Raw genomic sequence first — 72089 nt, forward strand, 5'->3', positions numbered from 1 at the left:
TTTGGTCTCTGGTTCCTCTGACTTTTCTAAAACCAGCTTGAACATAAAAGAGAGGATCTAATCAAGGCTTCTGTATGGAGATTGCTTTGTCTAGATGAAGGACAAAGACTTAAGGGTCAGTTTCTCAAGCATCATTTAAGGGGTGTTGTGATGACTTGTTGTATCTTGAATTTGTAATGCATCCATTCTTTCTCTTAGGAATTCTTAATAGTAACATCAATTTGAAAGAATGAACCAAAACGGTTTTATTCAGGGAAGCAGAGTTCTGGTTGATATTTCAGGTGTATTTGTTTTAGAATTTTGTTAGCCCCTTTGAAATGAATGGAAATACTCTTGGAATCAGCATGGGGTAGGGAAAAGTGAGTAGACACTGGAATCAGACACATCTGGGCGACAAAATTCCAGCTGCAACATTACTAATGGAACATTAACACATGCTCCCTGAGCCTCAGTTTTCTTATCTGTAAAGGAGTGACACAGTATTATTTTTCCCCAGAGGAGTGATATTAGGATTAAAATAAGTAAGATTTCAAGTGTCTAGTATAGTGCCTAAGGTTGTCAAATAAACAATGAATGTTTTTAAATATGTTTATCCATTACAGTATTTATTTGAAGTTCAAATTTAACTAGATTTCCTGTGTTTCCATTTGCTAAATCTAGCAACACTACTCTTGGTGCAAGTGGATACCTAAGAAAATTGCTCCTTTCCCTTTACTTTAATGGGCCTCCTAACACTTAGGTCTATGAATTTCTCTTTTACAGAGCATTTGAAGACAGTAAAATCAAAAGAATCCTTGGTCAATATGCCTGGAAATGGGCATAAAATAATAAGAGAATCAGTCACACTGATGAACAGTGATAGACTCCAACATTACAGAGACCTAAAGTTCAGATGGAAGCATAGCACCATCTCACACCCCAACTTTCCCAAAGTAAAATGTAAGCAAATGTTCTGAAACAGTGAAATGATGAAATAAAAAAGATATAAATATAAAACATTTCCATTTTAATTCATTACAGTGGTATTGTAGAACACATATGCTTATTTGCCCAAAATAACTTCAAGATTAAAAGTAGCCAAAATGTACAATGAATTTGATAAGACACATTGAGTCACATTCCTAAAGTACATATTCACTTCTGAAGGTCAACCAGTAATACCTTTTCTCTTTTTCCTTCAGGTGATCAATATAATTGGAAAATCACATTCCTCATTTTTTTTCAGCCTTGAAAATCCCTCCAAATCCCAAGAAAGCAGTGTCTCCAAGATAGAAAATGCTTAACAATGTATCTTAGACAACTGAGCAAAAACTTCAGGTCATGAAATTCTTTTCAACCAACACTTGACAACAAAGTTTTGCAACTTGCAAGTCACATAGCAGACTATGTTCTCAGCTTTAAACTGTTGAAAACATCTTCCTTACAAAGGCAATTATCAGTATTAACTAGCAGACCTTATGGAGAAGGCAATGGCACCCCACTCCAGTGCTCTTGCCTGGAAAATCCCATGGATGGAGAAGCCTGGAGGAGCTGCAGTCCATGGGGTCACTAAGAGTCAGACACAACTGAGAGACTTCACTTTCACTTTTCACTTTCATGCATTGGAGAAGGAAGTGGCAATCCACTCCAGTGTTCTTGCCTGGAGAATCCCAGGGATGGGGGAGCCTGGTGGGCTGCCATCTATGGGGTCGCACAGAGTCAGACGCAACTGAAGCGACTTAGCAGCAGCAGCAGCATACCTTAAGTAAAATACATAGCCCAGAGATGGCCCTCAAAAAACTTTGATTCTCTCTTCACTTGATCTATCTTATTAAGTTCCACCAAGATGCTGGATATAAAGTGATAAACAGGACAGAATACCTTAGCTAGTAATTTGTATGTGATATGTTATTTTTTGTGTGTTTTTTTTTGTTTTTTTGTTTTTTTTGGCTGACAAGGCATGGAAAAACATTATTGGACTTATCTTGCAGAAGAGAGAACAAAGATTTCAACCATAAAAGAAGTTTAGGTACAAGCACGATAGTGGATGCTTGGGGCTGGTGCACTGGGATGACCCAGAGGGATGGTATGGGGAGGGAGGAGGGAGGAGGGTTCAGGATGGTGAACACATGTATACCTGTGGTGGATTCATTTTGATATTTGGCAAAACTAATACAATATTGTAAAGTTTAAAAATAAAATAAAATTAAAAAAAAAAAAGAATTGTGCAGAAGTGTAATAATTCCCTGAGTTAGCATACTAAAACTGGAAATAAAAAAATACTCTTTAGACTTGGAAAAAATGCATCAGAAGAATATAATCTTATGAGAGGATAAGCTTACAAAGATAGCCAAATAGCCATCTAATCCAGTCTGTCAACCCCTTCTTTTTTGTCCTAGCCTGAAACCCTAAGTTCACTCATACCTTCTCCCCAAGGCCACATCACTACTGCCAAAGAAACAGACAAACTACAACAAGAAAATCCAACAATAACCTCCAAAAAGTCTGCAGCTACAGATGAACAGAAGATGATTTTCTCATGTGGTAATTAATGATATTTTGAATGAATTCCACATAAGACCAACTGTACTAAAGAGTGCTGTGAAGATATAAAAGTCTATGACTTGTTAAGAGCCCTTGACATTAGCAAATATGACTGAGAATGTTCTTCTCTGGAAAAGGAACCAAAAAGCAGAATAGCATTAAGATAAGAGGAAGGAAAGAACACATATGAACTAGATTTCTATACTAGTTTACACAAGAAGATTTCTGATACGAATAGACTGCTAAAATAACAAATTGTTTTGCCTGGAATCACTGTCTGTATATTTTCTTTGACTAATCTGTCTTAATGAAATCCTTATTTCCACAATAATAGCAAGACATAACAACTTCTTGGAAATCTTCCCTCTATTGTCTCAAGCAAGATTCCAAGACAGCTGAAATAAAAATCCATAGATGTAAGCAGAAAAAAAGCCCTGTGTCAGTGAGCTCTTGGTTATCAGTCTGCTTCTCATAAAGGAGCTCCTGAATTCTGCCACGTTGTTTGGAAAAAATAATATACACAGGCTATGTCTGCAAGCTAAACTGATGAGCCCATTAAGAAGGCCAAGTTCAGTAAAAATAAGTCAAGCCAAAAGAGAAAAACTGACTATTGTAAAGGCTGAACCAGATGTTTATATAGATCCAGTCCAATCACACAGCATAGTTTAGAAATAAGCTTATATGAAGCAGATGGCCAAAATCCTGTCCTCGTGTGCTCTGGGTTTTCTGCTTATATTTCTAGGTCTGACTATTCCATATTTTTTTTGTTTGTTTTGGGGTTCTTGCCATTGTTGTTGAACTGACAATCATTCTAAAAATCAAACCAGTTGTGTTTATGAATCTAGCCTTCAGAGAAGACAAAGATGCTAGCTTTGCTCGAAATAGGCATGGTTTGGATTTCTTCTCAGCTTCAGTTCCAGGAACTTAAGGACTATAAGTGACGATAGAGAAAATAAACAGTTTGGGAACACTTCATAATATGGATGAAGGAGTTTTGTGGCAACCCACTCTCAGCATCCTCACAACTATTAAATATTCACCTAGAAGGAAGGAAGGAAGGAGGACGAAGCAGAGACACCTGGATATCAGCCTAGACTTGTGTGTTATTTTCCCTAGGCCTGACATACTCTACCCTCGTTCCTTTCCTGAGCCACAGGAAAATTCCTAATTACTCTAAATCTCAACTCAAGGGTTACTTTCTGGTTGACTTACCAAGCACTCTTTCTGATATTTTCCATTTATGCCATACTCTCTGACAAGCAAACACCTTTTCTTTTGTAATTCTCAGGCTGACACACCACACAGAGTTAATTATTGCTTCCTCAGGCCCTTGCCGGCCCTAATCCTTACTTCTATTACAGCCCTAATAGCAAGGTGATGTAAGATTTTGGTTTGTCTGTCCTAGAACACTGTGAGTTGCTTGAGGGCAGGAATTGTTTCTTTTAAACTTTGTGTCTGCAACTTCTTACACAGAGCCTGCGTTTTAAAAAAGCACTCAAGGAGTTGGGTTTCTGGCAAAGGCAGGCTAATCTGCTTTGGTCCTAATGTCCCTCAGACAGCAACTAGATGAAGAAACACAAAACTTTTTGTCATGTTCAAATGCACTGGAGGACTAAACAATGAGAATTTTCAGGGTCTAGGATATATAAAAATAGAAAATGCAGTGAGGCGAGCCAAACATTTGGAAGAGCATTTGCCTGGGTTAGGGGGTGGGTTGGGAGTGATGACTGATTTCCAAAGTAGCTGACTGGGAATCTACCAGAGTTGTTGCCACTTCTGGAGACATTAGAAACACACATTTGAAATCATGGCCTCCCAAGGACAAGAAGGACAGGTAAACCTCCCCAATTTGGGGTTGAAAAGCAGCAAAACTTTAGCCCAGGAATGAGTGAGCTGAAAACAAATAGCTTTCATAAGGTCTGAAGCCCAGTTACAAGCCACCTCATTCTGATTGACTTACTATGATGTATCAAAAGCAGAACTGCCTATTGAAAGCAAGAGTAAATCATCTCTGGAGAAAGACAACCTCAAATTGTTTCTATGCATTTCCATATACAATGTTTAGTTCTCAATCAAAAATAATCAGCCATATGAGAATATAAGAATTTATAGAAAAGTTGAGAGAACAGAAAATAGACTCTTAGAAGGTGAATAAAACAGAATCGGGGCCTCCCTGATAGCTCAGTTGGTAAAGAATCTGCCTGCAATGCAGGAGACCCTGGTTCAATTCCTGGGTCGGGAAGATCTGATGAAGGGATAGGCTACCCACTCCAGTATTCTTGGGCTTCCCTGGTGGCTCAGCTGGTAAAGAATCTGTCTGCAATGTGGGAGACCTGGGTTCAATCCTTAGGTTGGGAAGATCCCCTGGATTTATCACACCAGGACTTTAAAAGAACTATTAATAATATGCTTAAGGAATTATGAGAAGGATAATCATGGTAGACAACTAGAAATTATTTGAAAGAGTCTAAATATATGGAAAGATCCTAGGGAATTTTCTGGGAGTCATCTTGATCTTGGTGGTAATTATATAAGAGTAAGCATGGATAAAAATTCAATGGGTTGTTTGCTTAAGATGTCTAATTTACAATACACATTGCAGATATAAACTCAAAAGAAATGCACAGATACATGCACCAAGCACCCATACGTGCACCAAGCACACATATGCAAAAATGTTCAAAGTAACATTATTCTCAGTATCCCCAAAATGGGAATATCCTCTACAGAATGGCTGAATTCCCTGTGGTTTATTCAGACAACAGAATAACACAGTAATAAAAACCAGTGACATAATGTCTTATTTATAACTTGCATAAATCTCCAAAAATAACATTGAATGAGAATCCAGACACATACAAAATACATCCAGGATGAGTCCATGTGTAAACAGTCTAAAACAGGTGAGAGGTCAAAATAGTTACCTTTGGAAGCAGATGGTGATTAGCAGCATGCACGAAGGTGATCTGGGGATGTTGAAAATTTTCTGTTTCCTGACTTGGGTCATGGTGAGTCCATGAGTATATTTATTTTATGATAATTCACTGAGCCATAATTTATGATTTGTGTACCTTTATCTCAGTTTTACTGCATTAAGAACTTACATAAAAATTATAAATAAAGACAGGCATTCAATAATATTGTGGAATAAATTAATGTATGAATGAATAGATCAATGAATCTTGCTTCAAGGATTTATAACCACTAGAGAGAAAAGGTAACGAGAGCAGGTACTAAGAAATGAATAACCTAACAACTTCACCTGGATTTATTGGAATTTATGTCACTGTTAACATTAGATGGACTACTGGGCACTTGAGATAAATGTCTTTCAGGATATTATCTAATATTTGACTTAGCAATAAATTCTTCCTGTTACTCTGACCTAAATTACTCTTGCAGTTAACATTCTATTTGTCTTAGGTCATATTTTACTTCTCTATCTCTAAAAACCATTCTCAACATAGACCACACTGAATAAATAGATATTTGACAAGGAAGAGCAGTAGAATGGCTTATGGCTAAAACAATCACTAAAATAGAAAACCCATCAGTTTTGTAGTATTCTTATACTTTCTGAAAGAGTCCTGAGATTAACAGATACACACAGTAAATTAATTTTTTAGCTAACCTAGGTAACAATTAGTATACGAAATGGCAATTTACCAAGTGGTATTCTGAAACCTCTAGAAAGCCCAAGGGTGTTTTCCCAAAGAGTTATTCTTTGCTTATAAACAATGCAATAGGAGTATGTGGTTCCATATATCTTTGGTGGCATTTGATTTGATTTTCCACCACCTTATTGCAGATATTGGTTAATTCCTGGCATTCTCCTTCAGCTGTTTTATTAGCCACATCTATTATTTGACACCTCATGCAAATACAGATTCCAGAATATCACAGGGTGCAACCCCCATGTGACCTAGATAACATCAAATATGTGTGTGTGTGTGTGCACTGTGTGCATGTGTGCACTGCGTGTGTGCATGTGCATTTGGGTGGGGCTAGGAAAAGGAGGACATCAAGGCTGTATATCGTCACCCTGGCTATTTAACTCCTATGCAGAGTACATCATGAGAAATGCTGGGCTGGAAGAAGCACAAGCTGGAATCAAGATTGCCGGGAGAAATATCAATAACCTCAGATATGCAAATGACACCACCCTTATGGCAGAAAGTGAAGAGGAACCCAAAAGCCTCTTGATGAAAGTGAAAGAGGAGAGTGAAAAAGTTGGCTTCAAGCTCAACATTCAGAAAACAAAAATCATGGCATCCGGTCCCACCACTTCATGGGAAATAGATGGGGAAACAGTGGAAACAGTGTCAGGCTTTATTTTTTGGGGCTCCAAAATCACTACAAATGGTGACTGCAGCCATGAAATTAAAAGACGCTTACTCCTTGGAAGGAAAGTTATGACCAACCTAGATAGCATATTGAAAAGCAGAGACATTACTTTGCCAACAAAGGTCCATCTAGTCAAGGCTATGGTTTTTCCTGTGGTCATGTATGGATGTGAGAGTTGGACTGTGAAGAAGGCTGAGTGCTGAAGAATTGATGCTTTTGAACTGTGGTGTTGGAGAAGACTCTTGAGAGTCCCTTGGACTGCAAGGAGATCCAACCAGTCCATTCTGAAGGAGATCAGCCCTGGGCGTTCTTTGGAGGGAATGATGCTAAAGCTGAAACTCCAGTACTTTGGCCACCTCATGCAAAGAGTTGACTCATTGGAAAAGACTCTGATGCTGGGAGGGATTGGGGGCGGGAGGAGAAAGGGACGACAGAGGATGAGATGGCTGGATGGCATCACTGACTCGATGGACATGAGTCTGAGTGAACTTTGGGAGTTGGTGTTGGACAGGGAGGCCTGGCATGCTGCGATTCATGGGGTCTCAAAGAGTCGGACAGGACTGAGCGACTGATCTGATCTGATCTGAGGACAGGGCAGGGAGAGGATGGGTTGGGATGTACTAAGTGTTAGGGGTGTCCCATACAATGTAGGAATCAGGCCAGAGCCCCTGCCTCTGTGACGACTTCTCCCAAAGGAAGCAGGACCCTGAAGGAGGATCTCGGAAGCTCAATGGGGTGACAAAACACCCGGGTGCAGAATCCCTGTCTCAGTCTCGGTGAAAGGAATCTGGCTCACAGCCCCTATCACCACTGGTCATTGTCTCAAAATGACCCCAATTAAGTTTCATATTCCTGCAAATAAAGTCTTTTTATTCACATTTGAAAGATAATAAAGCAGATACAGAAAATTCAAGAGTGTGAATTGTAGCTACTGAGTGGCCCAGTTCAGTTCAGTTCAGTTGCTCAGTCGTGTCCGACTCTTTGCGACCCCATGAATCGCAGCACACCAGGCCTCCCTGTCCATCACCAACTCCCGGAGTTCACCCAAACTCATGACCATCAAGTCGGTGATGCCATCCAGCCATCTCATCCTCTGTCGTCCCCTTATCCTCCTGCCTCCAATCCCTCCCAGCATCAGAGTCTTTTCCAATGAGTCAACGCTAGGTGGGATTAAAACCCACAACTGATTTAGCATGTAAATTCTTTTTCTATGCCTCTTGTCTCAAATTCTCATAAGGTGGGTTTGAAAGAGCAACAGAACTGAGGTAGGATTTACAACAGCATTTTCCAAAGTACAGTACGCATTACATTCAGGTTCTAAGTCGTGTCCGACTCTGCAACCCCATGGACTGCAGCATGCCAGGCTTCCCTGTCTTCACTATCTCCTGGAGTTGGCTCAAACTCCTGTCCATTGAGTCGGTGATGCCACTCAACCAACTCATCATCTCTTGCTCCCTTCTCCTCCTGCCTTCAGTCTTTCCCAGTGTCAGAGCCTTTTCCAATGAGTTGGCTGTTTGCATCAAGTGACCAAAGTATTGGAGCTTCAGCATCAGTCCTTCGAACAGTACATGTTATATTAGTGCTAAATAAGCAGATTTTCAATGGTAAAAGAATTGATAAATGTTTATTGTCACAAAGGTCAGTCTTTATTTCTGAAGTCCTGTAAGGAGGACACCAGGACTGTCCTTAGAACAAGTGGCTCTATGCCAAACACAGCCTGGGCCGTTTCCCTGGACCCCTGACTTTTGCCAGATTCTTGGGCTGTAAGTGATCAAGAGAGTTCAATTCCCAAGTGTGTTTGGAGAACACAATAAACTGTGGCAGTTTCATGTTTCAGAATTTTCTACTTAATTTTTTCTTAAACACTCATGGGCTCAGGGCATTATATCAAATTACTTGAGGCTTTTCTTCAGGTGAAGGGCTCCAGGAGAGGGAAGGGATGGCTTCCTGGAACGAATTCTGGATACCGTGCAGCTTCCAGGAGGAACAGCTGCCCCTAGGATGTGCTGTGGAGCAGCCCCGTACAGTTGTTGCACCCTGGACCTTTATTGAGGAACTCAATAAATGCAAATTTTCTTTTCATTCCCCTTTTCCTTCTTTAATAGGGACCAAACCCTAGATTTCCTGCTATTTGCAATTCACTATGAGCTTTCTTCAGTTCACAGCCAAGAGGCATTAGGAAGTATTATGCAAACTAACAACACACACAGCTATGATTATTTTGTTCTCATTTTACACGTCACTGTATTTTCAAATTAATTGTTCATATGTCTCCCTGTCCCATGAGACTACAAATGCCTTGAAGATAAATTTTGGGGATTCAATTCTACCATCTAAATGTCTCCAGAATCTGTCACTTCTTTCCATTTACACTGTCACTGCCTAGGCCAAACCACCATAATTTCTAACAGAGACCCCGGCGATAGTCTCTTCTTGGCCTTTCTCCCTATCTACTCTTGTTCTGATCAATCCATTCCTTCTAAGTGCAAGCAGGAGAACTTTTTTTGAGGACACAAGTCAGTCTTTCCCATTTAAAACCCTTCAGTTACATAACACTACTCTTGGAATAAAACCTTAAAAAACTCAACCCCAAACCCTTGTGTCATCTGGCCCCCTGCCTATATATACTGCCTCAAACAGCATTACTCTCCTTTACATTCTTACCTTTTAATTATAAGGGTCGCTTACTTATTTCACAAGTTACAATATGCTTTGTCACTATGAGGCCATTGAACTGCTGTATTTTTCTGCCTAGGATGCTTTTTTCTAGCACAGCTAAATGTTGTATGGTTCCAACGTGAAATTCAATTTCATAAGAGGTCTCTTGACCATCTCAAGCTTCTCTGTTGTGAGTTCCAAAGTACCTTGTACTTGGACACTCTTGCACAGTGAAGACAGGGACCCCTCTGTCTTTTCACTATTGTGCCTTCAGCAACTAAAGTCTTGGCACATGAATATATGTTTAATGAACACATGAAACATATGTAAATGAACCCATTCATGTACAAAAGTGAAATATTAACTCTTTACTTTTATTACAGAAAACTTACTGACCTAACAATGCACATATATTTAATGACTTAATTCTACTCTAGATGAAATATAATCCTGATATCAGTTTTACGGTCCCCTCTTTGTCATGCTTTTCCCCACAAGATAAATCTACTACAGTTCTACACATATTTCTGCATAAAATCTTCACAAAGAAAGCAGAGGACCTTAAGATGAACAGAGGGCCCCTGACACCCACCTGTGTGAACCTGATGACCTATCCACCTCGGTCCTAATTGGAGCACGCCTTTCTAACCTGTGAAGCTGGTAAGGCTTCAATGGATAAATCTGCCTGTCCACTACTCAGAGGGGAAGGATAAGTAAACTCACAGATAAGTAAACTCTCTGATGATAACAGCAGGTTTGACATTGATGAAGCCTCCCCATCTGGTGTGTTTAGGGGAGCAATAATGAATAAGGGGTGGCAAAATGTGTTTTCCTGGCTCCTGGCCACCACCATATTGAGTTAAGTTTTGTCTTTTCCTCTGTTCTGCCATTCCCATCTCAATTTGATTTGAAAGAACTGTTCTAGAAATGTTTAGCTGCTTTTGAAAGCTTTCCTTTCCTCATTTTGACTAAACCAGGTTATTCCATTTGATGGATTTTTTAAAATGCCTTTCCTTTGTATGTGCTCAGAAAGTTTTTTTTTTTTTCTTTTTTTTTCAGAGAAGAAAGTTTCATGCAGCTTGCATCACATTACTGTTCCCTTAGAGGCCAATGTGGTATCTAGTGGAGTTGCTAGTTACATTTTAAAAGTCAGCAGCATTCCTAAATTCTTGCTGATGCTCTGTTCAGTGATCATTAGCTGCTTTCCATTTTCCATTCAGATACATCGGATGGGACATGTAGGCAGCCAAGCTGATCTAATGTACCCATGTTTTTCCAGGTACCATTTCTCCCTTAAAATGATTTGCAGATTCTGTATTTCATCACTACAAAGAAAAGCACACACCCATATTGTCAAACGTATAATTACTTCTGGATCGCTCTCACAACTAGCGTCTGCCACTGCTGCCAAGGCTCTTCAGTCGTGTCCGACTCTTAGTGACCCCATGGACTGCAGCCCACCCAGCTCCTCCGTCCATGGGATTTTCCAGGCAAGAGTGCTGGAGTGGGGTGCCATTGCCTTCTCCGCACAACTAGTGTAGACTCATGTTAAACAAGAAATAAAGAAATCTTTTTTTATGGTGTTACAATTTTTATCTCTTGACAAAAAGTAGAAATATCTTTTCACTTATATGCAAGATTTTGCATGATATTAACACAGGAGCACATATTGGTATTTTTCCCTAAATAAGTCTGGAAATGTACAGAGCAGTTAACTTGCCTTGTACCTGTGTGTGTTAGTTGCTCAGTCGTGTCCAATTCTTTGAGACCCTACAGAGTGTAGCCTGCCAGGCTCCTCTGTCCTTGGAATTCTCCAGGCAAGAATACTGGAGTGGGTTGCCATTCCCTTCTCCAGGGAATCTTCCTAACACAGGGGCTGAACCCAGGTCTTCTGGATTGCAGGCAGATTCTTTACCATATGAGCCACCTGCCTTGCACCTAACAGGCACTAAAATGTAATCCCTAAATTTTAGAATTAAAGGCCTTTAACTAAGGGCTGAGAAAGAAATATCCTTGCCAGGAGCATAGGCTAGATAGTGAGAGAATCTGAAATAGAATCCAGTTGTCCTAACTCCTAATTATTTCTTGGTCTCACACAAAAGCCTGAATCATTCAATAAAGCCTGTTTATTGAATGAATTAGTGAATTAACTTTTTTCTTTAGCATGACAAGTAGTCCTGAAAATAATAGTCAAACTAAAAGTTTAAAAAAAAAAATTGCTAAGAATTCTCTAAATAGGGATTCCTTGGTGACCCAGTAGTTCAAAATCCACCTTGCAATGCAGGGGACATTGGTTCAATCCCTGGTCTGTGAAGATCCCACATGCTGCAGGGCAACTGAGCCCCTGCGCCGCAATTACTGAACCTACACTCTGGAGCCTACGAGCCACAACTACTGAAGTCCATGCACCTAAAACCTGAGTTATGCAACAAGAGAAGACACTGCAATGAGAAGCCAACACACCGCAACTAGAGAGTAGCCCCCACTTGCCACAACTAGAGAAAGCCCATGCACAACAACAAAGACCCAGCACAGACAAAAATAAATAAATATATATTTAAAAAACAAAAAGAAGAGAATTCTCTACACATGTACCAATTTAGGTATGCTGCTGCTGCTGCTAAGTTGCTTCAGTTGTGTCCGACTCTGTGCAACCCCATAGACAGCAGCCCACCAGGCTCCTCTGTCCCTGAGATTCTCCAGGCAAGAACACTGGAGTGGGTTGCCACTTTCTTCTCCAATGCATAAAAGTGAAAAGTGAAAGTGAAGTCGCTCAGTAGTGTCCGACTCCTAGTGACCCCATGGACTGCAGCCTACCAGGCTCCTCCATCCATGGGATTCTCCAGGCAAGAGGACAGTGATCCATATTCTGTGATTGCTTTTGTAGAAGTTATGATCTTAATCTATAAATGGTATTTTTAATTTCACTATTCTAAAGATTTAGTTTGGCTTTCTTTCAAAGAAACAAATATAGTAACATATTTATATAACATAAACTTTCAGTGAACTGCACAATGGTTGTTTATTTGAGAATTACTCACCCATGGCTAATTTTTAGTTACAGATTGATAACCACCTGTCACCACACACTTCTCAGCTGCTACTCTTTAGATGATATATGTGTGCAGATAAAAGTCTTTTTCACATACTGTAACCAAAATATATCTCTGACTTACATGTGGTAAGTCTTTATTAATATTGTAACTCTTCCTATAAAAGAGATAAGATATACTGCAAAGGCACACTGTAATTAACTTCAGCTTTCCCCCTGCCTCTCCCACTACTTCTTTCCAACAAGAACAACAAAAAACCATGTCACAAATCCTATTGGAATATGGTACTACTTACAGAGATTTATATGGGCATCTGTTATTGATAGCACAGACATAATAAACAGAGTTCTTTATTCTCTATGTATATTCAAAAACTGACTTTGTGTTTCAAATGTTTTTGATGAATCTAAAAAGCTTAGTTGTAGTGTATCCCCAAATAGAGGTACTATTTCTAATGGACTCAGAGGCTCATAGGTTTGGAGTAAGCATCACAAGACACAGTGGTCAACTGCATCAGTTCTGTGTCAACACCAGGATTTTATTCTCAGGTCTTCAACCTGACAAGTCTGTGACATTACACAGTGTCTTTAGTCATGCTAAGAAACTGCTTAATATTAAGCAATTCTAAAATGTAGGCAATATTATTACCTAAGTTCAGTTCAATTCAGTCACTCAGTCATGTCCGACTCTTTGCGACCCCATGGACTACAGCACGCCAGGCCCCCCTGTCCATCACCAACTCCCGGAGTTTACCCAAACTCATGTCCATCGAGTCGATGATGCCATCCAACCATCTCATCCTCTGTCACCCACTTCTCCTCCTGCCCTCAATCTTTCCCAGCATCAGGGTCTTTTCAAATGAGTCAGCTCTTCGCATCAGGTGGCCAAAGTATTGGAGTTTCAGCTTCAACATCAGTCCTACCAATGAACACCCAGGACTGATCTCCTTTAGGATGGACTGGTTGGATCTCCTTGCAGTCCAAGGGACTCTCAAGAGTCTTCTCCAACACCCCAGTTCAAAAGCACCAATTCTTCAGCACTCAGCTTTCTTTAGTATATATTATTACCTAAGGCAAAAGATTTTTGATTAAATGAGATTGATGTACTTAAAGTATCTAGAACATGGTACTCAAGAAGCCTCAACTATTATTTTTGGAATTAAGCTCATCAGTCAATCAATTTAATTTCCTCTCAATGAAGATATTCCATCTGAAAACTCCCCAGTAAGTCATAATACAGATTCTGGTAAAATACTTACAATAAAAGCAAACTTGCTAAAATTTTCTCTTCTATTACTTGATACTACTAAGTGCAGAAAGTCTATCATTGTGTTGAGCTCGTATCTGCTTCCTCATAACTACTTTTCTTTATTTTAGTCCTGTACTGTGAGAAAATCTGCATAAACTCAATGGCAGTCCTTTAACTATTATGAGTATTTATCCTCAGTTCAGTTCAGTTCAGTTCAAATGCTCAGTCGTGTCTGACTCTCCATGACCCCATGAACCGCAGCACGCCAGGCCTCCCTGTCCATCACCAACTCCCGGAGTTCACCCAAACTCATGTGCATCAAGTTGGTGATGCCATCCAGCCATCTCATCTTCTGTCATCCCCTTCTCCTCCTGCCCCCAATCCTTCCCAGCATCAGGGTCTTTTCCAGTGAGTCAACTCTTTGCATGAGGTGGCCAAAGTATTGGAGTTTCATCTTCAACATCAGTCCCTCCAATGAACACCCAGGACTGATCTCCTTTAGAATGGACTGGTTGGATCTCCCTGAAGTCCAAGGGACTCTCAAGAGTCTTCTCCAACACCACAGTTCAAAAGCATCAATTCTTTGGTGCTCAGCTTTCTTCACAGTCCAACTCTCACATCCATACATGACTACTGGAAAAACCATAGCCTTGACTAGATAGACCATAACGTTATATAAATTATCCTTTATGCTACTCTGAGATTCTTATTGATATATAAATAGTTAATTAAATAGTCTTTTCAAGTTAAACTGAAAAGCATTTGAAAATATTTTCTGTTTATCCACAAACTATTCATTTCCATTGAGTAGATGGTATTGGGAAAGAGACTTAGCAATAATAGCACTGTGGCCATAATAAATATCTTTTCACCTTTTGTTCCCAAAGTTATTATCTTTTCCAAACAAAATTATAAATTAATAATAATTCACATACATCATCCCATTATTTCCTCAAACTAGCACTACATATACTTCCTGGCAGTCAGACAATAACAAAGATGTGGTGCCTAGATTTTTAGTCTCTCTAAATCTTAAAATAATTTTTGTTTGTGTGTTTTCTATTTTGCTTATTTCTATAGCTCTGAATAACAATCTTTTCATGTCTTTAAAAAAAAAATCTGATAGGAGGTTTTATTTAACAACTTATTTAACCATAAACATATTTTCTCCTCAGTGTATTTATGGAAATAACATCTATTTTTGAAGGTATGGGAATAAAATTTCTAAATTATAAATTGAAAATTTTATATACAAGTTTTATATTTACATTTATATTATTTTTTCACTTTTATTTTAATCCTCTTATCACCATCAAATGACACACCTATTCAATAGTTAATTTTTCTCCTTTTCCTATTATTTCCACTTTAAATTTCCCTTTAGCTATAAATCTTTTAGAATTCTTAAGGGAAACTCTATTAGATATTTCTCTTTATGGTCTATCTTCTCAAAGACATTCAATCGTCTGAGCTTTTATTCAATATATCCCTAAAGACAATCTTTTAGATCCATGGAGCTTAACACATTTTTCTCCAGCACACTATAATCTTTAGTTTTCTTTGTTCATACAGATTTGAAATCTACAGTCTTTGTAGCACAAAGAATCATAGGTTCATTTTTTATTTTGCTGATTTTAGTAGCTCATAGTTACCAATGCCAACCTTGATTTTTCTTTTCTTGAAGCAAATAATAACCACCTCTTATAAAAATACCAGAGCTATTTATATTATGCTAAAGTTCTTTTTATTCTATTTGCTAATAATGTATTGCTGCAGTGCTTTTTTGATAGATTACTGTAACTTGCAATTTATACCAGCCATCATACAAGCAATGCACGGCTGCAATTTTGAAAGTATTTAATAATGTGTAAAATATTGGCTTTCATTTTTAAGTGGTATACAGTAAGTTCCTAATTATGTGCACTAATGCAAAGGAACAAAACTAGGGATAATACTAAATACCAGATAAATCCCAGCATCTAAATGATGCTTAAGAGTATCTGGGATTCTGAAAACTGCATAAGATATAATCAAATCATGCATTGATAATATATTACTGGGATCAGAATTTGAAACTGCACATTTCCCTTATCTTGCTTACCTAAATTTCTCTATCTCTTAGTGCAGAACTATATCATCTATCTCTCAGACTGATAAAAAGAAATCACCTCGAAAGAGATAACTTCTTTCAAAATTTTCTACAGAACAACAAAGATATAGGTAATTGGGAATGGAGAAGATAAATATCTCAGCAAAAGAAATAGAAAGTCAATGATTATTGGCACAATGTGTAGCAAAAGAGACTTGTTATAACATGCTGGTTTGATTATATGCAAATAATCTTTGTAATCTTCATTATCATGCATTGAACATCCATTCTGTCCTAGACAGCTTGCCTCTTTACACCACTTAATACTCACGGCAACTCTCTAAGCGTATATTACAATCCTAAATTTACACTGATAAAAATTTACTTACCCAGAGAGGGTGAGTAAATTGCCAAGTACACATAGATACTATCTATGTAAGTTGCTGAATGAAGGATTTAAAATAAATTAAATTCAGGCCAAGTTCATGGATTACTGCTATGGATTTCCACAGTAAGTTATCCTATGCCTCCACTATTAGAAATTTAGTCTTATCACATCTCTAAGCAGGGCTCATCTCTTTTCTCTAACGGGGCATTTTCTCCTCTTTTCTCTGATACTGGCAGCACAGAACAATGTCTCCTGATCTGTGCCATCCTCTGAAACACCTCTGAGAGGTCTTCGGAGTCTTCGCTTGAATGCAAATGATGTTTAAAAATTTACTCTCTTTAGTCAAAGAATGAAGCAGGCATTTTATGTTCTCTGAAGAAGTCAGATTTATCACATATGCTGCTGTCCTGGGACCTGCTGTCTTGCCTATGGGAGGGGGCAGCAATTGGTGCCTGTAATCAGTCATGCATTGTGTATGCTCAGCACCCTTCTTACGGTTAGGTCTGGCCATATTTCCCACAGTCTGAAATTTATCCCATCAGCCTGTACCCTAGCAGCAGATAGTTTGTCTCTTTGATATGTTATTGGCTTCTAGAAGCCTGACAGTTTTCCCTGGGTAGTTTTAATACATACTGATGAGTTTCCTGAACTGTTATGTACCCTCAAAAATCCTTACAGTACCTCAAAGGCCTTTCACTTTATTTACTATTTCCCAATATGGGGGTCTCTGGACTACTAGAGATTCTTCAAGGTACCAAAAGGGTTTGAGAAGCTTATTTTCAAAATTCAAGACACTTAGAGAAAATGGGGCTTCCAGAAAAGGTAAAGTGGTAAAGGTTCCACATAGCACTGAATTCTTTGAAAATGGCACCCCACTCCAGCACCTTTGCCTGGAAAATCCCAGGGACAGAGGAGCCTGGTACGCTATAGTCCATGGGGTCGCAAAGAGCAACTTCACTTTCTTTCATACTAATTCACTCTGATTACCCATTTAATCAGTGCTCATTAGAATCTCTGTTTAAGAGTTGTGAATAGCCCTGACTTTTAAATATTAAAAACTAATCAGTCAGTACTTCATAAAAGTAGTTTTTACTGATGAAATTCCAAACCATGGAGTCCAGAAAGAAAAGGTAATTCTATGGCTCCTTGGAGAAGACAAGTTTGAGAACTACTATTTTAATAATAATAATATTATTACTAGCACTTTATTATTAACACATTAAATAATGTACTCAGTTTCCATTGAGTGTCTACTACGAATCACACAATGTGTTAAGTGTCTCTTCATGCACTAATTTTTTAAACCTTGGAACATGTGCAAAATAGATAACATTGCCTCCTTTTTATAGATTGTCAAAGTGTAAAAGCTGATTTATCCACATTTTCAACGTTAGAAAACCCTTGTTCTTTGTACTGCCTTACAGAGGCCTCTACTGTAAAAGAAGTAATGGTCTATGTAAGTGTAGGCAGTCAAATTGAATAAACTGATTTTAAAAATTACCCACTTTTAAGAATTTACCTGAATTAAATTTGCCCATTCTGGTCCATTTTAGTTCACTGATTCCTAAAACGTCAATGTTCACTCTTGCCGTCTCCTGTTTGACCACTTCCAATTTCCTTGATTCGTGGGCCTAACCAGGCTAGGTTAGGCCCAGGCTCCTATGCAGGATTGTTCTTTACAGCATCAGACTTCACAGTCACGATCACAACTGAGTATTCCTTCCACTTTGGCTCCATCACTTCATTCTTTCTGGAATTATTTCTCCACTCTTCTCCAGTAGCATGCTGGGCACCTACTGACCTGGGGGGTTCATCTTTCAGTGTCCTCTTTTTGCCTTTTCATACTGTTCATGGGGTCCTCAAGGCAAGAATACTGAAGTGGTTTGCCATTCCCTTCTCCAGTGGACCACATTGTGCCAGATCTCTCCACCATCACCTGCCCATCTTGGGTGGTGCCACATGGCATGGCTCATAGTTTCATTAGTTAGACAAGGCTGTGGTCCTTGTGATCAGATTGGTTAGTTTTCTGTGATTGTGGTTTTCATTCTGTCTGCCCTCTGATAGATAAGGATAAGAGGCTTATGGAAGCTTCCTGATGGGAGGGACTGATTGTGGGGGAATCTGGGTCTTGTTCTGATGGGCGGGACCGTGCTCAGTAAATCTTTAATCCAATTTTCTGTTGCTGGGCAGGGCTGTGTTCCCTCCCTGTTGTAATGGCAATCTCCTTCAAAAGGACTTATGCCAGTGTTGTTGTATTCCATGCCCCTGACCCTGTGGCAGGCAGCTGTCAACCCATGCATCCGCCAGAGACTCCTGGACACTCACAGGAAAGTCTGGCTCAGTCTCTTGTGGGGTCACTGCTCCTTTCTCCTGGGTCCTTGTGTGCACAAGGTTATGTTTGGGCCCTCCCAGTGTCTGCTTCCCCAGTCTTGTGGAAGTTCTATAATCAAATCCCACTGGCCTCCAAAGTCAAATTCCCTGGAGCTCCTCAGTCCCTTTGCCAGATCCCCCAGTTGGGAAATCTGTTGTGGGTCCTAGAACTTTTATAACAGTGCAAGAACTTCTTTGGTATAATTGTTCTCCTGTTTGTGGGTCATCTACTCTATGATGGGGCTAATGGCGGCCTCTTCCAACATGACTTATGCCACACGCCGTGCCTCCCAGGTCTGATGCAGCCAGAACCCCTGTCCCTGTGGCAGGCCACTGCTGATCCCTGCCTCCACAGGAGACACTCAAACACTCAAACGCAGGTCTGGCTTAGTCTCCTGTGGGGTCTCTGGGTCCTGGTGCACACAAAGCTTTTTTGAGCCCTCCATTTGACTGTGTATATCTGATTTTGGATCCGATTTTGATTGACTGTGTGGATCACAACAAACTGTGTAAAATTCTTAAAGAGATGGGAATACCAGACCATCTTACCTGCCTCCTGAGAAACCTGTATGCAGATCAAGAAGCAACAGTTAGAACCCGACATGGAACAAGACTGGTCCGAAACTGGGAAAGGAGTACATCAAGGCTGTATAGTGTCGCCCTGCTTATTTAACTTATATGCAGGGTGTATCATGTGAAATGCTGGCTGGATGAAACATAAGCTGGAATCAAGATTGAAGGGAGAAATATCAATAACCTCAGATATGTAAGTGACCGGAGAAGGCAATGGCACCCCACTCCAGTACTCTTGCCTGGAAAATCCCATGGACGGAGGAGCCTGGTGGGCTGCAGTCCATGGCATCGCTAAGAGTTGGACACGACTGAGCGACTTCACTTTCACTTTTCACTTTCATGCACTGGAGAAGGAAATGGCAACCCATTCCAGTGTTCTTGCCTGGAGAATCCCAGGGACAGGGGAGCCTGGTGGGCTGTGGTATATGGGGTCGAACAGAGTTGGACATGACTGAAGCAACTTAGCAACAGCAGCAGCAGCATGTAGATGACACCACCCTTACAGAGAAAATGAAGAGGAGCTAAAGAGACTCTTGATGTAGTGAAAGAGAAGAGTGAAAAAGCTGGCTTAAAACTCAACATTCAAAAAACGAAGATCATGGCATCTGGTCCCATCACTTCATGGCAAATAGATGGGGAAACAATGGAAATGGTGAAAGACTTTTATTTTCTTGGGCTCCAAAATCATGGCAGATGGAGACTGCAGCCATGAAATTAAGACGCTTGCTCCTTGGAAGAAAAACTTTGACAAATCTAGACAGAATATTAGCAGAGACATTGCTTTGCCAACAAAGGTCCATCTAATCAAAGCTATGGTTTTTCCAGTAGTCATGTATGGATGTGAGAATTGTACCATAAAGAAAGCTGAGGGCCGAAGAATTGATGCTTTTGAACTGTGGTGTTGGAGAAGACTCTTGAGAGTCCCTTGGACTGCAAGAAGATCCAACCAGTCCATCATAAAGGAAATCAACCCTGAATAGTCATTGGAAAGACTGATGCTGAAGCTGAAACTCCAATACTTGGGCCACCTGATGCAAAGAGCCGACTCATTGGAAAAGACCCTGGTGCTGGGAAAGATTGAAGGCAGGGGGAGAAGGGGACGACAGAGGATGAGATGGTTGGATGGTATCACTGACTCAGTGGACATGAGTTTGAGCAAGCTTTGGGAGTTGGTGATTTACAGGAAAGCCTGGCATGATGCAGTCCATGGGTCACAAAGAGTTGGACACGACTGAGCAACTAAACTGACTGAAGAATTTCCTTAATTAATTCAAAGATTTTCTGATTATGTGATAAAGTAAACCATGCCACTGTCATTCCCCTCTCTACTGTATAGACAGAAAACACAGTATAAGTAAATCAATATTTTCTGCACATATTCAGAGCCAGGTTCTCTGTTTTTATCACACTGAAGAGACAGTGAGGAGGCTACTACTTTGTGAGTAGCAGAATAGACTTTGAGTCACGACTCTAGTGATTTGGAAAGGCACCTGAGTGTAACGAGGTACACTCCAAGGTGAGGATTCTTGAAAGATCAGCAGAATCTTACATTTAACAATAGAGTTACATAGTATAAAACTCTAACCTTTATGCATTTACTTATTAGTATAGTACTCACCAAAGGAAGTATATTATTTCTAACTTTTCTTCCTTTTAATCTATATTTATCTGGCTCCCTGGTGTTTGTTGGTTCCCCCCCACTGTAAGTCAATCTGCAGTAGCTTCACTAGTGTTATCAATTTTCAGAGATACTATTTTTAATTTTATTCATAAAACATAATATGATCTGTTAAATCATGTCCAGTGACATGTTAAAATGTCATTCTCCCAATGACATGTTAAAATTTCAGGGAATTTTTTTTTCTAATTATTCTTTCATCAGTTTGGAATTATATTAAAGTCTTACATTGGGTTTTTTCCCTATTTATGATCATCTCCCAAACAATCAAATACTCAGCCTGTCAAATAATTCATAATCTGTATCTAAGTTCATAAATGCTAGCATTTACATGAAAGAATCCCCTATCACAGATGGACTTCACACTGAGAGGCTAAGAATGAGTCTGTCATGCAAATAATTACCTCCTAATTTATGTGTTTCATAATTAGATTTGCTTTTCTATATTGGATTTTGTGAAATCTGGATCCAGTTGGAAGAAAATAAGCAAAAACTAACACTAAGGTGATAGCATAATATTTTATGGACTTCACTGTGAAATACAGGAGCCTGGCTAACCTTGCTCAATTTTAAAGTCCTCCTCCAAGTCACTAAAAATCTAGAACCAGTTGGTGCTGGCTCCACCTCAACCTTCCACATCCAAATTGTCAGCAAGTTAATTAGCATAACATAATCATATAGCATAAAAGAAGAGACAGGATTTATGAAAATATACTGATAGCAGTGAACATCAATATTTCTGTCCACCCCAAATAATGCTTTTTTAATAAAAAAATTCCATCAAAACTGGACAAGTGTAGGGTGTAAATAAGGGCTTTATTCTTAAGCAATGACTATTCAAAAAAAGGCTGACACAGAGAGGTAACATCAGGAGGGCTGAGTCATGAACACCCCTGTTGGTCTAATGGAAAAACTTCAAGCAATATGGCATCATTCTGTAGCATTACCAATTCAGGGTGTGCTGCTGCTAAGTCACTTCAGTCGTGTCCGACTCTGTGTGACCCCATTGACAGCAGCCCACCAGGCTTCCCCGTCCCTGGGATTCTCCAGGCAAGAACACTGGAGTGCGTTGCCATTTCCTTCTCCAATGCATGAAAGTGAAAAGTGAAAGTGAAGTTGTTCAGTCGTGTCCGACTATGTGCGACCCCATGGACTGCCACCTACCAGGCTCCTCCATCTATGGAATTTTCCAGGCAAGAGTACTGGAGTGGGGTGCCATTGCCTTCTCCAAATTCAGGGTGTAGTTACCAGAAAAGGGATTTTTCCACGTGAAGAAATGATTCTCACATCCTATAGAGCAAATAAATAACACACTGATAAGCCAGGCAGGCAACATCTACAACAACAGAGAATATGTCCATGCTCTATTATAGTATCAAGAAATCTATCACGCATCAGTAAATTTAGCCACATATTGTTTTTGTTTAGTGGATCACTCATGTCTGACCTTTTTGTGACATATATTAGCAACTGAATAATAATATCAACACTATGTGCAGTCAGAATCCTTGATCTTTGTGTGTGTGTGTGAGTCGTTTTAGTCATGTCTGACTCTTTTTGACTGTATGGACTATAGCCCGCCAGGTTCCTCTGTCCATGGAATTCTCCAGGCAAGAATACTGGAGTGGGTTGCATGCCATGCCCTTCTCCATGATCTTTTTAGGTCATTAAAAAACATCAGAGTGCATAGGATATAGCTAAAAGGTGGTCGGATTGAGACTAGACTTGATCCTACCCCACACTAGTTATATAACTGTCACCAAAGGATCTCTTTCTTATTTTTTTAACTTGTTAAATTATGAAATTGTTGGTGTTTAGTCACTAAGTCATGTCCGACTCTTTGCAACCCCATGGACTGTAGCGCACCAGGCTTCACTGTCCATGGGATTTCCCAGGCAAAATACTGGAATGGGTTGTCATTTCCTTCTCCAGGGGATCTTTTCAACATCTTCTGCATTGGCAGGCATATTCTTTACCACTGAGCCACCAGGGAAGCCCAAATTATGGAACACCATTTAACTAGATGATCTCTATGGTCCTTTCATGCTACGATTCTATCACCTCTATAACAAATAGGTGTGTGTGTGAATGTGGGAGAAACAAAAACTAAGCCTCAGCTATTAGAGAAATAATCCTTCAAAGAACTGTTCCTAAATTAGAGATATTTCATGAGCTAGTTAATGAAGTTATAATAAATGTAAGTTTTCATATTGACCATCCACATCTACAAATGAGTCCGTAGTACAATCTTCTAATGATCTTAATACAACCACTGGCAGTTACTCAAGCAAATGTTTAAAAATATTTTCTCCTAATAGAGCATAAGCAAATTAATTTTGATGTTTGAAGGGTCTGTAGGACCCTTGTGGTCCATAAATGAAATGAATTTTGGTGATTTCTCTGTTCATGCACAGGATATCACATCACATCCCTCCTAGTAATCAATGGTTCTTAATGATGCCATTCAATATTTAAAGGTCTCACCAGCCTATCAGTAGAGACAGGGATTCATTAAGTAATAATAAACATGTGTTTGGTCTTTGCTCTACGAATTCAAAGACCTGCAGATCAGCTCAAAACATTTCTCTCTGGCCCCTAGGATTTTCTATCCAATTCATATCTATCTTAGTTTCAACCTAGTATTTTTTGTTTTACTTCCTTTCACAGTTCTACATAACTCCTTAAATTCCTACATTTTTAGCATGCTCTATCTTATCTCCTGCTTCTAATCTAATAGTTTAGGAATGAAATATATATCCCAGTCCAATAAGTCAGTCTCTTAATCACTCTTCATACTCATTGCCAGGTTGCTTCCATTAATCAATTCTTGAAGATTTGAATGCCAAACCTCAAATACAGCTGCAGAGTTGAGCTGTATCCTCATGAGATTAAACAGAAAAATTGATAACTGCAAGAAATGAAACTTGGATCAAATAATCACTGCTTGACACTAATTCCTAGGATTGAGGAAGAACAATAATTTAGTTTTATTTAATATCACTTGAACATGAAACTAAAAGAAATACTCAGAAAATATACAAACTTTGAAGAGTACAATGGGACTATTAACTACCTACATCTATGCATATTACATTTAACAATATGTTCTAACATAATGGGGATTTAAGTGATAAAGCAATAATAAGAATAAATTACAGTTAGTTCATAGTCAATTAGAACTTTAATTCAAAATATCAACTGTTGCTGATACTTTAAAACTTATCACTCAGTGATAAAACAAATCTAAGAGTCTAGGAAGGCTGAAGTGGATAGAATTTGCAATATGTAATACCAGGATTAACACTGTATAATGAAAGAGCTTCAAGAAGCTGAGTTCCCTACGAGTCTATTGCTGAATACTAAACTTTTCCCCTTTGATAGGCACAGAGTAGACTCCATTCAGCTACACAGTGGATTGGTGAGCTGTGAGCTGAATGGTTCCCAAGCCACACAGTTCCAAGGTATATTTGAGTTCTAACGAGCCAGAGTGGAGAGTCTTTGTTAATACCAAGAACCCTCAGTAGAATCAACTAAGAAGTCATGCCTTGGCAGTGGAGCTCAACTAGTACTAGAGTAAAGGTTATTCCAAACTTGCCCTAACTAAGACTGAAAACACTTCTGAAAATGTAAACCCAATTTTCAAGTAACTTAACTGACTTCCAGAACAAATGCCAAGAATCTTTAATAGAATACACTACATTAGTTTTCTGGGCTGGGGTAAGAAAGTACTACAAACTAGTGCGGGTCTATCCTGAAGGAAATCAGTCCTGAATATTCATTGGAAGGACTGATGCTGAAGCTGAAACTCCAATACTTTGGCCACCTAATGCGAAGAACTGACTCATTGGAAAAGCCCCTGATGCTGGGAAAGATTGAAGGCAGGAGAAAGGGATGACAAAGGATGAGATGGTTAGTTGGCATCACCAACTCTATGGACATGAGTTTGAGCAAGCTCTGGGAGTTGGTGATGGACAGGGAAGTCTGGCGTGCTGCAGTCCACACGGTTGCAAAAGAGTTGGACACGAATGAACAACTGAACTGAACTGACTGATGCAGCAGAAATGTATTGTCTCACAGTTCTGGAAGTCTTAGACCAAGGTGTCAGCAGGCTTGGTTGTTTCTGAGGGCTGTAAGGGGAGGCTGTGTTCCAAGACCTTTTCCTAGCATTGTGGATAGTCATATCCATGTCCACATAATATTCTTCCGATATATAAACTATAAGCAAATTCCCTCCTGTTATAAAGACAAAAGTAATATCGAATTAGGGGTTCATTCTACTTCAGTATTACCTCATCTTAACCACGTATTTATATCTGTAATGACCCTATTTCCAAACAAGGTCACATTCTGAGGTACTGGGGGTTAGGTACCTAGGTTAGGACTTCAGTATATGAATTTTTGGGAGGAGGGCATACAATTCAGTTCATAGCATACATCAAATCCCAGCAATCAAATAAGTGAAATTCTAAATATCAGGATGAAAAAAACAAAATTCCCAGTCATAAAATAAGCAGGAAAATCGGATCCATACGTAGAAGGCAGATGCAGTGCAGTGAACACATGTAGCTGGCCAGGCTCCTCTGTCCATGGGATTCTCTAGACAAGAATTCTGGAGTGGGTAGCCATTTCCTTCTCCAGGGCCTCATCCCAACCCAGGGATGGAAGCCAAGTCTCCTGCATTTCCTGCCCTGGCAGGCAGATTCTCTACCACTGGTATCACCCGGGAAGCCCATAGAAGTCAAAGGAAACAAGTATAAAATGACCGAGACAATGAAATTAGGAGAAAAGAACACTGGAAAAGCTATGTTATAAATGCCCTCCTGAATTTAAAAGAAAACATCATCTTGACTAGAAGAGAAATGGAAACTATGAATAAGTATCAAATAAAACTTCCTACAATTGAAAAAAAAATACATTAGGTGAAATATTCACTGATGATATTAATTGATTAGATAAGACAGATGATCAAAATACATGAAGATATAGCCAAAGAAACTATCTAAAATGAATCATAGAAAAATACAGTGACCTATGGGACAAACCAAGCAGTCTAATAAATGCATAGTTGGAGTCCCAGAAGAAAGACAGGTAGAAAGAACAGTATTTGAAAAATTAATGGCTGAAACGTTTGGAAATATAAACTTTATAAATTGACAGACTCAAAGCTCAATAAATCATAATAAAATCATGCTGAGGCATAGCATGACAAACATTTTGAAAATCAGAAATAAAGAGAAAAACTTTAAAGAATCCAGGTGAAGTAGAGGGGATAACATTTATACACAGGATCAAAAACATATATAACTAAACTTCACAAGTACAAATACACATGCCAGAAGGCAATAGAATGACCTGTTCAAAGTGCTAAACAGAGGGGTGGAAAACACTATAAACATAGAATTTCATATTCAGCAAAAATATCTTTTAAAATGAGAAGAAAATGATTTTTCAAACAACAGAAGCGTAGAGCTGAGAGAATTTATTGTCAGAATACTTGAATGACAAGTGTTAAAGTTCTTGAAGCAGAAGTATAGTATCAGACAGTGGCTTGGATCTACAGAAAGAAGAGTTTTAGAAGTGGTAAAAGTAAAGATAAATATGAAACATTTTTCCTATTTTATATTCTCTAAAATAAAGCTGAGAGTTTAAAACAAAAAATATAACATGTATTAAGGGGATTATATACATATGAAAAAGTAGAATGTGCGGCAAAATAAAAAGGATGTGGGGAATGGAATTATAATATTGCGAGGGTCACACATTATATGAGAAAGTGTTATCATATCAGTTGTAGGTAGACTGTGAGAAGTTAGAGATATATTTTGCAGAAGCTAGAGCTATTACTAAAAATGGTAGCTTAAAAATAACTTCCCAAGAGTACTGTAAAACATGTGCTTAGTTGTGTCCAACTCTTTGCAGCTTCATGGATTCACAACCCGCCAGGCTCTTCTGTCTGTGGGATTTCCAGGGCAAAAATACTGCAGTGGGTTGCCATTTCCTCCTCCAGGGGATCTTCCTCACCCAGGGATAGAACCCGTGTCTCTTATGTCTCCTGCATTGGCAGGAGGGTTCTTTACCCCTAAAGCCACCTGGGGAGCCCAAATAATAAAAATACCAGCATAAAAATTAGCTAACAATGGTAATCATATCGGATACTGAAAAACAGTTCAAATAAGAGAGAGCTGGCAAAGACTGAAAAAAGTCCTTGAAGATGAAGAACAATCAGAAGATGAATAGCAAAGAGGCAGATAAAATAGCAGTCGTATTGATAATACTAATAAAATTATACATAAATATTTGAACACATCAATACAAAGACAGAGTGTGTTAAGTTGATTTTTTTTTAAGGCCTGTCTACAGGAAAACATTTTAAATATAAAGACAGAGATAGATTAAAAGGTAAATTATGAGAAAGTTATACTCTGCAAACACTAATCATAAAAAACTGAAGTGTATTAACAACAGATAAACAATACTTCGGGACTAAAACTATTGAAGGAATAGAGAGAGACATTTTATATTGATTACAGGCTTAATTCATTAAGGAGACTTCAACAACTCATCCCTGAGTAACTGACAGAAAAAATTGGCAGAAAGTCAGTAAAACAATAGAGATCCAAACAATAAAATCAGCCAAATTTACCTAATATTTGTAGAACTATGTGCACAATAACAATTCCATATTATTTTCAAGTGCATAGGTAATATCTACTAGAAATTTCTAAAATCTTTTAAAAATTAATTTATCTATTGAAATCAAGAAATGAGGAAAAGGACAATACCATGGAGTAAAAAATATATTTTATAATATAATGTTTAGAAAACAATTGTCTGAATAATTAAACTAAAAAGCAGCACTTTGACATGCCCTCAATTTAAAGCAGTTAGCAAAATCCAGAAAGAGAGAGAATAAAGTCAAATAAAAAATAAAGTTTAAATTGAGTTAATAAACAAATAACATAAAAATTCATGTTGATATATGGCAAAACCAATACAACATTGTAAAGTTAAAAAATAAAATTAAATTAAAAAAAATTTTTATGAGAATATATTCCTCAACTTGATGCACTTCTTTTTGAAAATTTGGATAAATAGGATATATCTAAGGAAGTTATAAATGATAAAATTTGCTTTAAAACAAACACGCACACATACACACACACACAAAATAATATTCTAAAGAGCTATGTCCAAGAATAGCACCAGGTCTAGACGACCTCAAAGCTGATAATTTTTAAACTTTCAAAGAACATATATTTCTGGTGTTATTTAAACTCCTCAGTATGGGTTACAGCGGGGGAAGATATCTTCATGGAAAAATAAGCTTGAGAATATAGACAGGAAAATCCTGAAAATGAAGAATAATAAGAAAGGACAAGCCTTGAAAGCATTAAAATACTTTCATAAACTTACATTGCTTCCAGCAGTCTAACACTGACAGAGAAATGAGTAAATAGAAGAAGATAAGAGAATCCAGATCCCAAAATGTAGGGAATCTAGTTGTATATAATAAATATGGCATTTCAAATCAGTGAGTAAGGCATATTATATAAATGCATACTTTGAAAATCTAATCATTTGGAAGAAAAATTAAGCAGGATTTCTATGTTAAAGTTCTATACAAAATTGATTCCAAATGGATCAAACTCTGTTAAAATGGAAACCATTCAAATTCCAAAAGGGATCTTGGAAATATTATTTTAAAATAAAAAGTTTTGAATAAAAGTAATTAAATGGTATCTTAAGCATGACTTTAAGTCATAAGATACTTAATAAATAGAAAATCTATGATGAAAAACATCATTAACAAAGTTAAAAGATGAATAACTTTCTTGGGAAAAGCTTTTAAATGCCAATGCTTTGTACATGAAAAACATTCAGTAACTTGTTGAACTAAGAGAGTATGTTCTGATAAGGACGATAAGGACATCAATTCAGTTCAGTTCAGTCGCTCAGTCATGTCCGACTCTTTGCGACCCCAAGAATCCCAACACGCCAGGCCTCCCTGTCCATCACCAACTCCCGGAGTTCACTCAGGACATCAGTAGTATGTAATATTATGGAATTCTGTGTCAATCCATCATAATTTAAAATTATGACCCAGTCATTTTGATTCTGAAATCCATCTTCAAGATAATCTTACAAATGGGAAAAATATTTGATTATAGTATTTTAATAGGAAAATAAAAATGGACAGGGAAGCCTGGCATGCTGCAGTCCATGGAGTCACAAAAAGTTGGACACGACTGAGCAATTGAACTGAACTGAATAGGAAAAAAAGGCTAAAAACACTAAAATTTCATAAACAGATATTAAATGAATTATGCTATATTGATACACTGGAATATTAGGCAAATAAATTTCCTGGTAGAAAATGTATATGTATACATATAAATATATATGTGCTACATAAACACACATACAAATATACATATACACACCATATACATACACACACAATACAAACACATGCATACACCCTATTATACCATAATTTTTTGCTACTCATAATACTAGTAAGCATAAAGTGAAATAAGGGCTTCCCTGGTGGCTCACTGGACAAGAACCCCAGTGGCAACCCACTCCAATATTCTTGCCTGGGAAATCCCATGGACAGAAGGAGCCTGGCAGGCTACAATCCATGAGGTTACAAAAAAGTTAGACATGACTTAGGGACTAAAACAACAGCATCACGTGAAATAAATCAAACGAATGTTCTCCTGTTCTGGAAAATAGATTACTAGATAAACGAAGGAGCAACATTTATACAAATTCTGTTCAACTACTACACCATCATTTTAAATATCATTTACTATTTTTATAGATACGGATCTCACCATCTTGAAGGATATATTTGTTTAAAGGTCAAATTCCTTCTGCCTTTGTAAGCACATACAATACATTCTATAAGCATATATCTTAATTTTATGACTATTTTCTCTCTTTAAGAGTATCATAAATGAAATTAAATGCCCTGTATTTCTGTAAGTTAAGTATGTAGAAAGGCTTTTATATTTCTTATATTTCATAAGTGATTCAACACCACCAGGTAGCATTTACTCTTTCAGGGGAAAAGAGAGCACATAGTAAGCCTGTGACTATAGTTTAAAAATCAGGAAATGTTTATCATGTTTCTGACAAGCCACAAAGTGGAATTCTTCAGTACTTTCTTAACAATGGAAATTAGGAAGATGCAAAAGACTGACCACAGAAATCTATGCCAGTCTGACTCCCAGGGGATTTTGTAGTCCAATGTAGCAAGCTCTATTTCCCAAAAATCTATCTTTATTATATTTGGGCTGTATATATTAAATTAGAGTAAAATTGTTCCACTTTGCTGAGAAACAATTGAAAATGAACTAGAGCCTGAATCATAACTACTCTTCTTCTGAAAATGTCTAGAATTAATTCTATATAATTTGTGTCAATAAAAAGTTTAAGAATTTCCCACCTATCATATATGATATAACAATACAAGGGTGAAATTTTGAGGATCTTAAATAATAATCCTCAAACTTTGGCTAAATAATTATTAGTAGTAATGTTAGTTGCTCAGTCATGTCCAACTCTTTGTGACCCCATGGACTGTAGCCTGCCAGGCTCCTTTGTCCATGGGATTCTCCAAGCAAGAATACTGGAGTGGGTTTCCATTCCCTTCTCCAGGGGATCTCCCTGACCCAGGGATTGAACCCAGGTCTCCTGCATTGCAAGTGGATTCTTTACCATCTGAGCCACTAGGGAAGCCCTTAAATTATTATTAAGTAGGACATAAATTTCCTCGAAAGAAATATGTACCCAACTCAAATACATTCTGCTAAACTATTTTTTATTTTAAAATTGATAGTACAAGACAAATGTTTATAGAAGAAGAAAACGGGAGCCAATATCATGCAAAAATATTATTTTCACAGTTATATATGCCATCATTTTGTTTTGCTATTTATCAAAAGAGTATTTCAAGTATCTTACTTTTAAAAATGTAATTACTAAATATTTTTCTGAGGTTTTTAAAAGTTTGTGGTTGCCTTCATAAGCACTTAAAACAAGAAGAAATAATTAATTTTTCTTAACCACCAAAGCACCTACTATAATAGCTGTTTAGTCCAAAAGCAAACCACAGGAGTGAGTGCTGCTTTCCTTGGAAGTGCTTTCAGGAACTTATTATAGCTCTCTGTCATCTACTATAAGCAGGGAAAGGGCATTTGGTTAATCAAATTTATTTTGGTGTTGAGAAATTATCTAAGTACCTAAGACATGACACATGAGCTCTGACTTTTACAATAGGAGACAATGACATGATTAAATGAGATCTCTCTGGGGAAAGTGATTGGTGAATCTGTGATTATAGGCTTTGGAATGATTTGCCTGTAAAATCTAAGCAACTAGAAGAGGTGGTTATTGGATACACACTTAGGAACGTGGCTCTTATATTTAGGGGATTAAATATCCAGAAAAGCAAGGAATTTCTGTATCAGTCAAGCTTGGAGATAGAAACCTGTGCAGTTAATGTAATAAAGTTCTTTAATATTAACAATGTTCAACCAGATATCAGAGAACATAAAATGTATTGCTTCTACTATTACTCTGACTACTAGTAATAAAAGATGCTAAGGAATCAGAGAAGCAGTTACTGTAGGATGAAGCTGAGGGAATGAAGGGGACCTGAGCAAAAAGGACTTGTACTCCTGGGGCAGAGGTGCTGTCTGGTAACTAACTGGTACCTCAGGAGATGGTCCCATGGAGCTGGGATACAGACTTCTAAGAGAGGGGCTTCAGCCAACTGGTACTGGCATCTCTCAGAAGTCTGGTTCTGGCAAGTGGGAAAACTACAACCTGAAATCAATTTGAATGAACCATTTGAATGAATTTGAATGAACTACTATTTGAAACTACTATTTGAATGAACTGCCACTGCCAAGGTGAAAAACCATTCATGTGATGATGGTGAGAGGCACGGGAAGTATCAAGTCTCCGCCTTCTCCAGTCACATTGTTTCACCTTAACCCCTAACTGACAGAGAATAAGGGGAAACCAACTGGCAAAGGAGAAATGTGATTTGGTAAAAGTACCAGCCCCAGAATCAAAAAACAAGATAAGGGTGGATTTGGAACTGAGACAAAAGTTCAATTATTAGCACAGCTCATCCATTCCTATGCTTCCTTTCCTTTAATTGTTTAGATGTGGTCTGCTTTAATTCTCTGACATGTTTATAAATAGCCAATTAAAATTTTTTTATGTAGTAAATTCAGTGCCTAAGCTTTTTCTGGAAAAATTTCTATTGACTGCTTCCCCTCTCTCTTTATCAGATACTTTCCTGTTTTCATATCTCATTTATGGGGGTCTCAAGGCTATGGTTTTTCCAGTGGTCATGTATGGATGTGAGAGTTGGACTGTGAAGAAAGCTGAGTGCTGAAGAATTGATGCTTTTGAACTGCGGTTTTGGAAAAGACTCTTGAGAGTCCCTTGGACTGCAAGGAGATCCAAACAGTCCATTCTGAAGGAGATCAGTCCTGGGTGTTCTTTGGAAGGAATGATGCTAAAGCTGAAACTCCAATACTTTGGCCATCTCATGCGAAGAGTTGACTCATTGGAAAAGACCCTGATGCTGGGAGGGATTGGGGGCAGGAGGAGAAGGGGACGACAGAGGATGAGATGGCTGGATGGCCTCACCGACTCAATGGACGTGAGTTTGAGTGAACTCTGGGAGTTGGTAAGGGACAGGGAGGCCTGGCGTGCTGCAATTCATGGGGTTGCAAAGAGTCGGACACAACTGAGCGACTGAACTGACTGACTGACTGAAACTATTCATTTAAAATTATGTAGTGGTGAAACTCTGGAAATTAGAATTCTCTCTGATCCATTATCTGTTGGTGGTTATGGTTTATTGGTGGTAGTGGTAATTGTTTGCATGGTAACTTTTGTGTATGAATTCTGCAAAGCCTTCATGCTTTATCTTGTGCACTCACTTAAGTCTTTTCTCAGTTAGCTTAATGGTCAGTTAATTTACGGACAGAGCTCTTCCTAAATAACTTGAATCAATAAGTCTTACATTCTCTTCTATATTTTCCATCCACTTCTTAATATTTCAATCTAAGTATTTTCTTAAACTTAGTTTCCTTTTCATGCACAATCTCTTCAGCTATATCTAATGTGCTATCAAGCTTACCCACTGTGTTTTTAATTTCTATTTTATTTTCAGTTCTGTAATTTTTATATTTTCTATCGAAATATATTACTTTTATTTTAGATACTATTTTTCTGCTGTATTTCTCAGCCAAGTCTTTTATCTAAGCCTAAAAGGCAGTGGAAACTGTTCAAGAACTCTGGCTCTCAACTGCCTTTCTCATAATTAGCAAATACTCCCAGTAAAAACACAACCCCAGCTATGGTACTCAAGTTCCTGAGTTACTATCCCCTATGAATCTTGGCCTGGAAACTCACTTTTGTCAAGAGGTATCTTGATGAGGGTGAAAGAGAAGAGTGAAAACTGAGATCATGGCATCCAGTCCAACCACCTCATGGCAAATAGATGGGGGAAAAGTGGAAGCAGTGGCAGATTTTACTTTCTTGGGCTCCAAAAATCACTGTAGATGGTGACTGCAGCCATGAAATTAAAAGACGCTTACTCCTTGGAAGAAAAGCTATGACAAACCTAGACATTGCATTAAAAATCAGAGTGATGTCACTTTGTTGATAAAGGTCCATATACTTAAAGCTATGGTTTTTCCAGTAGTCCTGTACTGATGTGAGAGTTGGACCATAAAGAAGACTGAGTGCCGAAGAACTGATGCTTTTGAAATGTGGTGCTGGAGAAGAATCTTGAGAGTCCCGCAGACTGCAAGGAGATCAAACCAGTCAACCCTAAAGGAAATCAATCATGAATATTCGTTGGAAGGACTGATACTGAAGCTGAAGCTTCATTACTTTGGCCACCTGATGCGAAGAGCTGATTCATTGGAAAAGACCCTGATGCTGGGAAAGATGGAAGGTAAAAGGAGAAGGGGCAGCAGAGGATAAGATGGTTAGATAGCATCACCAACTCAATGGACATGAATTTGAGCAAATTCCAGGAGATAGTGGAGAAGAGAGGAGTCTGGTGTGCTGCTGTCCATGGGGTCGCAAAGTGTCAGACACAGCTAAGCAACTGAACAACAACGTGTTGTGTGCTAAGTTGCTTCAGTTGTGTCCGACTCTTTGCAAACCTATGGCCTATAGCCTGCCAGGTTCCTCTGTCCCTGGGATTCTCCAGGCAAGAATACTGGAATGGATTGCCATGCTCTCCTCCAGGGTATCTTCCCAACCCAGGGACTGAACCGCCATCTCTTACATCTCCTGCTCTGGCAGACAGGTTCTTCACCACTAGCTCCACCTGGGAGGCCCCGAACAAAAACAATGATAGTATTTTAATGTCAATAATTATATTTCTGGGCTTTAATCATAGGGAAGTAACTTGAATATGGATAGGTTTACATATAAAGATGTTTAAAGTAAAATAGTTTTAATAGAAAATGTTGGGAGAAAAGTGTTCAATAATTTTGAAATGTCATAGTGTCATTATTAATGACATTTTTCAAAACATTTTATAACCTAACAAAGTGTTCATAATGTAATATCAAATAAATTTTCTAGAAAAATAGAACTACTTCCTCAAATAATTTGTACTTCCTCAAATTTATTTGTAACATCTTACAAAACAGAAGAAAGAACATATCTTCAAAGTTATGAAAATAGAGGTAATTTTAAATTTCCTCTTTATACTTTCCTAAAATTTCTGCACTAAAAATTTAGTAGAGAACCACAAGTTAAATTCAGTTTAAACTTAATCTTAAAAACGACAATGACTAATTTTTCAATGTGTTTAACATAAGAGTAATTTGTCTTCCTCTTCCTTTCTCCAATATAGTTGTGATGTTATTTTTTCCTTTTCTCTCACCTGTGCTACTGACATATTTGTTTTCAGGGCTGTCAGATTGTTACAACATTTTTTTAGCAGTACATCTTATATCTTTTCATATATCTAAGTACAGTCACAAGGATGAACTAATGATGAGTTTTTAAGCTCTGGGAAAGGTTACAAGCGCTTCATCTTCTGGGTCATGACAACTGACAGCCTATAGTGCATTCTAATGAAAGTGATGACAAACGTCTGGCATACTCTCAACGTAGACTTAGTCTTCCAACATCGTTTACATATACCAGTGATATCTGAATATGAGGTCTTTACAGAATTATTAAAATTAATAGTTGGGTAATGGTATAATTGAGACCTACTCTTTTTTAAAATTTTTATCTAGACAACATCTATAAATATTGTCGTCACTCTCTTTTACCATATTCTGGCAAAGTATCATTCACTATCATTCTTTCTTATAGAAGCACTTTTCTTTGTTCATTACATTATTAATGTAATGACTTCTTGTTGGCAAGTTAAATAATTAATCTTCTATGAATAGATCTGATTTAATTTAAACATGCTAATCTTTTTGCACCTTTCAAGTATGCGATGAGACATCACCTAACAGATAATTAGTTTTAGCAGCTCCATATTATGTCTCACAAATGATGGGAAAACACTGACTGTGTATCAGCCAGAAGATATTTCAAAGATTGTGCTGTAAAGAGAAATTATGTCAAGTCATATAGCATAGCTATATTTGGGCAAAGGAGAATCTAAACGTTGAGCAAATTTAAGAACTAGAAACTAAGACTTAAACATTAATGCCAGGGTTCTTTAATTTTGAAACAAGATGGACTATTTAATAAACATGGCTTGGTGCAAGACAAGTTGTACATTAAGCAAATTATTTCTTTGGTTAGTGTGTTCTGCTTTCATTTGGGAAGAAACTTCAGATCAGAGAAGCAAAACATGTTGCAGAAGGGACATTTCTAAAGTAAAGTGTCTTGCTGATGAGCTAAAATTGAGGATGGTAAGGCAAATGCTACAGATCTAGCCAATGCAGACAGCACTGGAAAATTCAAGGTTGTAAGTACTGCAGGAAGTTAAGCAAGTTAGGAACAGGTTTTGAAAGACTGGTTCATTCACTGCAGTACTCCACCTAGAGAGAAATGAAACGTTGGATCCAATAATTTGGATGAAGACCGGGAAGCTGCTGCTGCTAAGTCACTTCAGTCGTGTCTGACTCTAGCGACCCCATGGACTGCAGCCTACCAGGCTCCTCCGTCCATGGGATTTTCTAGGCAAAAGTACTGGAGTGGGGTGCCATTGCCTTCTCCAGGGAAGCTGCTAGGCTGTATCAGAACTAGGTGCAGAACTGAGTTCAACCACAAGAGAAAAACTGAAGTACCAGATCAAGTAAATTCTATATAGAGTAGAAATAGAAGTAGGATCATTATCTCAGAGACAATGCCATTTTATAAACAGGAAGAAGGAGTTTAGACAGAAAAGTAGTACTGTATCTCAAAGATTATATGGACACATATGACTCAGTTATAACACAAGAATTTTCTGGTCTGTTGACACTAAATCCAATTCCAGCACTTCTGAATGGTAGTTCACATATTAGAAAAAGAACATATTCAATATTTGGTAGAGAGGGGAGAAATGGTGAACTTAGAGCAGGTGCAAGCAATTACTACTTGAGCCAGGCAAAGAAAGTAGACATGGGTGTAACCTGAAGCCAGGTTTCTACACATCTGTATGTAAAGAAGCAAGTAGGAAAATCACTTATGATAGAAATAATGGTTTTTCCCTTAGTTATATATTCCCATCAAAACCTCTTTCCTATTTCCTATCAGAACCCTTCAAATTATTCTGCACGGAGAGATGGCCACCTCTTCATACATAAAAGCTTCTGGTGGCACACGTGTCCTGGGCGGAGATGTACCAACATAGTCCAAAGAGACTGAATTTTCTCCCATTATTAGGAGAGTGCTGTCTCTCCTATTGCTGAATTCATGGGTCCAAGAATCAGGGGATGGAAGTGGCTCCTCTCATACTCACACCTAAAACCCATTCAGAGAGTTTCTGATTCCTCTCCATGGAATTCTGAATTCTTCTGCTTTGGTTGTGTTTTTCCAGCAAGGCAATGCACTCTCTGTGGGACAGCAAGAAGGCTTCTAACAAATTGAGAGTGAAAGCTGTTATCTGGTCATTTCAGTTCTAAAAGCCACTAAACCTACCTACAGACAAAAAGCGTGCTTTGTATTACTGGTTAGGATGATTGACCCAAATTAGGCAAGAGAATTATACACAAAAGCCAAGGTTTCCTTGGGTATCTCTTAGTAGTTTTATGTCCAAGAGTAAAAGTAAATGGAGGATCACAACAACTTCTTTTCCCAAAAAAAGAACACCTACTGAGGATTCAGACCCTCCAGAAATGAAATAGGGATCATCCATTTAAGTAATAGAACACCAATTGGCTGAGGTCTTTGGTTGATGGGGAAGAAAGCATAAAATGAGCGGTGGAAGAAAGAAAGCTGTGGGGCACATTCTAAGGCCTTGTCATCAGATACAGAAATGACGTTGCACCGCACCAGCCATGTATGGTTTATTCCTTGCTTTCTACACCCACATGCATTACTAATAACTGTCTGGAATTTCAAGGAATTGATGTGAACATGTCCTCGATGGTTAAACACTAAGTTTTCCTCTGATCACTCGCTTATAAACACTTCTGTATTAAACATGTTTGTATATAAAACCAAATCTGACCATATTCATGATTAATTCCTAGGATATATAGGAAACAGACATAATTGCTGGATATGAAAAATGTATACTCTGAGTAGATACTAAAAATATTTTCTTAAATATTATAGGAATTCAGACTCACCCAGAGATACTTACATCATCCCATCTTTGTCAACACTGAATGCAATCTTTTATGAAGAACATCTGTATTGTTTCCATAAGCAAAGAGCTGTATTACGTAGCTGTATTGATTAGTTGATAAGTTTAATTTTATAGGCTGAAACTTGTCAGTGAACTTTCGTTTATATCTTTTGTTAAGTTTAGTGATGTTTTTAGTATTTGCGTAACAACTATAAAAGATATTTACATAACATTGTCATAAACCCTCTTATCAAGTCATTGTAAATATTTTCCATGATTTTATTTGCCTTCTGCTTCTTTGTTATTTCATTTATAAAAGTTTCCATTTTATGTAGCTAAATATTTCTTTTCTTTTGAAATTAACTTTCTTCTTATTCAAGAAGTAGTAGCCTGACTCCTTCAACAAAGGATAAAAAGTTATAGACCTATGACTGTTTCATGTTGAGATTTGACAGAAAACAGCAAAATTCTGTAAAGCAATTATCCTTCAATAAAAAATTAATTAATTAATTAAAAAAGTTATGGATGTTCAGAAAAATACATTTTTTCTTTCATAGCATCTATTACTTTATCCATTTTATACTTACATGTACACATTTTGTCTCCTTTATTAGCCTGAAGTCCTTGAAACTTGAATCTATGCTTTATTTTTTCTAAATATCTCCAAAACATATAAAGAGCTCAATAAATGTGTTGTTAAATGAAAAAATATGAATTAATAAACACATACTTTATCAGCTTTACAGAGGCTTTTCAAAAGACCTCAAGGCAATGCACATTCATTTATTAATTCTAATATATTCCTTCTTGCTTGTTTATATTTGGATAACTATATTCTATTTCTTGTATACATCAAGAAAAAAATAATTTTGAGCTAAGAATTGACATTATACCTAAATATTTCAAAAGCAAATTTAAAATAACAAGGAAGTTTCTTGCATGAAGACATTTACTATAATTTATCATCTCATGAATTTGGTCTCTTCAACTTATTTATTTATGATATGCAAGATTCTTTGTAAGCATTTCATAAGGAAATTCTGTTTTGTGTACTCACAGTGTGTGGTTGAAATATTCCACAAAATAAACCAAGGGAATCACCTCAACTGCAAGTCATTAGGCTATATTTCAAGGAGGAGCAAGTAACTGCTTCCCTCTTCACCTTTTGGAAATTCACCCTCGATTAGGCTATTCATGGTCAAAGTGAGATTAATTCTCAATTAAAATTAATGCATTAAATTGTGAAGAATGTAGGATATGCTTCTGGAGTTATAGTTGGGATTATAATCAATATTATGTCGATTTCCTTTTTTAAAAAAAACCTTCATGTCTTTGATAAATATCAACATTTTTTGGAAAGAAGAAAATCAAGTAATCACAGTGATTACTGTCTTCATGTTAGTATTTTGGGGCTTTGGGAGCTGGAGAGGAATAATTATTATGTGAATTCTTTCATGCTGATTATAACGGCTCTTAATAGCATTCTCAAGGGGCTACAAAAAGTCACATTTTTAGATGAAAGAGCACTGTGGGTGAGGATTCTTAAAAGAACTGATGTCATTTTGCTTACAAGTCAACAGTCCCAGTGTTTTATATGAAGAATGGTTGACTCCAGGGAGGGGCAGGAAGTGATACTTCCAGTAACAAATAGATTTCATTTAGACTAAAGGGCTGAAATGCCTCATTCTTTTCTGAATATTTCCATATATCTGCATCATAAGCTTCAGGGGCCTTATCTTCCCAACAAATGCCCTAACTTAAAACATAGTTAAAAAGAAAAATAAAATAAGGCCTTTCTGATCTCAGTCATTCATATTTGCCTTTCCTTTATGCTTACCATAAAGCTTTCTCTTTCCCCATCTTAGTCTTGAGTTGGAAGTTCAAGATATTAAGCCATCTTTCTCTTTTATCGGTTCTTCAATGCCACCAAAACCATCCATTCCATACCATAACCTAAATTTGTAAGCATTACACTATATTATATTCCATTATTTATATCTCAATACCTTTTCCACCATTCAGTATCCAAGGCCCCTCCATTTAATGAATTGCTCCACTAAAAGGGAGGTTTACATTCCTTATCATTCATTTGCACTTATCCAGCCTTTCTCAGCACTTCCACGTAGCTCTACTCGTAAGGACTCTGTTCCAGGAACTTTTTCTTCCAGAAAAAGAACAGAACAAACCAATCTGTGCTATTTGCTTTTTATTACCAAAAGATGCATGTTCCCTATTAAAATTTCTAGCCGCATACTGATCTAGGAGCATTCTCTCAATGGAAAGGGTCTTTATTTTGTACTTGTATCTTTCTGACATAGAAATACATTGTAAGAAGATTTTAATATCACTGATTTATTATTCCCCTCTGCCGGCCAGTGCAGTTTTATATTTTCAGCCAAACAATGTGTACAGCGTTTCATCTGCAAATCTTTGCACATGTGCAAAGATATAAACAAACACAGCACTGGGGAGAATAGCGACAGCAAATTTCCAAATGGCCTTCACAAAGCTATTTTACATCTCCCCAAATGTGAGGGAGGTAAAAAAACTAAAATACAAAGTGTTAGCTATGAGGTTAAAGAGATACTTCATATTATAAAATAGATACAGGCTTGTTGTGCAATGAACCTTTAATCCATTTTTTTAAAATAAAAATATAAGTGTTTATACATTTCAAGAAAATTTAATCCCTCATATAAAATGCTATGCTTTAATAGGGAATGAGAAGGAGAATAAAAAAAAACAAGTATTTTTCCTTTGTCATCAATACATGGATATGGCAGATCTTGAAGTTAGCTATTTATCCAGGTTTGGACAGTAATATAGTCATCGAAATAAGATAATGAACAATTAACAAATATTTCTTTATTGTCTCCTACATGCCAGACATTTTGTTAGCTGCTGGAGCTATAGCATGTAACAAGACAGATTAGATCTCATAATCCATGGAGATGGAGCTCATAAAGCTTTCAGTAGGGAAGACAGATAAAGAATAAAGAAAGAAGGAAGCAAGTAAATAATTGAGATAATTCAAGATAGCAATGTAGGTTATTAAGACAAAAAACAGAATAAGATAATGACAGAAACGGTGTGCAGGGTTATGGTAGTCTTGTAAGTCCATACTCAAGAAAAGATTTTCAGGAACAGCTGATATAGAACTTAACTACTCATGAAGTGAAGTAAAAGTGATAGTCACTCAGCCATGTCCGATTTTTTGCAACCCAGTAGACTACAGCCCACTAGGCTTCTCTATGGGATTCTCCAGGCAATAACACTGGAGTGGGTAGCCATTCCCTTCTCCAGGGGAATCTTCCCCACCTAAGGATTAAACCCAGGTATCCTGCATTGCAGGTGGATTCTTTACCATCTGAGCAACCAGGGAAGCCCAACTACTCCATAAACAACCATAAAAATTGAACAATATACATAAAACAGTAGTTTGCAGGCACTGAGCAGGACTAAGATTTTTAAGAGAAAGGATGTGCAGGAGATGATTCCCAAATCTCAATCACCCAGCTTTCTTCCTGAGGGTAAAAAGAGCTATTCTCTGTCAGTGGAATAAACATGGATCAGAGTCAGGGGCTGCCATGCAGCTTAGACTTGAAGGTTAGGATATTAGAGGTTAAGAGCTTCAGAAAAGGGTGCATTCATAGCAGCATACAAATTTCTATGGCGTCTAAGACCACCATCCTTGCTGCGCACAAGCAGGACCACAGGCTAACTGGACCAGCAAAGAATGGCTGCTGGTTGCCTGAAGAATCAGCACAGTGACTTCCGATGCTAGACAGAGCCTGGGGAAAGCTGACGTTCAGACTCAGCCAGCTTGGAGAGGTGTTCATACACACGTGTGCCTTTGGCCGAGAATCCAGACTAAAAGCATCAAGACTAACCCTAGAAATAAAGGTAGAGACTTTAGTTCATGGGAGATTAATTGTTTTACCAGTTTCTTCTATTATTCTTGACATTACTGTGAAACTAAAGAAGTCACTCCCTAATAAATGATAATATGAATATTCATCTATTTACTTTCCATCTAGGAAAAAATGTTACTGCTTTTGTGTTTAAAATTTTTGGTATTTTAAGAAAATTTACTATGACAAAAAATAAAATGTTATATGAATCTTAGGATTCAAAGGAAATACACTTATTTTTAACTTTTTAGTGACTCTTAAGAGTTTACTAGTCAATGGTAAGGGGTTGATAGGAATATGAAAACCTGCATTGACTCAGGAAATGGTAAATAAATAGACGGAAGTCTCCTGTGTAGTTATAATTAGGGTATATGGAGGGAGAGGGATGAATTAATTTACAGTTGCATTCTTCTGCTGTTCATTTGGCTCTGTATATCACTTACACTAAATGTATTCTAAACTATGATGAATATTGGATCATTGATTAGGAAGATAATGTCTTAAGACAAGAAGATGCAACAATTTTCATTTGTTTAATCATGACTGCCCTTCAACAAATCACTCATATTCATTATTTATAGGCTTCTTTCTTAGAAAACCATTTCCATCTATCAGCTCCTAAAGGTCTACTGAAATGCTTATCAGAACACAGTAAAACAAGACCATTAACATACCACTGAAAATCAAGAATAATAAGTGATATGTAATTAATTTAGTAACATTAATAAATGATAAATCAATAAAAATATTTCTAAAACAAATGGAGCAGGACAGAAAGAAACTTAAACAAAGTAGGTCACAATGCATACCCACCTAGTTCTTTATGAAAGTGAGTTGGTAAAGAGGTGGAAAACTCTTTATGACTCAGAAAGCTGGGGTCTAAACAAAGGAGAGGGCTTCCCTGGTGGTTCAGCAGTAAAGAATCCACCTGCCAATGCAGGAGACAAGAGTTTGATCCCTGGGTCAGGAAATCCATTGGAGAAGGAAATAGCAACCCACTCCAGTATTCTTGCCTGGGAAAGCCCATGGACAGAAGAGCCTGGTGGGCTACAGTCCATGGGGCTGCAAAAGATTGGATATGGCTGAGCGACTAAACCACCACAACAATGCAATGGAGAATGCCTTCCTGAACTTAGGAAAGACCTATAAACATAGAGTAGAAATTCTTGCTCCAGATAATTAGCTATCTCTCAGATAAATGCTTGAAATATAGAAAAATAGATGTAGATTTAGAATCCAGAAAAAAATGGGTATAGAAAAATACTACAAGCAAATAAAAATAAAAGTGTCTACAAACGGTTGAACAATTTCTATAGAGTTTTCAGAGGAAGGATTGAGATTAGTAAACAGTAAATCCACACAGTGTGTAAAGGAATGAAGATATTTTCAGGATTGAGAAAGTATTAACCTGCAAAAAGTTTTAAAACTGAATATGTACTCTGATTTTGAAAGGAAAGAATTGCATCCAAACAGGGGATGTTAGAGTATGAAAGGACAGTGAGCACAAAAACCTGTTAAACAACAAGTTAAGTCAAAGTAATTATTTATTATAGTGATAAAATGAAATGAAAATATAAAAAAATGACTTCTCAAAAATAAAACTTGTTACATAAAATATTTAAGAGTAACAATCTGAATTTTAAAACTTATATCAAAAGTAAAACAATATGAATGGGAAAGGGCAAAAAAGCAAATGATATTCCTTGCTCTAAATAGTGAGGACTTAAAAACATATATTTTATTCTTGACTGGCAATGAGAAAAATATAGATTAAAGGAGGTTTTTAAGGATAGAAAATAGATTTTCCACAACATTGGGGAAAAAATTGAAACATGGTTTATAAAAAGCAAAAAAGAATTAAGAAAATACTACAAAATAGCAATAAAATGACCTAACATGAAGAACTAGGTGGCTATGCATTGTGACCTATTTTGTTTAAGTTTCTTTCTGCCCTGCTCCATTTGTTTTAGAAATATTTTTATTGATTTATCATTTATTAATGTTACTAAATTAATTACATATCACTTATTATTCTTGATTTTCAGTGGTATTTTAACTCTCTTGTTTTTACTGTATTTTCATAAGCATTTCAGTGGACCTTTAGAAGCTGATAGGTGGAAATGATTTTCTAAGAAAGAAGCCTATAAATAATGAATATGAGTGATTTGTTGATTTGGACTTGGCTAGAATAAATATAAAATTATATATTAAAAGATACAAATAAATATAAATAAGATGATGAAAGATTTAATTAAAATAAATTTTAATTTAGCAAAAATTTGAATAAAAACCAAAAGAGAATTTTCCCAATTTATGGTTCAAAAAGGTTAAATTCACTATTGTGGAGTCCCTGACCAGGTCTTTGGACTGCAAGGAGATCCAACCAGTCCATCCTAAAGGAAATCAGTCCTGAATATTCATTGGAAGGACTGATGCTGAAGCTGAAACTCCAATACTTTGGCCACCTGATGTGAAGAACTGATTTCCTGGAAAAGACCCTGATGCTGGGAAAGATTGAAGGCAGGAGGAGATGGGGACGACAGAGGATGAGATGGCTGGATGGCATCACCAACTCAATGGATGTGAGTTTGAGTAAACTCCTGGAGTTGGTAATGGACAGGTTGGCCTGGCGTGCTGCAGTCCATGGGGTTGCAAGGAGCCGGGCACGACTGAGCAACTGAAATGAACTGAACTGAACTGACCAGGTCTAGATCCAGTGGAGACACTGATTAAACTTTTAAGTACAGAGTTTCACACACTTTCCCATATAGTGTTTAAATTGATACCAGTTTGGTTCCTCTGAAAATTTCTGTATTAGAATTAAGGCAAATTAAGATAATGACTATGCACAAAAAATATCATATCAAGATAAACATTTTCACACATAGTTTGAAATTTTAAAGTTCCATGAGAAATGGAATTCACCTATTTAGGGATTTTTTGCAAGGCAGAGCATTCTAAAAATGGAAGACATGATATTTTAGTTAGGTAGATGTTAAAAGGCTTTTCTTACAAGGAAATGGTTGCCTACAACAGTCCACAGAGCTATGACTTTTGTACAAACAGTATATTCCAGAAGAAAAGAGAAATAGAAATTTTTCAGAGCCATTTTAGTCAGTTTAGACTCCTTAATCCTTCAAGTGTAAAGCATATTAACAAAGCAATACTGATGCTTATATTCTTACCAAACCTCAGCGGCTTTGGTGATAAAACTATGATGCCAGACTTCATAGTTGTCAACCTCTTATTTTCAAGGGAGACAAATACTATTTACTTGACAGCTGTCTTTTGAAAATACTGTTATGTTCTTTTTTCAAAGGGAGAAAGCAATTTTGAATGTTGCTGGTTAACCAATTGTACTTAGATTCATTGGGCTTGGCTAGAATATTACAGAGACAATAGTTCTTGCTATGCGAATCACAACTGTGTGTGCCATCTGTCAATAACAATTACTCTGACAACATCCTGCCTGTAATACACATTTTTGATACCTGTTGACATGACACCCAGAAGCACATTTTAAAAGAAATCAAAACGAAGTATGGTTGCCAGCATTTTTACTGTTACGGTCATAGCTGCCTGAAAAATAACAAGTAACTATTGTGTAGAAGTAATTTTGATCTACATAATAGAAGGAAGATTTTTTTAGACTCAATTTAACGTTCATTAAGATCACTGAAAGAAGTATCACTAACTTTAATCTCTAACCAGAGCGTCTCCATCATCACTCACAACACTAAAAGAAATGTATTCTCTTAATTTTTTACTAAAGCTTAGAAAACTTAAATGTTCCAAAGTCATACAGTTAGCAAAGCTCTAAGTCAAGGCAGGAAAACTCAATGTCTAAGTGAACTCTCAGGCTATATAACCTTGAACACAGTGCTAGGCTTACTTCCTTCCTTATATACTGATATCTACTAGTTTGAATATTTTAGAATTTTTTTCAAAACTACAGTATCTTAAAGTAAACCTTAAAAATATTTTTCATTCCACTCTACTTGTATCAACTATACTGTTGCTGTTGTTCAGTCGCCCAGTCACATCGGACTCTTTGTGACCCCACGGACTGCAGCCCGACAGGCCTCCCTGTCCATCACTAACTCCCAGAGTTTGCCCAAGTTCCTGTTCATTGCATCGGTGATGCCATTCAGCCAACTCATCCTCTGACACCCTCTTCTCCTCTGACTAGTATAGTCAACTATACTCGTTTTTAGCAAATATTTAGAGTTCTCTTTTGTTTTAACTGTAGAATTTTAGAATTAGAATAAATTTGCAAGACTACCTCAACTATCTCTATTTTCACTAAAAAGAAAAATGAAGCCATAAAAATTTGAGATTTAAATTAGTCACTTAAGTAGTCTGTGATACAGACAAGGAGAGGACCAGAATCTATTTCTTATGAATCCTGCCCAGCCCTTTCTCCATCAGTTGATGATGAATATTAGAAAAAGTTCTTATTCTTGAATTTCTGCAGACTGTGTATGACTAACACTTGCTTTCTATAAAAGTAAGCAAAAACTTAAACATTCCTCTTTTTTTTTTGCTTTCTATTAACATGGGCGATGTAGTACTCAGCTGTCTATGTTGGTGCCGTCATGCTTCAGTCAAATTACGAACATGCCAATTATCTCTATGTAGCTTTTCTCTTTAAGTATGTTCTCCTACAACAAAAACAAGAAAACAATAATTTTCTATGCTATAACTTGTTTTAGGTGGTGTTTACTTTCCCATTAATATTTTTTCAAAAAGAAAGAAAACATACAATATATAAAAAGGTTAGCTGTGATTGTCTTCCTGTGAGAACTTTTACCTCATGAGTATACCAAGAAGGGACTTCCCTGGTGGCTCAGAAGGTAAAGCGTCTGCCTACAATGTGGGAGACCTGGGTTCAGTCCCTGGGTCTGGAAGATCTCCTGGAGAAGGAAATGGCAACCTACTCAGTATTCTTGCCTGGAAAATCCCATGGGCAGTAGAACCTGGTAGGCTATACAGTCCATGGGGTCGCAAAGAGTTGGACACGACTGAGCACCTTGACTTTCACTTTTCATACTAAGAACGGGGCTTCCCAGGTAGCGCTAGTGGTAAAGGACCCACCTGCCAATGCAGGAGACGTAGGAGACATGGGTTCCATCCCTAGGTGGGGAAGATCCCCTGGAGGAGGGCATGGCAACCCACTCCAGTATTCTTGCCTGGAGAAGCTCATGGACAGAGGAGCCTGGTGGGCTACAGTCCACAGGATCGTGAAGAGTCAGACACAACTGAAGTGACTTAATATACACACACACACATACTGAGAAGGCTGAAATCAGTTATTAATACTAGAAGACAAATCAAATCATGTGGAAAGCCATTCTTTCAGTAAGCACAAGAACAATTTTTAGCAAAAGTATAAATACAAAGTATGTACATTTACATACTTTCATTATGAAATCATTTTCTTTGGTAATGCAAATTTTAATATTGATATAATTGGTGGTGGTTGTGCTTAGTCACTAAGCTGTTTCCAACTCTTGCAACCCCATGGACTGTAGCCTGAGAGGCTCCTCTGTTCATGTGATTGCCCAGGCAAGAATACTGGCTGTCTTCAAAGTATCTTAAAAGATTTTATTTGTAAAGTCTTTACAGTGAAGCATGAAGTCTAAGGAGGTAGAAAGTTACTGTAAAGATCATTATTTATTAAAAGGTGTATCTAAAGAAGCTGGAAAGGTGTTCTGTTAGCGTCTGGTCAGTGAACTTAATCAGGTGGTCTCCAGACTCAGTTACTTCTGGAATAACTAGTGTTAAAAAATGGTGAAGTCCCATTCAGGCTTGCCTCCCTTTGCTGTCATTTAGCAGTAAACCCAGGGCAAAGGTGCCATTGTTAAAGTTTTATGTGAAATAAGATCTTCCTATTATAGAACTCCAGGCATTGAATAAGATTTATGAAAAATCTTAATGCCTCCCTTGCAGAAATTGAGGAAACTTGGCTCCAGTTTTGTCTCTACCATTTTATACAGGAAACTTCACGTTTATTTTTATTACTTTCTAAAATCCCTTCACCTGTAGCATGGAGGAAAATATTGCTAACATTCTTCAAAAGATTGTCGTGAGAATAAAATCTGATAGCAGCTATAAAAGTACTTTGTAAAGTGCAGAATACAGAAGTATTAGTTTTTATCCTCTAAACACTAATGGTAGAAATAGTAAATGGTATAACCTATATGGAAGTGGTTTTAAATATGAAGCAAGTGCCTTAAACATGCACCATATCCTTTGATTTAACAATGCCACTTCTAAGATTCTAAAGAAATAAAGATATGGCAATAGATATTCATGTATGGCCATTACAGTAAATTTGCTGATAATAAATAGCAAAAACAAACAAGGAAGTAGATAAACTTGGAAACAATCTAAATTGCTGGAAAAAAAAGATAATGTCTAATCATTAATCCATCTAGTGATTTAAAAATAAATCCTTGAAAATTAATGATACTATCAAATGTGCATAAAATAATAGGTGAAAAAGCAAAATAGGAAACTGGATGTACAAGACTATTAAATATGTAGTATGCTGCTGCTGCTGCTAAGTCGCTTCAATCGTGTCCAACTCTGTGCTACCCCATGACAGCAACCCACTAGGCTTCCCCGTCCCTGGGATTCTCCAGGCTCCAACACTGGAGTGGGTTGCCATTTCCTTCTCCAATGCATGAAAGTGAAAAGTGAAAGTGAAGTCGCTCAGTCATGTCCGACTCTCTGCAACGCCATGGACTGCAGCCCACCAGGCTCCTCCATCCATGGATTTTCCAGGCAAGAGTACTGGAGTAGGGTGCCATTGCCTTCTCCGAAATATGCAGTATAGTTATACACATATGTGTGTGCATGACTTCATGTGTGTGTGCAGCTGTATGTGTATGTGTGTTGACAAAGATTCTTTGTTTGATCAAACTGGAGTCAGTCTCCTGAACCTTCTTCTAGGCCAACTTCCTTGCAAAATCTAGTTTTAGCAAGAACTCTGAGTACTTTAACCAGAATCCCTTACACTCAATATTTGATCTCCCTTAAAATCTGACTGGGTTCTTCAATATTCAACATCCTCCAAGTGATGGTTAATCATCCTGACTGGTCTTCAGCAAAAAGAATTCTGTTAGGTAAGTTTAATCAGAATTCTCTTCATATTTGATGTTTCCTCTTGGTAATTTTCCACTGATCCCCACCCTGATACCTGGCTATATGTTCCCACCCACCCAGGTAGTACTTGGAACTAAGCCCAATTCAATGCTAAATCTTTTTGCTCTATTGTAATAATCCAGATATGGGGATTTTTCTGATGGTGTGTATGTGAAGGAAATAAGCAAAATGGGAGCAGTTTCCCTGCTTTGGAAAAATTCCTTTAGCTGTATTACCAAGCTGTGGTGAAAGATTCAAGTAAGACATGCCTGGCCCAAACATGGGATTCAACTTCTAAGGATTCGTGGTTTAAAGTTATTCCTCTGAGATTGTTTTCCTCTTATCCTATCATCCCACTGTAACCCAACTCATGTGCAAAAAGACAGCTGGTGGCAGACCTCTGCAAATGCATTTCTCCCCATCTAGGCCCCTAGGATTTATCCTGTCTTCAGATTACAAGGATATTCTTTGGTAGAATCCCTGGAGGTATGGAAATGAGAAATTTAAAAAAAAAAAAAAAGGCAGAAATCTTTGAACTGATGCTGGGAAGAAAGGCCCTTCTTGAAATTCTGGAGCCAGAAAACAGTAAGATAATATGTATTCTTCGTGTATTTCAGAGGTTTACATAGTAAATGAAACACTGCTCAATGACTGGCATGTATAGCTTTGCATTCAGACATCAGTCTTCAGTCTCTGATTTTAAAGAATTGTCAAGGTCTTACTGCTTTCTGGGGAAGAATAGAATTACCCTAAAACTCAACAAAAGGAATTCACCTATGAATATGGAATCTTTCACACATTTGACAACCTAAGATTTCTTTTAAAATGACACAGGAAAAAGTTACCCTCAAAGTGACTTTTATGTTTATTTGATTGCAGCTGCAAAAAGAAAAGTCACATGTTCATCACTTACCCCCCGCAGAGACACCTTCACTTGTTCAGGCCTCTCAGGCCTCTTCCCATGATACCATGTGGAGATGCTAAGTGAGAGCAGCTTTTGCAGAGGGTGTATTTTGTAGAGACAGATGACAGACAGCAGCCCAGGCAGATGCACTAAGGCCATAAATCAATGGAGAGGTTCTGTGTCCATGCACTGAGACTTATTAAACTTCTTTCTTCAATTCATGAACTCATTGATACCAAACTTTATCACAGCCAAAAGCCAAATCAGATGGAGATACTAGAAAGAAGTTAAAAAGTGATAATAAAGCTGTCAGTGGGAAATACTAGATTTAATCTCTAATGACAGAGACTATGTAGGTACTTAAGAGGATGAACATGTAAAGGGTTCCCAGATTTTAGAAGTGAAAGTTTCACTACTACTTCAGAAACTTTAGTCACATCTGATTGAGAACATTCTGCACATGCAGCTAAATACTCTTCAAGTAGTTACAAGAAGCCTAATCCTCAAGGAAGAGTTCCTTTCTTTGGATGCTTATTAGGTGACTGAAACCAATCAAGCAATTTGCAACGGAGAAAAGAAATTCAGGACTGAAGAAACAAACTGCAATCCCTCTGTCATCACAGCCTACTTCCCCATCAGAACATTATTGTTGGTATTATTATGGAATCCTACCTTAGATAATATCTGATTGTAGTTTATCTGATTGAAATATAGAGCACTGATTATAATGTACAGATTTCCAAAACCACGTAGGTAATTATAGGCCTGCATAACAAACTCTGTTCTTTATCCCTTCCAAAGGAAGTTTCATTATCCCCGTATTATCTTGCACACAGAAAGAATTTCCTGAAGGTGACCTTTTTATAGGTGGTAACCATAGTAACCGATTTCCAGCCGCTAACATTCTGACACCACTTGCACACTGCAAATGTTACGGGGATGCTGAGGATTGATGTTTTGTGTTGCCCTCCAGAGACAGAAACTGCATAAATAGTTACCAATTTGAGAGGAAAGATGTTATAAGAAATTTAAAGCCATATTTCCCTGCTCTCTTGCTAATCAGACAGCAATCCATTTTCCCCAAGATCTCTGCAATACTCTCACTTAGAGACTATCAAAGTATAAATAAAAGGTGTGGATCTTTAGGAAATGTGAGGGGAAAAAAATTTAAGTATTCCTTACTTTGCTCTTAAATAGGACATTCAGTAGATAAAGGAGGGAGAAACAAACACTCCTTTGGGAACCTATTCTATTTTAAAGTACCTCCTGGAGTCCCCATGAGCTATAATGGGAGTTATACGCTCTCATCAATGGAAACTGGGTTGGCTGTGTAACCCTAGGAAACTGCAGCTTCAGCACTTGATCCCAAGAGTTAGAAAACGTTCAAGGCAGTAGGAAAGTTAGAAGGTACATCTGCCAATTAGAAGCCAGCCAAGAAAATGCCAGAAAGGAGAGAGGAAGTGACTGGTACATAGAGGCCAAATGAAAATTCAGACACTCTTGATGCACGAGTCGTGAGAAAACAGCTTTAATATTTAAGCAAGTACAACACTGTACAGACTCTGCTTCCCTCTAAAAAAAAAAAAAAAAGAAAAAATGAGTTCACTTATATGGCTTGTTTCTCTCCTTGGGGAGAGATTTGTTTTTATGTTTTCAATAAATACGTTCACCTCTGGGTTTGTTCTCTAAGATATAAGAAAAGTAATTCTTCTCATTTCTGTTGTATGAAACATTTATTGATGTCAAGTAAGTTTTAAATTGAATAAAGGCTGTGTCTTAAACATTCAGTTGTTATTCAAATTTTTGGTGCTTCTATACTTCTTGTCATTGTCTTATTCATTGTTTGCACTATTTTAATTAATATATTTGTCCATGTATTGTCCTCTTTATCTTTTTTAAAAAATTTTGATATGATTCACATTTTATGTACGGTCATTTATCAAGCTACATTTGCTTTCTAATCATTGACCACTATTGTATCCTACAGACTCTCAGTTCTATCTCACTCTTTTATTTGGCTCCTGTCCAGTCAATGTTTCTCAAAATTTGAGTCATCTGGGAATCCATCTAAAGGAAAAAAATAGGGGGAAAGGCATCCACTAAGATCCTTCTCAGTTTACATCCTTCTTAACCTAGCCCTCAAGTATTAATATAACTTGTCTCTAGTTGACTAATTGTCACTTTCTAAACATCCTCATATCCTGCCCCTGTGCCTTTGCACAGGTCTACCCCACGCCTGGAGTGTCTCCCCCATTTCCTTCTATTCATAGTCTACTCTCATTTTAAGATCCCTCCCCAATATCTCCTCCTTCATGAATTCCTTCCAACTGAGTTGGATTTCTCTCTTCCTTGAGTCCTTTCTCCCTTTATTTTTATTTTATGGTACTTTCATATTCTGAAGTTTTATATTTATTATGTCCTTATCTCACAAGTTTCTTGCACAGGGAGCTATGATATTCTTGCATCACCTACTTTTAATATCTTAAAAGTATATGTATAAATAAACTCGAAGAGTTACTCAATGGAACAGAATTTGTTTTTGTCCTTTATGTTGCTTTTCTTATTCTAATTTCTAGTATCCTTGAGCCACATGCTTTTTCAGTTCAGTTCAGTCGCTCAGTCGTGTCTGACTCTTTTCGACCCCGTGAATCGCAGCATGCCAGGCTTCCCTGTCCATCACCAACTCCCGGAGTCTACACAAACCCATGTCCATTGAGTCAGTGACACCATCCAGCCATCTCATTCTCTGTTACTTTAAAACTGCTATATCCCCCTACTTAAAATCCCCAGTGTCTTCTTCAGGCACTTTCTATGATTCCACTCCACAACACTTTCAGGTGTTTTGTTGTTGTTCTTGTTCATTTGTCTAATAGTTCTTCTCTCAGTTTCCTAAAATATCTTGTGTATTTGCCAAATTAATGTCATTTCTGTCATTTTTTTTCAGAAACCCTGACATAATCTTCATTTCTGTCCCACTAATATGTCTCATTAAACACTTCCCTCCCTGTGAGTTGGTGTCTACCTGCCACCACCCACGTTCCCTCCTGCCTTAAGTATGAGTCTCATGCTCCTCTTTAATTTGCCTTCCATTTGAGCCTTCCAGTTACTCATTAGTCATTTTTATCATGGCTCCTCTTAATCATCTTACCTCTTCTTCTGAATGTTCCTCACAATTTTCTGCTCTATTCTTTCTTTTCTCAATCATTTTCTTCACTATTTAAACATTTCCTAATGTGCCTGTTTATAAGAACTTGGGCAAATTTAGAAATTCATCACTAAAATCTACTGATATAACAGTAGAATTATGGATATTGTACAGATAAAGCCTTCTGTTTGGCCTTTCAGAGTCTCTTTAACACTCCTTAGAAACTATGCCATATAATTAGGTAGACAGATAGATGAGAGAGAAAGAAAGCAGTCACATGTCTTCCTAAAGTCACATTATGATTTCAGGCAGTTCTCACTGCCCAGTTCCACAAAGGATCTGGTTTGAAATTCAACAGAAATTTCTGTTACAGAAATAATACAAAGATTGAGAACAAACAATTTTTTCCCTGTGGCTTCCCTTTATTGAACCATGAAAACTGAGTGTTCACCCTGGCTTCAAAGGCAAAGAGAAAACCAGGATTCCCCACAACTTGTAAGAGTCAGAAATGTATCAAATTTGCTATTGAACTTCTGAGGAGATATAGTAGAAACACTTTTATATTCCTCCTACTAGGCACAAGTACAAACTCTGGGCATCACATATAAAACAAATGTAAGAAAACCAGAAAGTTGCACAGACGGCAGACAGGCTAGGCAACTCAGGACCCAAGCGGAGTGAATAAAATTAACAAACAGCTGAGAAAGAGAAAAAGAGGGAGAGAACATACAAATAAACAATCACCATGGATGACTAAGTGGGTTTATTCCAGGGATGAAAAGTAGGTTTAATATTTGTAAATCTATTTAACCCAGCATATTAACAGGATAAAGAAAAAAATGTATTTGGTCAATCAATACAGAAAAAAAGTATCTGACAAAATTCAGCATTCATTCATGATAAGAACACTCAAAAAATTTAAAATAGAAAGTTTTCTCAATTTGATACAGATCATTTTTAAAAAACCTAATAGTAACCATATTCTTAGTAAAGAAAAGCTGAATGCCTCCTCTCCCCATCCAGCTGGGAATAAGACAAGGTTGTGAGCTCTCACCATTCTTATTCAACAGTGCTGAGAGCTCCTATTAATGCAAGAGGACAAGAAAGGAAAATTAAAAAAATAGAAACTGAAAGGAAAAAGTAAGACTAGCTCTATTTGCAGATGACATAATTGCCTATGTATAAAAATCCCAAAGAATCTATAAAAGAATCCTTTTAGAATCAGTAAGTGAGTTCAGCAAGGTTACAGATTATAAAATACACATAAAAAAAATGTATTTCATATACTAGCAATAAACACGTGGGCACACAAACTAACAAGAAAATATTATTTATAATTATTTTAAAAATTCAATACTTAGGAGTAAATCAAACAAAACATGTACAAGACTTATATACTAAAAATTTCACAACTGTGTTGAAAGAAATCAAGGTCTAAATAAATGGAAAGACATACCATGTTCATGGATTAGAAATACCAACATTTAAAAAAAAACATGTAAATACTCCCCAAATTGACATACAGATTTAATGTAATTTCTATCAAAATAACAGTGACATTTTTGTAAATATTGAGAAAAGTATACTTAAAAGCTGTATGGAAAGGAAGAGAAATTAGAATAGCTAAAGTAATTTTGAAAAAAAAAGAATTAAATGGGAGAAATCAGTCTGTCCAAAGTAAACAATTATTATATAATAGCTATAGTAATTGAAACACTATGGGTACTGGCAGAGGGACAAACACTTAGCTCAATGGAACAGAACAGAGAACCCAGTAGTATCCACATGAATACTTTTGTGTATAACTTATTTTTGACAAAGACACAAAACCAATTCAAGAGATGAAAGATAGCTTCCCTTGAGAAAGTAAGTGATACTGTAGCAATTAGATATCCATAAACAAGCAAACAAAAAAATTGGATCTCAACCTAAGTCTCATACTTCATGCAAAAATTAATTCTAAATGGATAACAAACTTAAATATAAGGTGTAAAGCTCTAAAATTTTTAGGAAAAAATACAGGACAAAAGTCTTGGGATCTAGGGCTAAGCAAAGAGTTCTTAAACTCTTGACACCAAAGGCATAATCCATAAGAGGAAAAATTGATAAATTAAACTTCATTAAAATAATAATTTTTTTCTCTGTAATGCGGTTAACACAATGAAAAGACAAGCAACAGACTGGAAGTAATTACCTGCAAACCATACATTTGATAAAAAATTGTTATCTAAGAACTCAATTGCAAAAAACACAGAGACAAAAACAAAACAAGCAAACAAACAAAAAAAATGCAATCCAATTAAAACACCAACAAAAGACATGAAGTGACATTTCTCTGAAGATATACAGATGGCAAATAAACACATGAAAAGATTTTCAACAGAATTAGCCATAAGGGAATGCAAATAAAACTACAATTTAATACCACTACATTCTATCATAATGGCTAAAAAAAAAAAAAAGTAACATCAAATGCTAGCAAGGATATGGAGAAAGTCATACATTGTTGGTGGAATGTAAAACAGTAACAGCACTCTGAAAATGGCTTAGCAGTTTTGTTTTGTTTTCTTTTACAAAACTTAACATAGCATATAAATCAACAGTTACACTCATGAGCATTTATCCTAGAGAAATGAAGACTTAGGTTCACACAGAACCCTGTATATGAATGAATATATACATATATGAATTAAACCAACTTTATTTTTAATAGTCAAAACCTGGAAACAACCAAGATGACCTTCAATGGATAAGCTGTTAAACCATGGTACTCCAGTACTATGGCATAATATTTAACAATAAAAAGGTACAAATTATTACTACATGTAATAATTTGGATTAATCTCCAGAGAATTGTTGAGTGGGAAAAAAGGGCAATCCCCAACATTACATACTATTTGATTCTTGAACCATATATAATATTTAAGCATTTTTAAAATCTAAAAAATTACAGAAAAGGAAGACAGATTAGTGGTTGGCAGTGGTTAAGGAGAAGTTAAGGATGGAAAGGAAGTAGATGTGGTTATTATAAAAGGGGAGCATATGGGATTCTTGCAGTTGTGGAAATATTCTTCATCTTGATAGTATCAAGGTCAATACTCCAGTTGTGATATTCTAATACAGTTTTGAGGGATGATTTCTATTAGGAATCACTGAGTTAAGGGTACATGAGATCCCTTTGTATTATTTCTTACATCTCAATGTGAGTCTACTATTATCTCAAAACATTCAATTAAGAAATAAAATTTGTATAACTAAAACAAAATAGTTTCTATTCATAAGATTAAAATTTTTATGCACTAAGTATAACAAACATATTGCTTCAGATACAGATGTCTCCAAATAATGCAAATGTTCAATAAAAAAAGTACCAACCTAGAGAAAGTTTACATTTCAGCAGAAAATCAGGCTCTTACAGTTTCAATGGTGTGATGGGGGGAAAAAATTAAGGAGCTTCTTGAATACTACTCAAAAACAAAGGGGCTTCCCTGGTAGCTCAGCTGATAAAGAAGAGAAGTCGCTCAGTCGTGTCCAACTCTTTGCGACGCCATGGACTGTAGCCCACCAGGCTCCTCGGTCCATAGGATTTTCCAGGCATGAATACTGGAGTGGGTTGCCATTTCCTTCTCCAGGGGATCTTCCCTACCCAGGGATCAAACCTGGGTCTCCCTCATTGTAGGCAGATGCTTTACCGTCCAAGCTACTAGGGAAGCCAGCTGATAAAGAATCTGCCTGCAATGCAGGAGACCCTAGTTTGATTCCTGGGTCAGGAAGATCCACTGGAGAAAGGATAGGCTACCCACTCTAGTATTCTTGGGCTTCCCTGGTGGCTCAGCTGGTACAGAATCCACCTGCAATGCAAGAGACCTGGGTTCGATCTCTGGGTTGGGAAGATCCCCTACAGAAGGGAACAGCTACCCACTCCAGTATTCCAGCCTACTTCGCAAAGAGTCGGACAGGACTTAACTTTCACTCACTCACAAAAACAAAGGGCTATTTCCTCATGCCCAAATTGAGCAATACCATAGTGTTTTGTTTGTTTTTCCTCTTGAGAAAGGTATTCAATCTTACCTAGAATAGCAGATCAATTAAAAAGACTTTAAAAGATGCTTTCTTCTTTTCCCTAACTTAGTGAAATAAAATTTTAGAAACATCTCCAAATCTATTTTTTGAATTGTCATTTAGAGAGATAGTCTTATTTGATAATGTTTTATGCTAGAATAAAAGACTTCTCAAAGCAGGAGATCATGATGCTATTATGTAACTGTCCCAAAACACCTCTATCATTTTGTTCTTCATTATCTATTGCTTTTTTCTCTTTTAACTCCTTAGTGAGAAATGTTTATCTGGACCATTTACTTGCTCAGATGGAGATTTTAGGAAGAGAGGAAAAAACCAACAATCTAAGAAATTCAGCAACATATCTTCAATCCCTGAGCACTACCTTCTTTAGAAAACTTATTATCTTATTATTTTTCATGAAAGCTGAAAGCACATTATGCAGCTCTCTATTGCCTGTCAAGCATTTCCACCACATTTGGACTTAGTAGGCCTAAGAGTTACCATAGCTACTAATTAACTTCTGTCCTGAATGCATTCACTCCATAGCAGAGATTGTTTACATTACGTAAAAATGCTTGTGCTCTAACTAAATTAAGAGAATATGCTAGATGCATTAAATCTTACTGCAAATAAAATCAATTTACCTCTCTTATTAAACTATTGAAGTTTCTTAATTTAAGCCTCAGAATCTGCAGTATTTTCACCTTTGACTAGTTCAGTCTAAAATATAGCTAAAATGTGGTCTCCCTCCCTCTTTTTTGTTTTTAAAATGTGATATATTGTTTGTTATCCTTATAAACATAATCTAGGTCATGCTTGTAGTCAATTTTAATGCATTTTACTAATAAAATAAGGTTTAAATGTAAATATTTTCCAAGTTATTTTGTGACAACAAATTTTAAAAGTATATGCAAACCCTTACAATGGCATATTTTTTCCTAGAAAGAAAGAAATAGTTTCTAATTATATAGTATTTGAGACAGTAGGGAAAAAAACATAAAGATTGCCTTTTTTCTAATTTCCACCCAATATTTTAATTTCCATATCAATTTATCTCAAATTTTTTTGAATTCTGTATTATATATATATATATACAGACATGTTTAAATGCTTATATTTATAGCATAAAGTTATTAAAATAAAATTAGAAAAAATTAAGTATATTTTAGCCTGATAGTTTTTATACTAATTTAACATAAGAAATTATCCTAAATGTCAACAAATAACACATTTATGAGGAAATTAATTTTACAATGATTTTTATCCATTATCCACTTAAATTTGGTTAATAAATTACACAATAATCATATACTTTTGTAACACTGTTACAATATAAATTAAAAATAAGAATAAATTAATGTTTTCAATACCTAATTTACATCATTTTTGTTAGTCCTGATATACATCTTGTAAAATAAATTCTATGTCCATCTCTGAGGAATGCAAGATTCACATGAAAATACTGGGACAAACAAGAAGAAGAAGCATTTAACAGAAACAAAGTACCTGTGGCTTCACCTGAATATCTTACAGTGGAAGATGTAAAAGCAACTCAAATCCATATAATCACCACAGTTATCCTTCCTATTAAACCTGTTACTTTTGTGGTATTTCCTTATATATTTATGGAACTTCACCTACCCATTTAAACCAGAATTTAGAAGTGATCTCTTCGATCTAACCCCAACTCCTATCTCACACATTTACCTACATCCAGTAGTTTATAAATGCCTTAAAGCATAACAGCCTCCTGCTTCCCCCACCTCTAATAACAGCTTTATAGGTAAATTGTATTTTTTGTCTTTCTATATTCTCTAATAATTGTGTGTTATGTTTAATAATAAAGAAATAGTATATTTCAAATGAATCAGCAGATTGCTAAGGTGAACTAATCCATCCATCTATCCATTCACCCGTCATTGAAAAAGGTCATTCCAATGGTTTTGTGCAAACATAATTTTAGTTACATCATGTTTCTGCCCCTAATCACTGAAATGAATGGTGCCAGGGTCTCCAATTCTGTCTTATCAGCTACAGAAAGACTGTCTCCAGATAGCTTGCTTTCGGAAATAGGACATGGAATAGAGAAATGTGAGCTCTCTAAACGAATGCACACTGCATAGACTTTGAAAGCTTGCCCTACCAGAGACGTGGGATTGTGACTGCTAATGACCTTCAAAAAACAAGATATTCATTATATCCAGGTCATACTGACATTTTCCTTATAACTGGGGGTGGGGGGAGTCACTTTCAAAAAGCCACTGAAAAGTCACAGAAAAACTTTTCAAAGTTCTATGTAAAACCAATCCTCCCTAAATCCTATTGATTTTTTCTCTCTCTTTTACCTTGTTTATTGTTCTTGGGGATAGAGGTTGGTATGTTTAGAGCATAGCAGAGGATGCTGCAAAGCCCCTTGAGTGCTAATGTTGGGTAAGAATTCTTTTCATTTGATATCTGGAGCTCTTGAGCTGTAAAATGAGGGTAATACTCCAAGCCCTTACCATTTTGATGGCAGAATTATAAAGATTACAGAATTGTAAAACTGAATGAGATACAGGAAAGATTTTCATTGGATTTTACTGATAACTAAATTATAATCATTATGTTTGAAGGAGAAGAAAGGCAACAATGAGCATTGCCCACATTAGATAGAGCATCACTCCTGTGGACTTCCCAGATGCTATTTATATGAGAAAACAAAAATTTTTTTTGAGTACTGAACTTTTAGTCACTTGTATGCAAAGAGGTTTCAAGAATGATCACCACTTTGAATGGAACTGTTCTTTCTTTTTCCTTGAGGCCATCAGCAAAGGTCTATAATCTATACCCTGAAACAGAGAAATCTTCAAGAAAAATTGCTAAAGAGATGCACAGAGAAAAATTCTTGCTAAAAAGCAGCTGAGCAGTCAACTTCTTTCAATGACAGCTCCATTATCACACTGATTGACTGTTCAAAAAAGAGAGAGAGAGAGACAAAAAGAAAAAGAAAGAAAAGCTCTTATGCCAGGGTCCAGCCCCGGCTGATCCAGGGTATTCGAAGCAGGGACAGTGTCGGCAACTTATTTAAATATTAATTACAGATATAAAGAGTAATAGAATAAGGATAGCTCAGTAGGAAAATTCAGTGGAGAAAAGAAGCTGAGTAGCTTGGTTTACGCTGGAGACCAATAAAACTTCAAGACAAGAAGCTTGCACCACTTACGTAGGCCGCAGGCGTCCTTCCATTCTCCCGAAGGAGAGGAGACACTGAGGCCTCCCCGGTCGGATCTTAGAAGCCCAGGCATAATTAGTAAGCATGGCGGGTTCCGAGCTCCAGATGGAGACTCAGCCAGAGTTTGAGAGAGAGAACGACATGGGGAGACCAGTATTTCGAGGAACTGATCCCAATTCTTTATTTTCCAGAGTCTGTTTTTATACACTGAGATGTTATACAAAAGTCACGCGGGGACAGCAGTCTTGACTTTTATTAAAGTCAGGTGCTTCATACAAATGTATACAGAGGTCTTAGGGATGTGACATCATCTTCTGGCCAGGGGGCCTGCTGACAATTTATGACCCTCTCCTTGTGACAGCGGTCAGTCAACCAGGACACTTATTTCTCCAGAGGTGATTATTCTTAAAACAGACTCCACCTTCCGAAGGTACTAGATAAAGTTACATTCCTATAGGGTGAGGGTGTAGTGGGTTTTAGTTAAGGAAAGAATTTACTTAGCCTAAGGTCTAACGTGATTTATATCAAAGGTTAATACTTATTTCTTCTATATATTCATTAATGTGTATAAGGGCAGGGGATGTGGAGACTTAGCAGTAAGCATTGGCTCAACAAATGAAAAACCCTTCACCAATACAATTTCTAATCAGCCCATTATACTTATACTAATAGTTTTCTAACTTCTCTAAAGAACCTGTTTTTAGAAGGTTTAAAGCATCTCATGCCTCTCATGGATGGGAGGCTGTGAGCAATCACATGTGGCCGGACAAGCCTGTCAGGCAGGCTAGAGAACCTTCAGAGGAGTTTGTAGGTTAAAACACTCTTGTCACACCCAGGAGTTTTTATTAACTGGAGCTCTAAGTTAGCTCCTTCTCCGAAAGAGGTGGTGGGGGACAGCCCCCTGTAAAGTCAGAGGTGTAGGTGAGAGCATAAAGTAGTCAAGTAGGCAGGCTCTGGTTACGGGGGTAGATGCTCGAGGATTTCCAGGGGGACTCCTGAGGCTCGATCCCACCTTTGCGTATGTCGAGCCTCCTTCCTCATGACCTTTGCCATGGGTGGAGGTCCTCCCGCCAGCTCCCCGCACTCTTATTTCTTTTAACAGGCTAAGACACTTCTAAACAGTATCCTTTAGTAATCTTACCAAGAAGCAAAATATTAATAATAACCTTGCAAGTCTTGGTGTCACTCATAAAGAAACTGAAATCCTTGTGGTTTTCAGCATTTTATCACTTAAAGACAGTTGAAAGTTTTTTTCATTGCTCTAGATCTTATTTTCTTCAGCTGTCATTTTCTGTAGGTAGAGCACTGATCCATTGTGTCTGAGGAAAAAAAAAAAAATCCACACAGTCCTTGCCTGCAGCCAACAAACCTCACAAATCTTCAAACTGATTTTCAGAATAAAGTGGTCTACTTCCCAAAGATTCATTCTCCAGAAATGAAGCGTCTGTGAAAGAGTATAGATCCATGGAGATTGAGCATGGCTCTTTCTTTTCCACCTGCACAGTTCCTCTGAAGACACAAGTTCAAAGCTTTGGTAAGTGAAATACTCATTACCACTGGAATCCTTGGTCTTCCAAAAAAAGGATAGAAATAGAAACAATATGGCATAATAGTCAAAACAGAAGGTTACAACACTAGCTTGCTGTGTGACTTACGGCTATTTCCTCACCTTCTCTGTTAGCATTTTCCTATATATAAAATAAAAGATATGCTGTATCTTAATGCTGTCCAAACTCAGCAGGGAACCATATCAAATAGAAAATTCCATTTCATGGAGCCCTTTGAAGTCTTTCAGAATAGTAAATCTCAAAGTACAAAAGTACCATTAAAAGCAAAATGACAGCTTAGCAGTCAACTAGAAAGATACAGAAGGAAGAAGTGTGTGGTTTACTCTTTCTGACAATGTTCTATGTACTAAGGCTTTACACAGAGACAACAGGTATGCTTCTGTAGTGAAAAAATCAAAGGTGAAAGTAAAGAATTTTAATTTTGTAAATCACAAATAAGGCATCAGCAGAGCTGCATGAATTAGAAAACAACAAAGGAAAACATACACTGGATTAGTCACTCTCAAATTCCAAAATACCTTACACTGAAATGGTGACTTTTTCTTACAAATGGTTTTTACTAGGTTTTTTATTTTTAAGATTTTTTTTTATCTTTTAAGACATATTTTATTTTAATTTTTAATTGAATGAAAGACTCATAATTCTATAGTACTTTACAATTTTCAAAAATTTCACACACGTGATCCCACGTAACCCCATTAATAACTTCTTTTTCCCCTTACTCCTTTTTTGTCCCTTTCCCCTCCCTCTCCCCACTGGTAACCACTGGTTTGTTCTCTATATTTGTGAGTCTGCTTTTTTTTTTATTTATTCACGTTTGTTGTATTTTTTAGATTCCACATATAAATGATATCATACAATATGGGTCTTTCTCTGTCTGACTTATTTCACTTAATGCCCTAAGAGGTTTTTAATTAAAGAAAATATGCCACCATGGGTAAAAGCTTGCTTTCTTTATTATATATACACACACATATATCTTAGCTTTTTTTTCCTGCCTACATATGATACATCCCACATTTCATTCTGGAGATATCTACTGTATGACTGTCAAAAAGAGGTCCAGGGTCACACTTCTATGTAGATCAGAAATGATAATTTATAACAAGTGTTAACCACCCTTCCAGAACCCATGACAAACACTACTAAACAACCAGAGAAAGTATGGCCAGGCAACTATTGTCAATGGTCCACACTGTTACACAGTTGAAACATGTTTTCCACTCCTATTGATGACAAGAGCACTGGGATAGTGTCAGAACTCTGGTTTCTAACGTTGAGTCTGTACTATACTCTAGCAAGCCACATAATTCCCCATGCCTTGATACCTCCTGCAAAAACGAGAGTTTAACTAGGTAACCCCCAAACTACAGCCCACTCCAGTTATTTTCCAATAACAAATTCCAATTGTATATATTCCAATATATACAAATGTTTCTGTCGTACTACCAGAAACTCAACCGCCACTGCTCCACCACTACTACTATGTATATTCACATTAATGTATAATATTTCATGACTAGGTTCGGAGTTTTGTGCCACACCACACTCCCCTCCCCACAAAAGAATGCTTTAAGATAGGTAATATGTTAACTGGTCATTTATGGCCCCATTTGAATGATCTTATCAAGTTATTTCTAATCAAGGAGCACATCTACACTTCTCTTTTATATTCACTCTCTATTTTCTTACTAATTCAAAAAGTAATTAGATCAATTAATTGTTTTGGTTACAGAATCAAAAATTACAAAATCAAAAAATTACAGCAAGCATGGTCATCAGAGATGTCTTTTGGAAAATTATGAAATCTTTATCTTCTAATGACTATTTTCTCCCCATTATTTAGTGTTCACTCCTGCCTCCCTGAAAAGACTGATAGTTGGTATGGAAAGGAATACTAGCAACTGTAATAGCTGACAGGATTAGAATGTGGTATGTTAGTGTTAGAGCATTCCATTTTTAGTATCTCCATGGAACAACTAAAAAAAATCAGATTTTATATTATAAGAGAAAAGAATAAAATACAGAACACTGAAGAGATATGGCAATTTTAACTATTAAAGAAATAGTGGTGTGAGGAACAATATTAAAGAAGGGCACTCATGATCGCCAACTCAATCTTCAAGGAGAAAATGACTTAGTCAGGGAGATGAAACCATAGATGTGGTTACTCACTCTCACCTTCAGCCAGGAATCAGACTAGCAATCAGGGAATCACATTCTTTCTATGACATTCGGCAAGTTGTTTCATCATTGAAGCCTACTGTGTACATTACAAAACAACATGAGAGATATTGTCATGTAATCTACAAAGATATGAATCATTTAATGTTATATAATCATCATATATGGTTATATATTAATGAAATTGATCTTTATTCGATATTGGAAAAGTAAGTGATTTTAAAGTTTATTTATACTCTGACATTAAACCCCTTTACATCAGGTGAAAGAATTAATTAGTTCTCTTACTTATAAATAAAAAATTATGATTTTATCTGTTTCTTGGGGCTTTCATAACAAAGTATCCAAATACTATGGTTACAACAACAAATTTTCTCACAGGTATAAAGGTCAAAAATCTGAAATTAACATATCAGCAGGGTTGTTTCCTTCTTGGGGGCTCAGAGGGTGAACTTGTCCCAAGAGTTTCTCCTAGTTTTTGTTGTTTATTGGCAAGCGTTGGTGGTCCCTAGGGAACAGCAACATAACCTAGTCTCTATTGTCACGCGGTGTTTTCCTTGTGCGTGTATATAAGTCTGTATCTCTTCTTTGTATTTTAGTCTGTCTGTACTAGCAAAAAACTGGATAGATTATTGAGACAACTATCATGAGATCATACAGCTAATAAGTGAGGGAGTTTAGTTTCAACACAAATCTATCTGACTGCAAAGTTTGTGCTTCTAACCACCACTAGAAAGTTTTGTCGGAGAAGGCAATGGCACCTCATTCCAGTACTCTTGCCTGGAAAATCCCATGGACAGAGGAACCTGGAGGGCTGCAGTCCATGGGGTCGCTGAGGGTTGGACACGACTGAGCGACTTCACTTTCACTTTTCACTTTCATGCATTGGAGAAGGAAATGGCAACCCTCTCCAGTGTTCTTGCCTAGAGAATCCCAGGGACAGGGGAGCCTAATGGGCTGGTGTCTATGGGGTCGCACAGAGTCGGACACGACTGAAGTGACTTAGCAGCAGCAGCATAAAGTTTTGTATTTGTCTGGACAGTCACAGTGTCAAGTATAGCCAAGAAAGAAGGGAGAACAGAATGTACTGAAACTGGAAGACAATGGAAGTTTAACCACTTGCATAACAATGCTTACAACAACCGTGGATTCAATTAAATTACACTCAAAGTGTTCCCTTTCTGGTTTAGGGTGTTCCCTTTCTGGTTTAGGGTGTTCCCTTTCTGGTTTAGGGTGTTCCCTTTCTGGTTTGAAACATTAACACTAGAAAATGGGTCATTACTGGCATGAGTAAAGCTTACTCTTTGCTAGCAAACATCATGGAAGCAATTAGCCCAAGGACAGACTTAAAACTCCATGAGTACAGGGACTATTCGGTTTATTACCACAGCTTCCGGGTCTGGCACTGGGTCTTCAGTTCTGCCACATAACAGCTAAATACCTAATATTTCATAAGAATTTACTAGGGGACAGATAATGTAGTAAATGCTTTCCTTACATTATTTCATTTTATTTTCACATGAATGCTTTGAGAGATATTATCCTGATATTATCCTTATTTATACACTAGGAAGCCAAGGCTCAGAAAAAGTTAAGAAGCTTATGAGCAGTGCCACAGGAACATCAAGCCTAGTTAATAAATTACTAACCTTCACACTTTGGATAACATAAAGGGTAATATACATTCACCAGCTGCCCAGACATACCACTAACATCTACATAATTAAATCCTTCCAGAAGAGTTGGAAATCTTGGATATAACAGTAACTGTTGACAACTGCCTAGTATCATCATTGAGAATGACAGAAACTAGAAAGCTAATGACTTTCAACCTAGATTTTTCTCCCCAGAGCCATTAACTCTGCAAGCAATCCATGAAAGCCAAGTATTGTTGACATAAACATTTTTAATTCCAAAGAGAACAATAAACCTAGAAAACATAATCAAAAATGTAGATTTCTGTTTCATTAATATGGACATTTTTTGAGACATATGAAAATAAATTCTTTAGCTTTGCTATGTTCAAGGAGATGGCTTTCTCAGAGAATTGGCTCTTCACATTTGGGAAACATGCCTTGAAGAAGGTTGATTAAAACAGAAATAAAAGTAACAACTGGTAACAACAGTAATTCTGATGATCATACAGCAGATGGTAGACTCTTATCAGAGACAGACAAAACAGCATGCCACATGTCCCCCAGCTCATCTTAAACAGAGCGGAACTAGCTACTTCAAGGAAAGAAACTACGATCAGAGAGCAGCCTTCATTTCTAACGTTTCACATCTAGCTCTTCTTCATCCACATTTTCTACTAACAAAGCCACACCATCCAGTTATATGGCACAATGATGGTTAAATTCTGTCTATTCTACAGATCTACCGATTATTCCAAGTATCACTGCATTTGTAGCTGAGAAATACATAATCATGACAATAAAATGTATTGAGGACTTACTATTTACCAGATAACTAGACTGTGCACACAGTAGTATGTACTGTGCTAAGAATTCTACAAGTGTATCCCATTTAGTCTTCAAAACAAATAATGATATTAATACAATTAAAATCCCCATTTTACAGAGGAGAAAAGTAGCGATTGTAGTGGTTCAGTTATTTGCAGAAAATCAAACCCAAGTCTCTTTTATTCCCTTTCATTTGCTCTTAAACCCTACATTCGGCTTAATTCTACTTGTTAGTCAGGGACTAGTCAATAACAGATAACTCTATAGTCACAGAGGAGTTGCAGAGAACAAATCCTGCAATCTTGATATCATACAATTCTTGTATCAGACACAGTTGGCAACAGGAAACAATATTAAGCCCACACTGTAAGACTTAAGTGAAGAGATTCTTTACAGAGGTGTTGGCAAGGTTAATGAAGAGAGAAAGGATGCAGGTTGATGTTCACAGAGATTAGCAACAGAAGTAAACCAAGACCAAAAGAAGATGGGAAGAAAATAGAGTGCAGAGGAGCTGTAGCTGTTTAACAAAGTCAAAGCACTAGAGCAAGGACAAAATACCCCGATCTCTTTCCTGCCTTTTTCCAATATTTGCCAGTGCTTCCCATTGGCGGACTCAACTGAGAGCCATTCAGCAAGGGAGCCCAGATGAGAGAGTCTTTAGAAGCCAAGGGACACGCCCAGAAACAGGAGAATGCATCCAGGGAGGCACACCAACACACTTGTTATGAAAGATTTTGAGACCATGCTTCTATCTGTATGCTGAGACTGATGTCAAGGTGAAAGTCTGAAATGAACCTGATGGATAATCAAAAGCAGTTATCACTTTTCAGTCTGTGGCCTTTTAAAATTACCATACCCTACTGCCCACACAATTTCTGCCCCCTTAGATATGCTCTTTTATTTGCCAAATGCCACAGGTTAGCATTATTTCAAGAGGACCAAAAATCTGCTTATAGCAGAAGAAATCTTCCTCCCTTGAAACTGTCACCCTTACAGTCATTGGGCTGTGTTCTTTCTGATAAAGGCTAGACAGGCTATTGGTTCCATGGTTCCCTGTGGAAGTCAACTATTTTTCATGTTTCAGAACACCCAGAAATCTAGCTCTACAAAAATATGTGGAATATAGTGATACAATCATAGCAGAAACATGAAGACTACAAAGAAGTTCTATAAAGAGGGTTGGCAGAGGGTAAGAGGAAGGATTTATGCTTTAAGCAGACTAGGGAAAGTGATGCTTATCTACTGTGACTTGATTCAGTGTGGAAGCCATGATACTCTAGAGACAAAGATTAAACCAAATGAGACTGACAAAAGAAAGTTTTAGGAACCGATCCACCAAGATTCAAGTCAATTAATATTAAAATAGTGCTCTCATTTTCAAAAGATTTAAAACTAGTTTAAATTGGTATTTAGTTTTTGCTTAGCAGTTCTAACATTTTAAGTTAAAATAAGCAATAAATCAGTCCCTGGGACAGGTATTCAACTAAGTATTTCCAAAATATCCTCAACAATGATAGATTAAGAAAACATACTGCCACCTTATTTTATCATATCAGGCTGGCTTTTTTTTTTTTCTTTAATCTTGAGAACAGCCCAAAGTTAGTTTTCACTGGTAAACTGAGAAATACAGGCCGTGAAGCAACAAAACCGTGTAAATAAAGCAAAGCAAATTGCTATTTGTAATATTACTTACTTCATTATTTGAACAACTTTAGAAAAATGCTAAGAGCCATGCATTGAAATTACACATGCCAACTAGGGCATTTTCTATGATCCATTAGGCTTCCTTCAATAGAAAAATTAATTATGTTGCCATTTCATAATTCTCTCCTGAAACATTTATGTAGGTGTCAAGGATTCATTTGGCACAATTTAGAGCCCCATGATTAAAACATTTTAAAACATTTAAAATGTGATGTATAAGTGGAGAAATTTTGTGGATCGAAATGCCTAATAGAAGTGAAAGTGGGAACTTTTGAGAAACAAAACATTAAATATACTGGTGGGACTTACAGCTTTTCCAAGGATGTATTTGTTGTTGCTTTTCTTTTTCTCTGGATTTAGATTTGTCCTAAGATGCTGAAATCTTTTCTGATAGATCTTTGAGAGAAAATTTGAAGACTAATGTGCCAATGTTCTCTTCTATTTTGAGGTTCAATAGAAAATGTACAGCAATATAATTTGCTATCCTCACATTATATACTCATATTTATTCTTCATAAACTCCCTCAGAGTAAAAAACATCCATTTTAAATTTTCAAATTATTATTCACATTTCAGTGTCTTTCCTCTTGGACCTATTTCTCTTTGATATAAATCTCTATGTAGTTTCTCAAGTCAACATGGTAAAGGAAAACAATTTATAGGAATTTGTTAGCTCCTCTATCACAATTAATTTTGAAATGTAGTATCATTTTCCAGCTGCTATTATTCTAACATATACCATTGAGAATCCAGAAGAAAATGTTTCCTGGTTCCATTGTTACATCCTTCTCAGATCTTCTTTGTACTAGTATACTTAGAGTCCAGATCTTCTGTTAAAAATGCATATTTTTCAATCTCATGTTATTTTAGACCTTGAAATAGTATGTCAGGTGTGGAGAGTGTTATGAACCACCTACTGCCTTCCAGGTGGCACAGTGGTGAAGAATTTGCCTGCCACTGCAGGAGACACAGGAGATGCAGGTTAGATCCCTGGGTCAGGAAGATCCCTTGGAGGAAGAAATGGCAACCCACTCTTGGATTTTTACCTGGAAAATTCCATGGACAGAGGAGCCTGGCAGGCTACAGTCCACAGAGTTGCAAAGAGTCAGACATGACTGAGTACACACGTACGACTACCACGCTCTGCCTTCTAGGGTGCTTCCATCAGTCTTATGGGACAGAAAGGGAAGGTGGTATGATCTCATTCTGCTGTTGAGGAACTGCAATTTAGTGAGGTTAATGACCTATTCACTGATTCAATCAAGCTGTGGTGGAGAGGACAGGAGACAATCTGGGGTACCTAGCTGTTTGTTCCTTGATTGTACAACATGGCTTCCTGGCAGGATGGATCTCAATTTAGAGGAATAGAGGACTCCAAACATCCCAGTCTCCTTAGAACATGAGAAACTCAGTAGTCAAACTGCACTTCTCTAATGCCCTCCATGGTGGTCACCTCAATCTCCTAGGCCAAGACTGTAAGGAACCCTTTGGGGATTATTCTTCTCAGGTGCTCAAAAAGCCATGGAGTCTTCTGCCAGTCTTTCTTTTCTTTTAAATCCACTATTTTTTATTGTGGACTCTAAAATTAGGACTCGAGGTTTTATGTGTGGCTGGGCCACTAACTTGCTATCTTATCCTGAGAGACGAACGTGCCCTCTCTACTTAACTAGCTGCAAAACGACTATAATAAGGGTTATCTCTCAGGAGTGGTGTGCAAATTCTTTTATTATAATTGCTATATTCCATCATGCAGAGGAAAATGCTATGCCAATTACAGATTAGGACTAGGTTAGATGCCAGTAAATCTTAAGCAGGATAGAAAGGAAATTTATCAAGAATGACTTTCTTAAAAAGATGTATAACATCAAATATTTATAGCATTAGAAAATGAATTTCAAGGAATGTCATCAGTATGATAGCCTTCTCTCTGAAATGTTAACACCTAACAATGACAGAAAAAATTCAAAGTTGCTACTGAGCCTAGAGATTTCACTCAAGAACAAAAACAAAATGCAAAACTGCAATCTAGGGAGAAAAGCAGCAGGCAAGATTTCAAAGGATATTCCAATTGCCCAAATCAATGCTTCCTGCTCAGCTTGGTTAACCATGTGGCTTTGTCATTATAATCTCTTATTATCCTCTCCCCACCAACCAGTTATTTACCAGATCAAACAATCTCCATTATACATCAAGTAAAAGCATTTGGACGCCCTGTGCTTTGTCGAATTCTAGGTGGGCACAGTTATGAAGAAACAATTTAATATGTGGGGATAGAGTTAATTTCCAGTGGGTAATGAAGGTGTTGCAGAGCCTTTGCCAATAATAGAGTATGGATAATTTTACTGCAGACCATAGGGAATGATTTATGAATGATGCCTGCAGAAAAGACCAGGGCTGGCCTCCCAATTAATCAAAACCTAAAGCATCTTAACAAACAATGCTGTTCTGGTCACTGGAAGCTCATTAGTTGAAGATGACCCCCAAGTCTTCAAATAGCCTTAAAAGAAATCGTATAATGAAAATAATCTATCAGCAAGGAAGGGATGAGTACTATCTCTTAATGAGACAAACCCAATGGTACGTTTAATATAAGTAAATAAAGTCCACTCTAAATATGCATAATTTGTGGAGGAACTTTAATATATGTTTACAAAAATAAGAAATGACCTCCTCTAAAGAAACACTAAAACTAAATTATTAGTTTCCCAGTGACTCTCCACATCATTACCTGATCTAAGAAGCATGTATTCTTACCTTTTGTTACAAAAATTAATTTCATTGTGTGAAGACAATATAGACAGTCTTTTTGGTTTACTGTGTATACTATAAACAAAACTCAATCCAGAGTTTTGATTGGTTAACTGGGTGCTATAATTCATTAATGAAGGTGGCAGAGGCAATGCTACAAAGAAAACTGGCAAAAGAGCTACTCACATAGATAACATGGCAATCAAGAACTATAGCACCCACATCTCATGTGGTTTAATGCTGAACATTTTACCACATATCCATTTGATCTTCTTCTGACCTCCAATACAATAAACAGCTACATCACCATCATAGTCTCAAATTACCTATAGAACACCCACGAAGAGCACTGAGTCTCCTTATTTTTTGTTTTATTTAGTTGCTAAGTCATGTCCAATTCTTTTGGGACCCCATGGACTGCAAACCACCAGGCTCTAGTCCATGGGATTATCCCAGGCAAGAATACTAGAGGAGGTTGCCATTTCCTTCTCCAAGGGATTGTCCCAACCCAGGGATCGAACCTAGGCCCCTGTATTGAAGGTAGCTTCTTTACTGCTGAGCCGCCAGGGTAGCCTAGGTCTCTTCATGGCCATTGCTAAATGGCATCCAAGAGATGAACTCCAAAATTCTTTTCATTAGAGAGAAAAGATCTGGTACAAATCATTTAAGTAAGAAAAAGCTCCAAGGGAAAACTGAAGGACTGTGAAGTGCAACAAAGTACTAAACAGCACAAAGTGAGCATTTGTGAAGACCTCAGGAACTCTGCAGAGAACATCCCTCCTCCACCCTCCAAAACATTTTCTCTTTAACACTGATGTCAGATAAACTAAGACCCTCACTATTCATTCCACAGTGAATGCCCCTGTGAGTAGAGCAACTAAAAGCAGCTTTGGAAAACCCTGAAATGACTCTCAAACTGTTCCTGGGCAATAATTATCCTTTGTGCTATGTTCTAATATGATTACACAATTCCCCACCGGTGTCACACTGAGCTAATATGTTCTTTTACCAATGGGCCGCCATGGCTTATATTAAATGTCTAGTAATGAGACAGCTTTGCCCTATTACTGTCACAGTTATTTTTAATATGTCAGATAAGATGAACCCTTTATGAAAATATTTCATCTTGAAATTTGTCCAGAAAAATTCATCATACTTCCACTTTTATTCCTCCAAATTTTTCCCACATTCCTTCAGGAAGGATGAAAGAAAAGTGAAAGTCTATCAGATCAGAACAGATCAGATCAGTCTCTCAGTCGTGTCCGACTCTTCTCAACCCCATGAACTGCAGCATGCCAGGGCTCCCTGTCCATCACCAGCTCCCGGAG

The sequence above is a fragment of the Bubalus bubalis genome, chromosome 2 (genome assembly GCF_019923935.1).
Source record: "Bubalus bubalis isolate 160015118507 breed Murrah chromosome 2, NDDB_SH_1, whole genome shotgun sequence".
NCBI classification, from domain to species: domain Eukaryota; kingdom Metazoa; phylum Chordata; class Mammalia; order Artiodactyla; family Bovidae; genus Bubalus; species Bubalus bubalis.